Raw genomic sequence first — 72,089 nt, forward strand, 5'->3', positions numbered from 1 at the left:
AATATCCTAAAATCCATATGATTCAAATTCTTAAAGAATAATAACACTTTTCTCTATAATACAAATCTCATAATTCTATTTGACTCAAAATTCTCCTAATTCTATGGAACTTATAGGATCCCATCGAGACCTTGTACAAAATATTTTTTCTTAGGTTGATGCCCCTGCATCAAATGGTCCTATACAAGTGTATTTTGATGTCTTTGGCTTACTCACAAATCCCCATGTTCACTACAATGTTTCCAAGTTATTAACATGAACTTCTTTGAAACATTCCATTTTATATATATCCTTACATGAAAATCAGACTGAAATGTAAAGTTGCGATAGCTTTTTAGTGAAAAAAATAAGTTCCAAGTTTCACTTCCTCTCACCCTCTTTTCTTCTTCTCTAGTTTATTTTTTTGTAACATTCGGTCTGATAACACCTTTTATTTCGTTTATCTTTAGACCAAAAATATTTCCATCGAGGTAACATCATACCTGATAACTATATCTTGTGATGCCGCGAAGGTTTTGTTATAAGGAAAGACATGTTATCATGTGTTTTCTTTCAGAGGACTTATATCTATGCCAAATTTCATGTTTCATGAAGGTTATTACCAAAGCTACTTGAAGGGTTCCTTTTTCATCAAATTCACTCCTCACATACATCGTCACTTCTCAGACTTTCACATAATATGTTTTCACTGACATTCTTGGTGTTCAAGCATTGAATTAAATGTGATCTGTATTAGAATGTCTCAAGTCACATTTATAAGAACTCTTAGCATGCTTGTAGCATAAAAATGTCATCCCGAGTTATATGTATAGGATTTTTCTCATGTATTAGTGACTTAAATTACATTTTAGTTTTTTTTTTGTTTGTATGAAGATCCACTTGACACTCGAAATGATTTTTCTATTAATTTTAGTGACATTAACATGCAACCATAGTTATATGGACACAATTTATTCTTATTTATTTGTGATTGAAATTACGTTTAATTGGGTTTTTTTTTATTATTGATAGATAAGGCAGAGGTGGAAAAAATAGAGACCATCATGCAAAGTTGTATACAAAAAAATTTCAACTCATACTAAAAACAAATTTTTACAACTAAGAAATCATGCTAAAGAGAAACTAGAGTAAAAATTTTTCAAATCACGCGTAGTAGCGAACTGATTGAAACCATATATTTGGATAGTAAATACCATATGTGAAATTTCCATAACAAGTTGCAACAAAATCTTCTTTAGGTTATGATTTTGAAATTAGAAAAAGGAATTTGTATGAAAATGCAGATTGCTACTCTAGTAAAACATTGTAAAACACCAAAATTACAAATATATTTTAACTCATTGTTCCCACATAGTAAAACATAATAAGAGGTTTGTTTTTACATTCTGATCAAAACTTTCTTCATGCTTTTATCCACACCTTCGACCTTTGCATCTAATGAACAACCAAAACTACTTTTCATATCTTTTAGAAATACATTCATATAATAATTCTATGACAAGGCTGACACTATGACCAAGGATGAGCTCTAATACAAATAATACTCTTTTGAACCTTTAGTTGTTCCACAGTACAAACATTAGTTGCATAGTAAAGGCCTGGAACATACGGTTGACTAACTCTGAGTTGAATACTTGTTCGCTCTTATTTTTTTGACGTCTTGTAGGAGGAAATATTTTGTACACAAGAAAGGAAAGCTTGTACTATGTTCAGAATTCTTTCTACATTCATGTCCTTGAGGCTGAAACCAAAAATATGGATCTGTTGTTGGTGGTCAACCCACCATCATTCAGGGGGTCTCCCTGATATGAAGTCCCAACTAGACCTCACATTGTTTCGTGTAGGAGTCCCATCTAGTACCATGGCTTGATTTCCATTATCTTAGAGATTTTCCTTAGCTCTTGTTGTTTAATACATGAGAGTGTTATGCTTGTATCTTCGAAAAGCGAGGTGACTATGCCTGTTGAGTGTGTAATGTAACTTATGTTTCGGTTCTCTTATTGTAAAGGGAGAGAGTAAAATTAAGCCTATAGATGAGAGGTAGTAGTACCACCAAGGGAGAGACACATGAAAACCAAAAAGGGTCTGACCAACATCTAGTCGAGTAGTCCACAACCAATGTGATAGTAGTTAAAATCAAAGTGCAAGGGAAAACACATACACCATCGATCAGAGTAGTTCAAATTGAGGTGACAGTCGTTACAACAAAGAAAACAAGAATGTTCTATCTAATTTCCTACAGAGTAGTCCACATGGATGAGACAACAATGATAAACAATACAACACATCTTCACCAATGTAAGTAATAAATAACCAAAGTAGTTCAACCATCTTAGTATAGGTTAAGAAAAGATGCAGTACAAATATTTAAAAAGTATTCTTACAAACATATACAAAACATGTATGAAAACGTGTTGGCCTTAACAGGCTTCTGAATTAAGAAAAAGTCCCAAGACACATCTGTACACCATACACCACTAGTCCCAGTAGTGGGACATTGGAGCCACTCCTTGCTCCTCAAAGAATAGACTACAGACACTCAAGGCTATGTGGGAGGAGCCAAGGTGAAAATTCCTTGCTCATACAATGGGAGGGGTATATATAGCCAAGGGTGATTCTTGACCCTTGTGACTCTTGGACTACCCTTGTGACTCTTGAAGTACCCTCGTGACTCTTCAACTTGTCGTGTCTTTTCAATAGACATGACTCTTTGACTTGTTGTGTACATTAATTGGAATTCACTCTACATTACATTCAGTTACAATGGACATGGCCCATAATGGTGATGTGGTAGAGACATCTCATGCCACAACTCGACATGACATTGTTGACATATATAGGCTAACTGTGGTGTCCATGTCAACTTGTTATGCTACTAATTGATGCATGTACTCTTGGTGTGCTTTGTCTTCTCCTTCGCATCACATAGTGTTGTGGGGTTTTCAATGGTCTTTGTCTCAATGCTTCATGGTTGAATGCATGTGTTCCTTTTGATTATTTCTTGATATGCTTAGTACGTCGATCCAATTGCAAGTAAGTCTTCTAGCATGTGCACTCCTTCTTCATCACATTCGTCATCTCACCACGATTTACCTGTGTACCTATTCCTGCAATCCACTCATGATGGGATGACATCAAATCCAAAACCTTTTAGTCTAGCATGATGAATTTTTCTCGTGTTATGGGTGACAAGGAGGGAGGAAAACTCACTAAGACAACATAGCGAGAAGCTTAGGATGGAATAAGGAATTTTGGGAGGAGAACCTGAACTATCAGGAAGAATTTTATAGTGATCACTGGGAGACATAATTATGGAGTGAAAGTCACTAGTGTCAACTGCAAGGTGGGACCCTAAGGGTGGACACCTCTGAGTAGTTTTCAGAGGGAGGATAAAGTGGGGCTACAGAGGGACTGTTGGGTACTTCTTTGTAATTTCTAGATGGAAGACAGAGTGAGCCTGCAGAGGGACCTACTAAGTATGATATCGCAATTCTTGGAATAGTGCAGGACATGTAGAAGGGGAATTGCTAGGTATGTCTGTGTAATTTCTAGAGGGAATGCAGAGCAAGGAAGCAATGGTGAGTTGGGCAGTTCTGTGCAATTTCTGGGAACAATGTATAGCTAGGTAGTAGAGGAACAGCTAGGCATGTCTCTGCAGTTTTGGTGAGCAGTGTAGACCCAGGTCTTAGATCAGTGCAAGCTTTTGGCATGAAAGAAGGAGGGTTGATGGTTGTACTTGAGAAATGCGTAGTTCAGTTGGTCATGGAGGCAGTTTCTGTGTAATTCTGGGAGGCAGATATGCAACTCATCTTTGGGATTGCTTAGTGCAGCTGACTTGGAGGATAACCTCAAGTATTACATAGTTTCAGGAAATAGAGGAAGGTCATTGAGGGCTAAGACTGTGTAGTTCAGCTCAGTCAAGGTCGAGTGGAAGAGGGTTGTCTGGTCAGGCATATTTTCAGAAAAATGGCTAAGTATTGAAAGTAAGTGAACTTGTGTAGACTAGCATTGTGATCATACACTTAACATACTTGACAACAAGACAACATAGACCACCATGACAACAAGACAAATCATTCCCTCAGTGAGACTGTCTTGGATTTGAGAACAACAAACGTGACACTTGTGATAGACCTTCAGACGACCATGACGACACTTGCGCGACAATGCTTACAAATTTGTGTGAGAGTGCAACAGCTGTTCACATAAATAAGACAACCCAAACACATAAAGAAAAACCTTCAAACTCACTAGAACTAGATTACAAGCATGAAAAAGCAATCAACATGTTGAAAGACAACCATTGGTCAAACAAGAAAAACGGTGAAAAGACTTCATAAGAGCTCATGGGGTGAGCTCGAGTGTTTTCAACCATAAAAAAAAAACCAAGGAAGGCTCCGAAATTTTGATGTAAGACAAAATTTTGCAGTGTGTTGTAGCCACTACAACACTTGGTGACACACTGGTTGGATACCGGCTTCTTTGTTGTGGTTCATTTTCATTGTAGGTCCTTGGCCTTTTGGGAAGAATTGACTCATTATGGAGATCACTTCAACTTCCCCACTTACCCCACGGATAGACACAGTTCACCTCATATTAACACAGTTGAACACAACACAAAGTTTATCCAGATCACAGTGCTTCAAAGTGGGAAGGGTAATTTGGCTCATGAGCTTAATATTTTCAGAGTATAAGTTTTCATATATAGTGTTTCTTTGCTGCAAGTAGGCATCGACACTGCCTTGGCAGAGTCATGCAGGAACACAAGCATTTCTCCACTACCAGTGAGCCTAGACAATACCTCAGTGGAGTTGCATGCATCACCTTTCTAAAAAAAAGAGCCTTTCTCTTCTTTCACCTTTTTTATTTTTGGAAAGAGGACTGTGCATGGGAACTTATTTATTTATGGGGAAGAAGATGGATCGTGACTTATTGGGAGTAGAAGAGGTTGTTCCTTTAGAGAAGCATGTAAAGACCTCTGATTCAAGTTTTCTCATTTAGATTTTCCCCTTCTCCATTTCTACTAGTTGGATAAGCTATAACACAGAAAGCAGAAAATTGATTATATGCATGAGGTTTCCTAGACTAGACACGGGTTCATGGCTTGACCAAAAATTTTGTTACAGATGGATCATGTTTTTTGTCAAGGCTTCATCATCCAAAAGTTACAACCAAGCACAAAGAAGATGGACACAGGACTGGCCAAGTGCTCTAGTGTCACAAGTCTCTTTGAACTCCATCCACATGCACATTCAGAATCTAGAGAATAGTGCAAGACAACACTTATTTACAAAACAAAATAATTCAATAACAAAGTAGAGGAAATCAACAGAGAAAAGAACAAAAAATAAAGGAAAGAAGAAAAATCCAAGAAAATAACAGAACAATAATGAAAGAACTATGTACACAATGCAGGGCACAGACCAATATCATTGAAAATAATATTTTAAGTCTTGGACATTGACAGGGAGAGTGTCAATATTTCTATCAAGTGATTTTAAATGATATGTGTGTTGGCAGAGCTTCTCATGGACAGTGATTGGGCCAATCCATAGGGACTCTAGCTATGTTTGTTTCCTTTTTTCTTCATGGGGTTTATCCCACTTCAAGACTAAGTCACTCACACTGAAGTTGGTACTTCCTATAGACTTCCAGTCGAACCATCTTTTGATACAGTTCAAGTGAAGTGTAAAAATTTCTTTTGCTTTCACACTTTCCTTCTATATCTTGTGTAATGTTTCCATCCCACGATGAACTAATAAACACAACTTGCCTTGGGATCCTTGGGACAACTAGAGAGTAGGTAAGTGGATATTCGATGGGAGGATGTCATCGTTTCTATATAACAAGAAGCAGCGGGAGGTATTTATAGAGGTTTTGTGTGTGAATCGGTCAGCCCATAGAGAATTCACCAGAGCAGAGTGTCAGTTTCACTGTTTAGAGTAAATGATCTTTGTTATGATGTGGATAGGATTTTTGTTTGTGGGCTCCACAAGACAATTTCCCTGCAGGTAGTAGCCCACAGAATTCTTTAGCACGATAACATTTTGCAATGAAAATTCATAAAACTTTAACGAATAAAAGTTTGTTGCATTTTTGAAAACAAGTGATATAGGAATGCAAAACCGTGAGGTGATGTTCTACCTTAGGAAGCTGATGATTTCCTGGTCATTCACTTATTTCAACAGAATTTCTTCTATCAACCATGTGAAGTAATATCTAGCAATTAAGATGTAGTGTTTTTTCTTTGATGAATGTGAGAAAATCTCCCCAATGGTGTCCAAGATCCACTGTTGGAATGGTTAGTCCACTTAAATAGGCTGTAGCCATGCTGTTGACCTTCATTTTCTTGTACATCTCTGACAAAAAGGACACTTGTAGGCATAGGCATGTGCATCTTTGAATAATGTAGGCCAATAGAAACCAGCCCACATGACCTTGTGCACTATTTTGTTTCTCGCAATGTGACCCCCCGGTTGGTTCCTTGTTGAGATCATGTAACACCCTTTTCAAATCCTATGCGTCCAGGAACTTGAGAAAAATGCCATTGTGATATTTTTTGTAAAGCACTCCATGCAGCAACTGGTAAGATAGATCTTTAAGTTAGAGTGCCCTCTTCTACTGCATAGAGAAGTAGGAGGGAATTGTTCCATGCTTAAGGTATTGGTGCATGTCTGCGAAGTGGCAGGGGACTCGCTCAACATTACACATTTCAATTTCTTACTCCCAATCAATGAGCTCTTCTTCTTCCTCTTGCACATGTATTTATTCTGTTGCTAATTTCCAAAGACCATGACCCTTTATGGTGTGAACTAGCTTGATTTCAATATCATACTCTTACCGTCCTGTCATCCAGTTTTCCCTTTGTTTACCTAGATATTACTACATACGTAGTGATATGACTGTTGGGTGCGGCCTAAAGACAATGCAACGAGTTTTCAAGAGGTAGGGTCTAAAGTGTTTAATCGCCTTGTATGTTGCATATGCTTGTTTGTCCATGGAAAGATAGTTTATTTCAGGTCCTTGCAAGCTCATGCTCATGAAAGAGATGGGTCGTTCATTTTTAATCTTGCCTTTCTGATTGAGCACAATAGCGAGTGAAGTGTCAGAAGAAAATGTGTAGAGCAAGAAGTCTTTGTTAAAATTTGGTTTATAGAGTGTGTGTTCCTCTGCTATATCTTACTTAATATAGGAAAACACTTCCTTTTCCTTTTTCCCCAACTGTACACTCTGTCCTTCTTGGTCATTGCTTGAATTGGTTTGACAATATACGCATAATCAAATATGAACTTTCTGAAGAAGTTTATCTTCCCTAGGAATGACTGCATATCTTTCTTGTTCATGGAATACATAATCTATGCGATGGTCTGAACTCCGTCTAGATATAGCTTGATCCGACTCTTGAAAATGATGTTCCCAAGGAGGTTACCCTCAGACACTGTGAAGATGCTCTTCTTGGGATTCAAGGATATCTCGTACTTCTGACATAGCTCAAATATTTTCTTATGATGGCAAGGGTGGCCTGACCGTTGTTTAGATAAGAATGTCACATCTTCAAGGTAGACCACTATGATCTTTCCAATGATCCCATGGATAGTTATGTCCATTACACGCTAAAATGTATTTCTTGTGTTTTCCAACCCAAATGGAATTCTATGGTAAGAAAACATACATCACTTGGTATAGAACACTAATTTGTTTTTAGTTTGTTAGTCTCTACTATCATAACCTGATTTTATCATGAGAAATAATCTAGTAAAGAGAAACTCTCTGTTCTAGATATTGTATTTAATATGTGCTCCATAGACGGAACTAGGTATTTATCTTTTTCCAAGCCACAGTTAAGATTTAAGAAATCAATGCACAGGCAGATTTCCGCAGACTTCTTTCTAACAGGGACTAGATTTGAAACCCACATGGCATTGTTAGCTACCTATACCAATAGGTTTCATATTTCATGATTGGCAAAGAAAGTTCCAAATATGCTCTGCTTTGGTGATGCAAAGATCCCATATTTCCAATGAGAAAACAATGTGTGTATATAGCTTAATGTTGACTCAATTTTGATGGATGGTCCAACAGCCTAATCTGGATCATACCATGTTTTAATTTTCTGTTGTAGAATAGAGAAAGAAGTCTGTCCAAACTGTTTAATCTTGGCAGACCAGTAGCTTAGGTAGAGAAGTAAGGTTCCCAACTGCTTAATCTGGGACCTTGGAAGCAATAAGGGTAGTTCTAGATAGAAAATCAAAAGGAAAAGCCAAAGGAAAAGAAAAGGCACATAAGGGTCTGCAAGTCTAAGTGCACCCTCCATGAAGAAACAAAAAAATGCTAGGCAAGTAGATGGGTAGGCAGATGGGGTTGCAGAAATGTCATTTCTTTCAAATGAATCTTGCTGGTCTAACACAAAGCAAACATCAGTGCATAGAGAAGCTCCTCTTCTCCATCATGTTGCAGCAAAGCAAAGGAGCATGACTAACTTCATTTCCCCCCCCTTTCACATTCATTACTAACATCCCTTCATCAGTTGTGTTCATGAAAGAATTTAAGGTTTTATGTTGGTTCTCATTCCTCTAAAAGCCACATTTCTTGTCTAAAATTCTTTTCATTTTGATCTACTCCCTAAGCTAAGTTGTTTTCATATAAACTTAGTGATCTCACTCCTCATTCACTTCTTCCATTCATATTAACCCCTAACTTCTTATTACCTAAATCCCCTATGTTACCCTTTCCCTATTATTATAAACACTATGGTGTATAAACCCCAAGCATTCTATAAATATCCCTTCCCCTTGGCATTATAGCCATATGTTCACTATCAGGGATTAAATTGACATCTGGTCAGTTTAAGAACCCAAAGCCTTACCCCTCTTTCCCCTTCAGAAGTTTTCAAAACCATTAAATCCTTCATTTGCAAAAGAACCTTGTAAGTAAACCCATTTTCACCCCTAACCCGCTCATTTGCAAAATTACATGAAAAAACCCACTTTTTCCCGTTTTACCCAAAGTTTGGCGCAAAAGTGCGTTTTCATAAAATACATTGAAAAACAATACAAATCCGCCAAAATTCTAAAGTCCCCGCCGGGCGCAATTTCCAAAGAATATATTATTTTATTCCCGCCCCCTTCCGTATTGACCTGGCACATTAACGATCCGTCAACCGTCGGATCTGGCCTTTTTCATCCGACGGCCCACATGCATATCGCAGCGGCCCCGACGTCCGTAAGATAGCTTTCGATATTTGTCAGAGGGTGACGTCAGGCCTCTGCCACGCGTCACCCCCAAATCGCATCGGAGCGCCCTCTGACAATTCTGCCTCCGTATAATAAGCGGTGCGATATTAAACTGCTTACCATTTCCGGTTTCTGTCAACCCGCCGTGCCAACGTCACCAACACGTCATTACCACGTCACCGCCGCGTCAGCGCCCCGTCCGCCACTGCTCTGACCTGCCTGCCACCTCATCATCCCCGTGGACCACTCTTAAGTCGCCACGTCACCTGATGACGTCATGCTGACGTCATCCGACCTTGACCCCACCTGATGACGTCATGCTGACGTCATCCAAAAAAAAGCGCCAATGTTCCAAAAAATCCATATTTTGGCCAAAAAACCGCATTTTTTGCACTTTTTGCAAAAACGACTGTTGTCTCTCCTGCATGCATTTTACGTCCAAGCTCACGCCAACCTGCCGAATTCGACCCGAGGACCGTTGGCGCGCCAAATCCACCTGCATTTGTGACCAGTGCTGATAGTGTACCAGGTATTTATCCCCGTCAATTCCTCCTGCGCCTGGCTTTGTCTGTAAATCACAAAGAATAGTTTAAAGAGTGAAAAAACACATAATTTACCGGAAACTCCCCTGTGCCTACTCTCCATTTGCAACTGTAAGGTCAAAATTCACCTGCTGAGCCTTGTTTACCCGAGGTTTTCATAAAACCTGCATTCTGTTCGCGCAATCGTGAACAGGGAACCCAAGCTGCACCAATTTACCGTAAGGAGAGTTTTTAAGGACAAGCATTTTCCCTATCAGTGCTTTGTGCAGTATTTCAATTGCTGCCATTGTCATTTTTCCCTCTGTTCCTAAGTAAATCACTGTTCTTTCCAAGAAACACTCCTTTGTGTTGCTCTGCACAGTAACACCAGTTCATACAAGCAGAATCCTAAACTAACTATGGATGCACCAGTAGCACCTGTAGCCTTGAATGTTGCCCCTTTAAATGCCCCTCAAAGAGAACTGGAATGGAAACCATTAGCAGACCTGGATTATCAAATATCAGAAGAAATGTTTATGCGCAGCAAGTACCACATCCACTTATTAAATGAATTGAAGATTAAACATGAAGCTGGAACAGATGTATTGGGTATTTGGGATTCTTTTCTCCCTATCTTCAAGCTCCCTCAGGTCAACCAGTTTCCTGAGCTAATCCACCTATGTGCTGACTGCTACGACGCCACTCAGAGGGCTGTGATTGACCCTTCAGGTTCAGTTGTTTTCTATGTCACCCCTGAAGCCATCAGAGAGATGCTGCACTTCAAAACTGAGAAGAAATTAGTTCCTTTATCACTGATTGATCTGATAAAGCAAGGAGCTAAATTAACAGAGGCTCAGGTCACCAAGCTAAATCAATTATATATTGACTCTGACACCGTGAAGTACCCTCCCATTTCTCATGTATACCTCAACCAATTGGGCAGGGACCTTGTAGATATGATCAGTCCCATTTTGGGCTATAATTCAATTGAGTATGTTGATGAAACTGTGCTGGTGATGATGCTCATGTTTTCCCCTGGCAAATCTCCAATCTATTATGACTATGCCACCTACATTTCTGATAAAATACATGAGCAACTGATGAATTTGGCAAGAGAAAGGGTGTTCAGATACACCTCCTACATCTACCACTTAATTTTGTATCATCAACATGAGAAATTTCATTTTGCTATGAAAAGAGTGGATGCACAAGGCAATCCAAGGTCAGTGGTTTATTGGTCCTCTGCTTTCCACTGCCTATCAAATTCTCCATACACTTATTGTGAGTTTATAGACCTCTTCATCCACCCAGCCATGTCTATGCTTATGAGCTCACCTCCTCCGAGACTAACTGATGATATGCAGAGAATTCTTCAGTTATCTAAAGCATACAACATTGGGGATTGGTACTATTACCAAAACCACACTGTCATCAGAATATATGGGTGTGAGTTGCCCCCATACAGATTGCCCAAATATGTGCCCATGAGACTGTTTGCCCTTGAATACTTCAGGCAATTTGGCAATGCTGATATACTCCATTTTTCAGGCAGAGGCAAGAAAGCGCAGCTCAAAGTAAGAAACCAATTAGGCCACTTCATTTACAACAAAAGGGAGGAAGGTTGGCAAGAAGCATACAGAATGCTAGAATCCCTTGGCCTACAGACCAGTTTCCTTTGGAAACCATACGACCCCAATCATTTCATAAGCCAAAGAAGGGTCAAATATAGGCTGTCCAGTTATGACCATGTAAGGTTGCGTCACATAGAAAAATATGAAAATCAAATAAATTGGAGGAGAGGAACCTTAGAGGAGGCAGTCACACAAGAAGAATTAAATCAAAGAGCAGTTAGAAATCTCCGAAAGTTGGCTGACTTAGAGCTTTGTGCACAGGTATTTGCTCTTCCAGGCACTCAAGTGGGAGCAGCTGCCTCTTCCTCCACAGCACATCAACAAGCAGCCAAAGTGACTGATCAATCCTCTAGCAAAGGCAAAGAGAAAGAGATGGAGCCAGAGCGGCCACCTCATGAAGAGGTACAACTGCAGGAAGTACAGCAACAGCAACAGGTACAACAGCAACAAGAGGGGCAGCAAGAAAAGGAACAGCCAGTGGAACAAGAGCAGTCATCACAGGCCCCAATATCCACCGGGCAGCAAGCTCAGGACACTCTGCCTCCTAGGCAGGAGACAACAGTGGAGGCTTCAGTCCTAGAAACCCCACAAAAAGAAGACATAAGTAGAAAGAGGGACGGAGAAACTCCCCTCACAACATCAACAACTCAAGGGAAGAAAAGACACAGAATGAATCCCCTTTCGGAGGAAGAAATGCCAATAGGGAAATATTTGGGCATGGGCCCACCAAGTCTGGAAGCCTCAGCAAGTTCCTTCCAGCAGGAACAAGAGAGGACAGTGGGAGGAGAAGTCAGCTCCTCAAGCCAGTAGAGAGAAGGTGAACTGGGCATCAAACAGCAGTTCATTGACATAAAGAAGAGGAATGAGCCCATAAAAATACAGCTATATAATCATTTGTTGAAAATGGCTCCCACTAACCAGCAAAGACTAATGTCTGCATATGATGTCCATGAAGGCAAAATGATCATGAGCCACTTCATGCCAACTGCGTTGCAACCACAGTCCCCTGCAGACTACTTGAGGACCAATCTTGAGGTCCTTGCCAAGGACATCCACCCGATGGATCAAATTGAACTACATAAGCAAACGGGTGAGATGGTGTATGCCTCCTTGGCAGATAAGACATTGGTGAACTACAGGCTAGAAAATAGCCTAAACAACACCACTGCCCAACTTGAGTTGGAGAGAGCATCCTCCCAAGCAAAAGACAATAGAATCAAAGCCTTGGAGGACATCATAATAGAGCTTGGGCATGACCCCAAGGACATCAAGGTTGTACAAGCATTATTGAAATTAAGAGATGCAGATATGGCAGCACTAAGGAAAATGATTAAAGTCCCAGCAACTATTCACCCACAAACTGAAGAAGTTGCCCCGCTGAGACATGACCAAGATGTAGCAGCCATGCTGGTCTCATTATACAAACAGCTGATCCTGACACATGAGAAATTGGGAGAATTTGAGGCTGCACTGCAGGCAGCATTACAACAAAAAGAAGGAGGCCAAACTTCTCAGCCCCCTCCAGAAATAATCAATTTGGAGGAACCTCCTAAGACTACTGCTCCTCCTACTGAACAGGCAGCACCATCTACATCAACACCAGCACCAACAACAGAGCAGGCTCCAAGCCTGGATATGCAGAATCTAAGGAGTTAAATCCAAGCCCTGGAAGCCCAAATGACAGAACTAAATGAAGCCAGGGAGAATTTAGCCAAGTTGAATGAGAAATATGATAAATCCAAGCAGACTGTAGCTGAGAAAGGAAGAGAGATAAAGGCTCTCAAAGAGAGGATAAAGGAGCTGGAGAAGGAGCTCACACTTGACAAAATGACAGCTGAGCTCAAGACAGTCCTACGGGCCAACATTGGCCAATCCATAACTGATCAATGGCAATACATTGAGACCATTCATGAGCAAATAGAGCTCATAGGGAAAGCACAGAGGGAAATCCAGAGAGCAAGGGCGTCTCTAGGCAATATGCCTGAGGTTGCCAACAGAATGATTAATGTGCTCAATAACAGGACAAGTGCTCAGCTGGCGACAATGGGAATTACAAGCAGAACTGAGACCATCCAGCTGATAAAGAGGGTCCTTACACTGAGAAGCCTGGTACAAACGCTGGAAAGAAGAAGCCAGGACATGCAGACATAGGTAAATAAGTTCATGGACAAGTTTACAGCACTACAGGGCAAAGGTCTTCCTAGCTTACTGAACAGCGCAGGGAGACTACTTCCACATGAGCATTATGCCAAGAGGGTCAATACATTCGCTACTAATCAGATCACCAAAAGGCCCAGTACCTCAGAAGAAACAGGACCAACAACAGGACAAAGTCTCTACAACAGGGTAGAGAACTTATTCTTTATAATGAATGAAATTAAACATCTGTTTGAAGTGCCTCCAAACTTCTACAAATACACAGAGGTAGATGAGACTCTAGAGGCAATTCTAAGACATCAATTGCCCACACAGGAAGTCTGGACTAAATTGATACAATTAATATTGTAAAACCAGAGCCTGTTATCAAGTTTTTCATCAAAAAATATAAGTTATCGTGCACAGGAAATTTTTGATAAAATCAGCATGCATGGAGAAGAATGGGCTGAACCAACTCAGCAAAACTATTCGGCCACCAAAGCAGTAGTGACAGTCACAGGTGACAGGGCCGAAAAGCTACAGGAGGACAGAGCTACAAAGACACGTCATTCATCATTTATAACAGAGCGTTCAACCGACTCAATGGCCTCCAAAGGTCAAAAAGTCTTCTGACAGCATTGAAGAGCATTTATGTTGTATTCAAAGCTGTAGCAACTTCTTATCTGTTGTTCTGTACAAGTTGGTGAACATATTTATTTCTCAGATGACTCAACGCTTCAGATATTTTGTATCACCGCTTGTATATATTCCCCCCTCGCATAAGCTTGCAGGGGTTGTTGTTGATTTCTCTTCTAGATCTCTTATGCTGTAAGTTTTCAGAGAATTAATACAAAGCTGATGGAATTTCCAAAGCTCTGCGTTACCTGAGGCATTGTGGTGTTTTGCTGAATGTTACAGGATTCCTACCATGGAAAATTTTAGGGGCTAATGTTCGCCCAGTGGGCTAATTTTCCATGATTTTTCCAAAAAACGATTCGCCAATTTCCAATTTTTATAAAAGATGATTAGCCCAAATTTTAGAATATAAAATTATTTTGCCTTAAAAATCGCCAACATTATATAGAGACCATATATAAAATCATTATAAATTTGAATAATTTTGCAAATATATCATTAAAAAATTTATAGTTTGCATATTAGGGATTAGTGAGATTCGCCAATGTTTTTAAACTTCAAGAAAATTTTCCATCCTTAAAATTTTCCTTGATTCCTACGTATTTCATGGTTCAATAAGTTTTCTTAAAACTCTTCGTTATGTGTTTTTGTCATCTTTTCATAGCTCATTCATGTTCTGTGTTTCACAGTTAATGGCAAGGAAAAAGAATAGTTCTAGGATTTAATCACAGATTACCCTGAACTCAATCTATGCTATTATAAATGTTTTTTCTTCAGTTATAGTAATAAAGGTGTAATTCTTAATTGCTGCACCTCCACACTATATCTTTCACAGTGATTATTTTTTCAGGAATTCAAGTCTGCTCCTGCGCAGTATATCTCTTTCTCACACTCCCAGCTTAGTGGAAAACTCTTAATTGCTTTTCACTGGTTAAACACACTTCACCATCACAATTTCAAGTTTGTTTCATGAAGTATTCAAAAGGCCCTGTAGTTTCAGCAACTCAGCTCAATATTTCAAACAACCTGTAGCCACAAACTCCATAGCCCAATGGATTAGAACTATCTGAAGATTTCCACCTTAGGTACAGAAAGATATCCCTCAACCAAAACATAAACCAAACCCTGAACTCATAACTAGTCTAAAATTTTCACAAAACAGAGACAAACCTTAAAGAGAGAGCCCTCTCTGATTACAGTTTGGCTAGAAGCTGTAATCCAAAGATTGGTTAGTGGTTACCCCGGCCGTATTCCCTTGGGAGTCAAAGGGAACAACCTGGGTGTTAACATAATTGGCGACTCCACTGGGGACCATCTTATTTTTCAACTGTTGTCTGTCCATAGACAGTGGTTCTAAAAGCTTGAGCAGTCCCTTGAAACAGTTCTAAAAATATCCTAAAATAACAAAAACAAGTTCAGAAGCTGGCTCCTAAAAGGGAAACTAGACACACTAGGTCAAATCCTGACCCCAATCCACCAACTACTTTTGAAAACCCTAATACAATCCCCAAAATCATTAGGAAACAGCAAAGGCAGGAAAATCCTACTGATTTGAGTCCTGAGGCAGCTTACCCTGAACCAGTTCCTACTCCAATCAAGGTTCTATTTCGATCTACCCTTGATTCCCCCAGTTCACCATCCACATCTCAAAGCCCTTCTTTCACACCTCCATCAACTGCACATATTCCCTTGACCAACGCTCTAGTTTCCACCGTTCCCACTACCCCTGTTGTACCAGTCATTCATGTTATCCCAGTTATCCCTGTCAACCCTATAAATCCTGCAAATATGGCTAATAGATATGCACCCCTGCAGTTGCCTGCTAATGCTGCAGCTCTACCTCAGGACTACCAATCCAAGATCTCATATTTTGACTCCACTGGCCCTTTCACAGCAATTCAGCATGCTAGAAGGATGCAAGACCATTTTGAGAACTATGAAATAGATGATGACAGTGTGAGAATGAGAATCTTTGTTCAGAGCCTGACAGGGGATGTGAGAACTTGGTTTAGATCACTGGCTGCAAATACCATCACAACTCCTGATGAGCTTTATCAAGCCTTTACCAATAGATGGGAGAAAAAGAAAGACCCCCTGCACATACTTGGTGAATATGACACAATCAAACGAGGTCCTCAAGAGACCGTTTTGGAGTATTGTGCAAGATTCAACAACGTATATAACGCAATACCACAGAATTTAAGACCTCCTCCTGATTTAGCCTTGTACAAGTTTCCCGATGGTTTTGACCCTGATATGGCATATCAATTGAAGGAAAGAGCCCCTGAAACCCTGGAAGATGCCCAAAAGGTTGCTGTCACAGTAGAGGCTAACCTGATTGCCAAAAGAAACAGGGCAAGATTGGAAAAGAGAACCACCTTCAAAGAAGAACCCTCAGCCTTTGATCAAAAACTGGATGCAATACTCACTGGTATGAAGAGATTGGGTGATAGAGTAGAATCAGTTGAGAGAAAGTCATCATGGGAAGCACCACAAAATAACCCTATCAGGAATCCCAATTTTAGGAGAAATCAAAACCCAAACGCTGGCAAGGCCGGTTCTGATCCAGACATAAGACCTCCTTTCCAGGAAAACTATACTGAGGCATCCACTTCCAATGAGCAAACAGATGACACCCACATTAACCTGATGGGCCTGAATGATGAGCAGCACGTTTTACTGAGTCAAGAAGATCATAAGGATGATGAAATTCAGCAATTCCAAACCAGGTCAGGTGAGTCATTTGACTTTAAACATGGATATGACACAGCTGTTTATGAAGTTCATAAGCGATACAAGCTAAGAAGCAGAACTATAAATGTGACACAGCCTGACAAGACAAAGGACACTCCACAGCCTAAGAAAGCTATTGTCACAGAACCAAGTGGCAAAACTGGTCCAATTACAGATGAGGTAACAGTTGAGGAAATAACTGAAACATCCCCCTCAAAACAGCAACCAGTAGATACATCACCCTTGCACCCTAATCCAAGTAATACTCCTCAAGAGATGAGTAAGAAGGACAAGCCTCAAGATCAAGAAAAGAATCAAGAAGAAGACTTAGTGAACAAGGATAAGGCTGTCACCCACAACACCAAGATCCCATCTGAAAGACCCTTTGACTTAGAAGCTGAAATTGGCAAATTGAAGGTAGCTATTCCTCTTTCGGAACTAGCCAAGCATGACATTTATAGACAACAAATTAAGAAGTCCCTTCAACTTACTCGTAATAAAGATAATGTCAATGTGTTGGATGACACCCCAGAATTGCTTTTCGGTCCAGAGGTTGATGGAAAGACAGCAGTTACAGGGATCTTACCTTTCTATGTCAGCCTGCATGTTCATGATAAGATACTACACAATGCAATGTTTGACTCAGGTGCCTCTCACAACTTGATGCCTAAATCAGTCATGGAAAGATTGAATCTAGATATTACAAGACCATATAAGGACCTATTCTCATTTGACTCCAGCCAAGTTAAGTGTTTAGGTCTCATAAAAGATCTCTGTGTCTCACTCGTCCAATATCCCAATAAGACAATCCTGATGGATGTTGTAGTTGCTGATATCCCACCCAAATATGGGATGCTGTTATCAAGATCATGGGGGGCTAAACTTCAAGGTTCCCTACAATTAGACATGTCGTATGCAACCATCTCAGTCTTTGGTCAACCCAAGAGGTTATATAGAGAGTCACTTATGAAATACATGGTCAGCAGTGAAGAAAAACCTCAAAACTTTCCCATATATGCTGTCCATTCTGATATAGATTCATATATTCTCTTCAATAATAATTCAGGTATTACAAATGATGATGAAACCAACACACTCAAACAAGATCAGGACATTAATGAACAAGCTGCTGCTCTAGAAATAAAGCTGATCCAATCAAGTGATGAGACTGTCCTAAAAGACAAACTAAATGAAAAACCAGAGCTTCAACTCACGATCCCAGATCACAGAGAAGTTATTAAGTCTCCCCTAGAACAAGAGATCCTATGGTTCCTTGAATTTGATGGGTCAGTCAACAAATTAGGGGCAGGAGCTGGAGTTTGGATACATAATGAACTAAATAGTCATGCACAAGGTCGAGCCTATAGACTAAATTTCAGATGCACTAATAACATGGCAGAATATGAAGCTCTTCTACTAGGCCTCAAACTGGTAAAGTCTTTACAAGCCACAAAAGTTTCAATACTAGGAGATTCAGACCTAGTTGTCCAACAAGTAAAGGGTAATTTTGTCACCAATGACAAAAGACTGAGATCTTATAGATCTGCTGCTGCTGAAATACTAAAATCCTTCACCGAATTCCAAATCACCAAAATCTCTAGAGACCATAATCTTCATGCTCACAGTTTGGCCACATTTGCAAGTACCTGCAAGCTACCTTTTGGGCCCCACCGCCATTTTACAACTGAGGTAAAACACAGACCTTTTGTCCCAAACAATGTCAAGGACTAGCAAGTATCTGAAGATGATACACAAATAAATAATTTCTTAACTTTGCAGCAAGAATTTTCAGGATTAAACATTGACACTGAGGGAGCAAGTCAATCACAAATACTTGAGGGAGCAAGTCAATTAAAAATACAGAGTAAACAGAATAACAAACCAATATCACCCAAAACAGCTAACCAAAAGCTACATCCAACAGTTTTCAGCAAAGACAACATACAAGAAATTCAGCAAATTAGTTGTGAAGAAATAGCTGGTGCTGAAGCTGAAGTGATACAATTGAAAGACAATTTTCTTCCAACAGGCCTAACTCCACTAGAGGATATTTTTGACTCAAATGATGTCCCTAGAAAACCAAAAATGCAGCCCCTTAACTCTGCCATTGAAGAATGCAACATTGGAACTGTTGAAAAACCCAAGATAATAAAATTGTCTGCGTCCTTACCTCCTGATCAGAAGCCCAAATACATTGACCTTTTCAAAGAGTTTCAAGATGTCTTTGCATGGAGTTATGAGGATTTAAAATCCTATGACACCTCTGTTATCCAACACACCATCCCTCTCAAGCCAAATCAAAAGCCATTTAAGCAAAAATTGAGAAGAATAAACCCTATGCTTCTCCCTGCAATTGAGAAAGAGGTACAAAAAATGTTTAAAGCTGGTATCATAGCACCAATCAGGTTTTCTGATTGGATCTCAAATTTGGTGCCCACAAGAAAGAAAACTGGTGAAATAAGACTTTGTGTTGATCTTAGAAACCTAAACCAAGTGTCCCTCAAAGACAACTATCCCTTACCTAAGATGGATCACATTCTCCAAAGAGTGGTAGGGGCCTCAAGGATTTCATTACTTGATGGATTCTCAGGCTTTAATCAGATCCTAGTACACCCTGATGATCAAGACAAAACTGCATTCACAACCCCATGGGGAACCTTCAAATATGTAAAAATGCCTTTTGGATTGAAAAATGCAGGGGCAACATTTCAAAGAGCAATGGATATTGCTTTTGCCAAAGAAATTCATGACTTCCTTGTCATTTATTTGGATGACCTCACACCTTTCTCAAAATCAGATCAAGAACATTTGAAGCATTTGAGACAGATCTTCTTAACATGTAGGAAATATGGAATTTCCTTGAATCCAAAGAAGTCTCTATTTGGTTTGGAAGAAGGTAAGTTGTTAGGACATATCATTTCAAAGGATGGCATAAGAATTGACCCAGACAGGATACAAGCTATCTTACAAATGCCCCACCCAAGAAACATCAAAGAATTGCAAGCTTTCTTAGGAAAGATCAACTTCTTAAGGAGGTTTATCCCAAATTTAGCAGAACTGATCAGATTATTGAATAACATGCTAAAGAAAGATTCAAAAGTAAAATGGACAGTAGAAGCAAACCAAGCTTTTGAAGGAATAAAATTGGCCCTTACCCAAACTCCAGTCTTAACAAGTCCACAATTTGACAGAGAATTTATCATCTTCTCTTTTGCCTCCCAGCATACCATTGCTGTTGTTCTATTACAGAAAGATGACCAAGGAAATGAGAAACCCATTGCTTTCTTTAGTAGAGCCCTTAGAGATGCACCTCTGAAATACCAGATCATGGAGAAGCAAGCATATGCTTTAGTCAAGGCCATTAAAGACTTCAGGATTTACATCCTTTATTCCCATGTCATAGCTTATGTGCCAAGTCCCATTGTGAAAGACATACTCACTCAAGAAAACTTAGAGGGCAGAAGAGGAAAGTGGATTGCTAACATCTTGGAATTTGATATTGAAATAAAACCTACAAAACTGATAAAAGGGCAAGGTTTGGCCAAATTAATGACAGAAGCAAACTTCCAAGCCTTAGACATAAACCAGCTGGACAATGAACCGGAGCTGGCGACTCCAAAGATCAATGTAGCCTTTGAACAATCCCCTTGGTATTCTGATATCTGTTATGTGTTGCAAAACCTGTGTGCTCCACCAGGATTGTCCAGAACTAAGTGTAGGTTCTTAAAAATGAAAGCTTCAAGATTTTGTGTCATGGAAGGCAATTTATTTTGGAAAAACCATGAGGGTATACTGCTAAACTGCTTGATTGAGAATGAGACTAACAATGTTATGAAAGAATTTCATGCAGGTGAGTGTGGTGGACATTTGTATTGGAAGTCCACTGTGGATAAGATACTGAGGGCTGGTTACTATTGGCCCACCTTGTTCTCTGATGTTAAAAAGTTTTCTACCTCATGCCACAAATGTCAAATATTTGAGGGAAAGAAAAAGTTACTGCCACTCCCTTTGAGGCCTATTGCAACAGAGAGACCGTTTCAGCAATGGGGCTTGGATTTCATTGGGTAAATTCACCCCTCATCTTTAGGCCAACATAGATGGATTCTAACAGCTATAGACTACTTTAATAAATGGATTGAAGTTGTTCCATGCAGACAAGCAAATGATTCCACTATCATTCAGTTCCTTGAGACCAATATTCTTTCTAGATTTGGCTGTCCTGATAAGATAATAACAGACAATGCTACTGCCTTCAGATCTAAGAAGATGGTGAATTTCTGCCACAAATTTCACATTACCTTGGGCCATTCTACTGCATACTATCCCCAAGGAAATGGCCTTGCCGAATCATCAAATAAAAGCCTTGTAAACATCATAAAGAAGGTGTTGGAAGAAAATAAGAAGAATTGGCACAAGAAGCTTGTGAATGCTTTATGGGCAGATAGACTAACAACCAAGAGATCAATTGGGGTCAGCCCATATGAGTTAGTCTATGGATTAGAAGCCAAATTCCCTTCATCACTAGGGGTCCCTGTTATGAAACTACTTCAAGAAAGCCAGGCTGAACCAAATGACATGCAAAGAAGGATCAATCAAATAATATGTTTGCAGCAAACTAGAGACCAAGTTTACAGCAGAGTTCAAGTTTTACAAGAAAAATTAAAGAAAGCTTTTGATAGAAGGACTAAGGCAGAAGATTTCAACATTGGTGACAAAGTCCTCAAGTGGGATTCAAGAAGGGAAGATAAGGGAAAACATGGAAAATTTGATTCCCTTTGGAGAGGGCCATTTGCTGTTCAAGCAGTGCAAGGAAATAATACTTACTTCCTTAGGAATCTTGATGAAACTGATTTGGATGAAGGTCCTGTGAATGGCAGGATGTTGAAGCACTATTTTGACTACTATCCATAAGTGCAACCTGAGTTTCCCTTGTACATATCCAGGTGTATATATTATTTTCTGTTAAAAATGTAAAAATGCAGTTTCTCAAGTTTTATAAGTTATCAGCAAAAGGCAAATAAGTTCAGAGATTTACCAAGATGGGAAGAGCACAATTTTGGCATTTCAAAGAGGAATACTCCAAGTTTTGATACAAGAAGTCAAGGGCCAAGGCATTCTGACCTGCTGTTCTTGGTCTTTCAAATGGAAAAACCATCCCCATGTGGAGCCACTGTTAGCTACCTATACCAATAGGTTTCATATTTCATGATTGGCAAAGAAAGTTCCAAATATGCTCTGCTTTGGTGATGCAAAGATCCCATATTTCCAATGAGAAAACAATGTGTGTATATAGCTTAATGTTGACTCAATTTTGATGGATGGTCCAACAGCCTAATCTGGATCATACCATGTTTTAATTTTCTGTTGTAGAATAGAGAAAAAAGTCTGTCCAAACTGTTTAATCTTGGCAGACCAGTAGCTTAGGTAGAGGAGTAAGGTTCCCAACTGCTTAATCTGGGACCTTGGAAGCAATAAGGGTAGTTCTAGATAGAAAATAAAAGGAAAAGCCAAAGGAAAAGAAAAGGCACATAAGGGTCTGCAAGTCTAAGTGCACCCTCCATGAAGAAACAAAAAAATGCTAGGCAAATAGATGGGTAGGCAGATGGGGTTGCAGAAATGTCATTTCTTTCAAATGAATCTTGCTGGTCTAACACAAAGCAAACATCAGTGCATAGAGAAGCTCCTCTTCTCCATCATGTTGCAGCAAAGCAAAGGAGCATGAGTAACTTGATTTCCCCCCCCTTTCACATTCATTACTAACATCCCTTCATCAGTTGTGTTCATGAAAGAATTTAAGGTTTTATGTTGGTTCTCATTCCTCTAAAAGCCACATTTCTTGTCTAAAATTCTTTTCATTTTGATCTACTCCCTAAGCTAAGTTGTTTTCATATAAACTTAGTGATCTCACTCCTTATTCACTTCTTCCATTCATATTAACCCCTAACTTCTTATTACCTAAATCCCCTATGTTACCCTTTCCCTATTATTATAAACACTATGGTGTATAAACCCCAAGCATTCTATAAATATCCCTTCCCCTTGGCATTATAGCCATATGTTCACTGTCAGGGATTAAATTGACATCTGGTCAGTTTAAGAACCCAAAGCCTTACCCCTCTTTCCCCTTCAAAAGTTTTCTAAACCATTAAATCCTTCATTTGCAAAAGAACCTTGTAAGTAAACCCATTTTCACCCCTAACCCGCTCATTTGCAAAATTACATGAAAAAACCCACTTTTTCCCGTTTTACCCAAAGTTTGGCGCAAAAGCGCGTTTTCATAAAATACATTGAAAAACAATACAAATCCACCAAAATTCTAAAGTCCCCGTCGGGTGCAATTTCCAAAGAATATATTATTTTATTCCCGCCCCCTTCCATATTGACCTAGCACATTAACGATCCGTCAACCGTCGGATCTGGCCTTTTTCATCCGACGGCCCACATGCATATCAGAGCGGCCCCGACGTCCGTAAGATAGCTTCCGATATTTGTCAGAGGGTGACGTCAGGCCTCTGCCACGCGTCACCCCCAAATCGCATCGGAGTGCCCTCTGACAATTCTGCCTCCGTATAATAAGCGGTGCGATATTAAACCACTTACCATTTCCGGTTTCTGTGAACCCGCCGTGCCAACGTCACCAACACGTCATTACCACGTCACCGCCACGTCAGCGCCCCGTCCGCCACTGCTCTGACCTGCCTGCCACCTCATCATCCCCGTGGACCACTCTTAAGTCGCCACGTCACCTGATGACGTCATGCTGACGTCATCCGACCTTGACCCCACCTGATGACGTCATGCTGACGTCATCCAAAAAAAAGCGCCAATGTTCCAAAAAATCCATATTTTGGCCAAAAAACCGCGTTTTTTGCACTTTTTGCAAAAACGACTGTTGTCTCTCCTGCATGCATTTTACGTCCAAGCTCACGCCAACCTGCCGAATTCGACCCGAGGACCGTTGGCGCGCCAAATCCACCTGCATTTGTGACCAGTGCTGACAGTGTACCAGGTATTTATCCCCGTCAATTCCTCCTGCGCCTGGTTTTGTCTGTAAATCGCAGAGAATAGTTTAAAGAGTGAAAAAACACATAATTTACCGGCAAATCCCCTGTGCCTACTCTCCATTTGCAACTGTAAGGTCGAAATTCACCTGCTGAGCCTTGTTTACCCGAGTTTTTCATAAAACCTGCATTCTGTTCGCGCAGTCGTGAACAGGGAACCCAAGCTGCACCAATTTACCGTAAGGAGAGTTTTTAAGGACAAGCATTTGCCCTATCAGTGCTTTGTGCAGTATTTCAATTGCTGCCATTGTCATTTTGCCCTCTGTTCCTAAGTAAATCACTGTTCTTTCCAAGAAACACTCCTTTGTGTTGCTCTGCACAGTAACACCAGTTCATACAAGCAGAATCCTAAACTAACTATGGATGCACCAGTAGCACCTGTAGCCTTGAATGTTGCCCCTTTAAATGCCCCTCAAAGAGAACTGGAATGGAAACCATTAGCAGACCTGGATTATCAAATATCAGAAGAAATGTTTATGCGCAGCAAGTACCACATCCACTTATTAAATGAATTGAAGATTAAACATGAAGGCGAAACAGATGTATTGGGTATTTGGGATTCTTTTCTCCCTATCTTCAAGCTCCGTTAGGTCAACCAGTTTCCTGAGCTAATCCACCTATGTGCTGACTGCTACGATGCCACTCAGAGGGCTGTGATTGACCCTTTAGGTTCAGTTGTTTTCTATGTCACCCCTGAAGCCATCAGAGAGATGCTACACCTCAAAACTGAGACGAAATTAGTTCCTTTATCACTGATTGATCTGATAAAGCAAGGAGCTAAATTAACATAGGCTCAGGTCACCAAGCTAAATCAATTATATATTGACTCTGACACCAAGAAGTACCCTCCCATTTCTCATGTATACCTCAACCAATTGGGCAGGGACCTTGTAGATATGATCAGTCCCATTTTGGGCTATAATTCAATTGAGTATGTTGATGAAACTGTGCTGGTGATGATGCTTATGTTTTCCCCTGGCAAATCTCCAATCTGTTATGACTATGCCACCTACATTTCTGATAAAATACATGAGCAACTGATGAATTTGGCAAGAGAAAGGGTGTTCAGATACACCTCCTACATCTACCACTTAATTTTGTATCATCAACATGAGAAATTTCATTTTGCTATGAAAAGAGTGGATGCACAAGGCAATCCAAGGTCAGTGGTTTATTGGTCCTCTACTTTCCACTGCCTATCAAATTCTCCATACACTTATTGTGAGTTTATAGACCTCTTCATCCACCCAGCCATGTCTATGCTTATGAGCTCACCTCCTCCGAGACTAACTGATGATATGCAGAGAATTCTTCAATTATCTAAAGCATACAGCATTGGGGATTGGTACTATTACCAAAACCACACTGTCATCAGAATATATGGGTGTGAGTTGCCCCCATACAGATTGCCCAAATATGTGCCCATGAGACTGTTTGCCCTTGAATACTTCAGGCAATTTGGCAATGCTGATATACTCCATTTTTCAGGCAGAGGCAAGAAAGCACAGCTCAAAGTAAGAAACCAATTAGGCCACTTCATTTACAACAAAAGGGAGGAAGGTTGGCAAGAAGCAGACAGAATGCTAGAATCCCTTGGCCTACAGACCAGTTTCCTTTGGAAACCATACGACCCCAATCATTTCATAAGCCAAAGAAGGGTCAAATATAGGCTGTCCGGTTATGACCATGTAAGGTTGCCTCACATAGAAAAATATGCAAATCAAATAAAGTGGAGGAGAGGAACCTTAGAGGAGGCAGTCACACAAGAAGAATTAAATCAAAGAGCAGTTAGAAATCTCCGAAAGTTGGCTGACTTAGAGCTTTGTGCACAGGTATTTGCTCTTCCAGGCACTCAAGTGGGAGCAGCTGCCTCTTCCTCCACAGCACATCAACAAGCAGCCAAAGTGACTGATCAATCCTCTAGCAAAGGCAAAGAGAAAGAGATGGAGCCAGAGCAGCCACCTCATGAAGAGGTACAGCAGCAGGAAGTACAGCAACAGCAACAGGTACAACAGCAACAAGAGGGGCAGCAAGAAAAGGAACAGCCAGTGCAACAAGAGCAGTCATCACAGGCCCCAATATCCACCGGGCAGCAAGCTCAGGACACTCTGCCTCCTAGGCAGGAGACAACAGTGGAGGCCTCAGTCCTCCAAACCCCACAAAAAGAAGACATAAGTAGAAAGAGGGACAGAGAAACTCCCCTCACAACATCAACAACTCAAGGGGAGAAAAGACACAGAATGAATCCCCTTTCGGAGGAAGAAATGCCAATAGGGCAATCTTTGGGCATGGGCCCACCAAGTATGGAAGCCTCAGCAAGTTCCTTCCAGCAGGAACAAGAGAGGACAGTGGGAGGAGAAGTCAGCTCCTCAAGCCAGCAGAGAGAAGGTGAACTGGGCATCAAACAGCAGTTCATTGACATAAAGAAGAGGAATGAGCCCACAAAAATACAGCTATATAATCATTTGTTGAAAATGGCTCCCACTAACCAGCAAAGACTAATGTCTGCATATGATGTCCATGAAGGCAAAATGATCATGAGCCACTTCATGCCAACTGCGTTGCAACCACAGTCCCCTGCAGACTACTTGAGGACCAATCTTGAGGTCCTTGCCAAGGACATCCACCCGATGGATCAAATTGAAATACATAAGCAAACGGGTGAGATGGTGTATGCCTCCTTAGCAGATAAGACATTGGTGAACTATAGGCTAGAAAATAGCCTAAACAACACCACTGCCCAACTTGAGTTGGAGAGAGCATCCTCCCAAGCAAAAGACAATAGAATCAAAGCCTTGGAGGACATCATAATAGAGCTTGGGCATGACCCCAAGGACATCAAGGCTGTACAAGCATTATTGAAATTAAGAGATGCAGATATGGCAGCACTAAGGAAAATGATTAAAGTCCCAGCAACTATTCACCCACAAACTGAAGAAGTTGCCCAGCTGAGACATGACCAAGATGCAGCAGCCATGCTGGTCTCATTATACAAACAGCTGATCCTGACACAGGAGAAATTGGGAGAATCTGAGGCTGCACTGCAGGCAGCATTACAACAAAAAGAAGGAGGCCAAACTTCTCAGCCCCCTCCAGAAATAATCAATTTGGAGGAACCTCCTAAGACTACTGCTCCTCCTACTGAACAGGCAGCACCATCTACATCAACACCAGCACCAACAACAGAGCAGGCTCCAAGCCTGGATATGCAGAAGCTAAGGAGTGAAATCCAAGCCCTGGAAGCCCAAATGACAGAACTAAATGAGGCCAGGGAGAATTTAGCCAAGTTGAATGAAAAATATGATAAATCCAAGCAGACTGTAGCTGAGAAAGGAAGAGAGATAAAGGCTCTCAAAGAGAGGATAAAGGAGCTGGAGAAGGAGCTCACACTTGACAAAATGACAGCTGAGCTCAAGACAGTCCTACGGGCCAACATTGGCCAATCCATAACTGATCAATGGCAATACATTGAGACCATTCATGAGCAAATAGAGCTCATAGGGAAAGCACAGAGGGAAATCCAGAGAGCAAGGGCATCTCTAGGCAATATGCCTGAGGTTGCCAACAGAATGATTAATGTGCTCAATAACAGGACAAGTGCTCAGCTGGCGACAATGGGAATTACAAGCAGAACTGAGACCATCCAGCTGATAAAGAGGGTCCTTACACTGAGAAGCCTGGTACAAACGCTGGAAAGAAGAAGCCAGGACATGCAGACAGAGGTAAATAAGTTCATGGACAAGTTTACAACACTACAGGGCAAAGGTCTTCCTAGCTTACTGAACAGCGCAGGGAGACTACTTCCACATGAGCATTATGCCAAGAGGGTCAATACATTCGCTACTAATCAGATCACCGAAAGGCCCAGTACCTCAGAAGAAATAGGACCGGCAACAGGACAAAGTCTCTACAACAGGGTAGAGAACTTATTCTTTATAATGAATGAAATTAAACATCTATTTGAAGTGCCTCCAAACTTCTACAAATACACAGAGGCAGATGAGACTCTAGAGGCAATTATAAGACATCAATTGCCCACACAGGAAGTCTGGACTAAATTGATACAATTAATATTGTAAAACCAGAGCCTGTTATCAAGTTTTTCATCAAAAAATATAAGTTATCGTGCACAGGAAAATTTTGATAAAATCAGCATGCATGGAGAAGAATGGGCTAAACCAACTCAGCAAAACTATTCAGCCACCAAAGCAGCAGTGACAGTCACAGGTGACAGGGCCGAAAAGCTACAGGAGGACAGAGCTACAAAGACACATCATTCATCATTTATAACAGAGCGTTCAACTGACTCAATGGCCTCCAAAGGTCAAAAAGTATTCTGACAGCATTGAAGAGCATTTATGTTGTATTCAAAGTTGTAATAACTTCTTATCTGTTGTTCTGTATAAGTTGGTGAACATATTTATTTCTCAGATGACTCAACGCTTCAGATATTTTGTATCACCGCTTGTATATATTCCCCCCTCGCATAAGCTTGCAGGGGTTGTTGTTGATTTCTCTTCTAGATCTCTTATGCTGTAAGTTTTCAAAGAATTAATACAAAGCTGATGGAATTTCCAAAGCTCTGCGTTACCTGAGGCATTGTGGTGTTTTGCTGAATGTTACAGGATTCCTACGTATTTTATGGTTCAATAAGTTTTCTTAAAACTCTTCGTTATGTGTTTTTTTCATCTTTTCATAGCTCATTCATGTTCTGTGTTTCACAGTTAATGGCAAGGAAAAAGAATAGTTCTAGGATTTAATCACAGATTACCCTGAACTCAATCTATGCTATTATAAATGTTTTTTCTTCAGTTATAGTAATAAAGGTGTAATTCTTAATTGCTGCACCTCCACACTATATCTTTCACAGTGATTATTGTTTCAGGAATTCAAGTCTGCTCCTGCACAGTATATCTCTTTCTCACACTCCCAGCTTAGTGGAAAACTCTTAATTGCTTTTCACTGGTTAAACACACTTCACCATCACAATTTCAAGTTTGTTTCATGAAGTATTCAAAAGGCCCTGTAGTTTCAGCAACTCAGCTCAATATTTCAAACAACCTGTAGCCACAGACTCCATAGCCCAATGGATTAGAACTATCTGAAGATTTCCACCTTAGGTACAGAAAGATATCCCTCAACCAAAACATAAACCAAACCTTGAACTCATAACTAGTCTAAAATTTTCACAAAATAGAGACAAACCTTAAAGAGAGAGCCCTCTCTGATTACAGTTTGGCTAGAAGCTGTAATCCAAAGATTGGTTAGTGGTTACCCCGGCCGTATTCCCTTGGGAGTCAAAGGGAACAACCTGGGTGTTAACAGACGAACCTTGTAAATGATCCAAGCACCTAACAACTTGGTCAATTGTTTATGTATGAGAGGGTGAAGTGATGGATGCAATTTCCTTAGCTTCTGCTAAAAAGGGTTGGGGCCTTCTTTGATTCGAATGACGTGCTAGATTATTCGTGTGCCATATGTTTTCAAGTCATCATACATCCACATGAACACATCGTGGTACTTTCTGAACAGGAGAACAAAATCTTGTCACTTTTCTGGTGTGCAATATGTACCGAGATTCACGAACTTTAGATCTTTCTCTGTTACGTGGTTGATTTGTTCGTACAAGATTGGGGAACTGTGGGTTTTGGCATTCACTGGCTCTTGAAAGAGGTTCTACATGTCATACAATGTTATGAGTGATACCACACCCTTGAGGATGAGGTTTCCTTTACTGTCATCAATCACACTCTGCAGAGACTACTCATTCTCATCTTCATCTATCATTGTGTCCTTGAATACATCAACATTAGCCATGAAATGTAGTATCTATTGATCATCATCAGAAACACGTAAATTAGTGATGTTATTAGGGATATTTGGCTTATACAAAATTTCAATAGAAAATATATCCCTCAGTGGTGACATCTGAGCAGTTGCATTTGCTAGAGCATCTACAACTGCATTACACATTTTTAGTACAGAAATAATATTGAAAGCTTAGAAGTTATGGATAAGTCATCATACCTCTTGTTGATAACTCTTAATATGAGTTTAAACATAATGTATGGTGTTGCGTACCTAACACACCCAAATCTTTGAGTTGCCTACCACTTTTAGCATTACAACGTTGAGGTTGACGGATTTATGTAAGCCCAAAACAAGTGCTTCATACTCAGCGATGTTGTTTGTGCACTAGAACTCTAAGTGGCTTGAGACTAAATGTTTCCTTTACAACGGGTCTGTCAAAACACAATTGGCTCCAGAAGCCTCCTATGTCTTGGATAAGGTCCACATATTATATGTACAGGGACCACTTACTGTGCTAGTATGACTGTCACTATTGTTGTTATTGTTACAATCTATGGTACAAGTTTCATTTCTACCAATTGGGTAGGGAAGGAGACCCAACTGTGTGTCTAGTGGGTTGGGTTTGGCTATGCAAGATAAAACCCTAGCTGTGTTTCCAGAAATAAATTGCCAAACATGAGTTCTACGAAAGAAAATAGTTCATTTTCACCATTCAAGGGAGTAATGTTATGTTTGATGTATCTTTTCGAAAACACCTAGATCTAGTTGTTTCTAACCTTATGCAAAAGCCATAAGTGTGACTAGTCTATAGCAAAGTATCCTTGCAGCTTGTTGGACAAATCTTTGTTGAGCAGTAGGACATATGCTTCCGAGATATCCATAATCACAATGTTAATGCATTGATTAACTCGCCCATTAAATGATAAGCAGATGATCACATCCCAGAGTTCACCAATGGATGGCAAACATGTTCTATAAAGTTGGATGATCTACACAGTTTTGATACTCCATTGAATGTTGATCCTCTTAGCAATGGAGAGTGGCATGACATTGGCTGAGGTGCCATAATAAACCAAGTAGTTGTGGACATTGAAGTTAAATATTTCGAATGATAACAAATACGGTGAGCAGAACAAGTTTTCTTCCTCCATTCGAAGTGTGTTGGGCATGGATGCGAGTGAGTCGGGAGACTTTCTTGGTCCCTTGTTTGAAGAGGCAACACTATCTATCGAGGTTTTCCCTAGTGTGTGAAAATAATATCTCTCTAACTCGTGGACTTGGTTAAATCAAATAGAGAGATGTTTGCACCAATATTTTTCATGTCTTCAACAATGTTGTAGTCCAGAACAGGAATAATCACTCAGACGTCTAGGGGTAGATCTATGTTCATGTTGTTTGATGGGTTGCTCTTATCTTTGCTTCTCATGGAAGTACTTTTTGTTGTCTTCCCAGACTTGCATTGAGTTTTCTATGTTGAGATGACCAATGGATCAAATGATCTGAGTAAATTTTGTCTTACCTTTTCTTTCAGTATGTCAAATACAATGTGGCCCCCTGAACTTCTCAATTTGTATCGATTTTTTTTCTTTGGGGTCGAATGGTCGCTTGAAGGCTCCTTCTCGGTGGTGGTCTATTGGGCAGTGTGAGCACAATGATACATGTTGATTACATGCCCAACACTTAGAGCTTCATCAATTCTAGGAGCTTCTTCTTTGTCTTCATCCTCAGGCCGAGCTTGCTCATTGATCACAAATTGTTAGGTCAACTATGTAGCCAGTGTGCTCATCCCATGGTTCCATCCTGGTCATTTCTTCTCTAAATGTTGTTCACTATGGAATTTGCAGAAATGACCTATCACGATAGCATCCAGGTTGAGCACAGGGTTAGAGATTTTTTCATATTTGGTTGGGTGGTTACTTCTATTTCCTAACGATGTGTTCTTCTTCTACTCAAACCTGGGAGCTCTTATATTCATAGTCATCTCGCTCATTCATTGTTTGTGTTTGGAAACTTCAGCTATCAAGGACTTGAGGAGAAGAGTAAGGCTCTCAATTTCACTTGATTCCTTTTCCTTTGCCTTAATCATAGTAGTTTGAGACTTCCTTCCCATGTATTTGGAGTCCTTAGCTAATTCGTCATCTGCAATGACTCCAATAGCGTGCAATTATTTCTCCACAGCAATGTCCTCTTGGCAATTTTCCAATAGTGTTGGTTTCACAACTCGATTGATGAACTACGCAATGTTGGTTGACAGTGCAGACATGTAGTAGTCAACCATGATAGATTCATGAGGTTTGGTGTCTATTGTGAACTTGTTCAAGATATGGTAACCTCTGGTTGAACTCTTAGACTTTTTATTTCTGCTCCATCTTGAGACTTCCCAACTCTTTTAGAAACATGGCAGGGGTTTTGTCTTCAGTAAAATTCTCAATGAAAAATGTTTTCATCACCCCCCAGTTCTGAATGGAGTTCACAGGAAGGTTGTGGTACCGTACAGATGTTCTTCCACCCAAGGTATATGGAAATAGTCTACATCCAATGGTGTCATAACCTACATTGAGTGTTTGCAGATGTAGGTAGAATGAGTCTAGGTGATCTTTTTCCCTCACTGTCTTGTCGCGGTCATAATTTTTTAACAAGCTCTTTGTGTTTCTTGGCATCTTGTGCAAGACACCTAGGAGTGATAATTGGCCTTGGGTCATCCATTCCATATTTTGGTCAGCCATGTTGTCCGCTTCTTCCTCATCCTCCTCTTCTTCAGAATCTGATGGTTTTACATTTGAATTTGTTGCTTTGTCTCTACCTCCACCTCCTGTGCTGGAACTTGAGCCCAAGAGTAAGAGGTTGTCGTCTTCTCCCTCTTAGAAGACTAGGGGTTCCTCTTCATTTTCAACAACTTCTGCCAGCTCTTCAAGAGTGGCAATGATTGATTCTTGCACAGATGATGCTACCACTCATGTGGGAGCAGAATTCTTCTTTTTTCTGTTAATAAGGAAGAGTGTTTACTCCTAGAATCGGTCCAACAACTTTAGCAAATTGACAGGTGATGGGACAGATAGCGTGGATGTGTTGATATGAAATTTCTTTTTCAGGTCTGGGAGGTGAGGAATAACCAACTTCAGAGTTGTGTGTAGGGGAGAGGGAGTTCGTGTCGCTACCTTAACTAGATGATAGATAGGTGGGGCTGGTAGGACATTTAGCCATAAACTATTGGCGGCCCTCATTCTAGCGCCAGGAATGTTGATGGTGCTGGACCTGCCAACAATCATGGGATCTCCCCTGTATGAAGTCCCAACTAGACCTCACACCATTTGGTTTAGGATCCCATCCGGTACAATGGTCTGATTTCCATTATCTTAGCAATTTTCCTTAGCTCTTGTTATTTAGCACATGAGAATGTTATGTGTGTATCTTCAAAAAGTGAGGTGAGTATGCCTAGTGAGTGCATAATGTAACTATTGTTCGGGTTTGCTTACTGTAAAGGGAGAGAGTAAAAGTGAGCCTCTAGATGATACGTATTAGTACCATCCAGAGAGAGACACATGCAAACCAACAAGGGTCTAACCATCATCCAGTGGAGTAGTCCACAATGGATGCGGCAGTTGTTAAAACCAAGGTGCAAGGGAAAGCACGTACACCATCCTCTAGAGTAGCCCACACAGAGGTGATCGTTGTTGTAACCAAGAAAATAAGGATGGTGTGTCCAATGTCCAACAGAGTAATCCACATGAACGAGACAATAGTGATAAACAATACAACACATTTTCAACAATGTAAGTGCTAAAATAGCCAAAGTAGTTCAACTATCTTAGTACTAGGTTAAGCAAACATGAATTACAAATGTTTAAAGAGTAGTCTTACAAACATCCACAAAACATGTGTGAAAACATGTTGGCCTTAATAGGCTTCTGAAATAAGAAAAAGTCCCTATACACATTTGTACACCATACATAACTAGTCCCAGTAGTGGGACATTGGAGCCACCCCTTGCTCCTCAAAGAATAGGCTACATACTCTCAAGGCTATGTGGGAGGAGACAATGTGAAAATTCCTTGCTCATACAATGGGAAAGGTATATATAGGCAAGGGTGATGCTTGACCTTTGTGACTCTGGGACTACCCTCGTGATTGTTTAACTTCCCATGAATTTTTAGCTAACATGACTCTTTGACTTCTTGTGTGCATCAATTGGACTTCACTTTACATTATGTTCAGTTACAATGGACATGGCCCATAATGGTGATGTGGTCAATACAAATCATGATACAACTCGACATGACACTATAGACATGTACAGGCTGACGGTGGTCTCTAGGTCAAGTTGTTGAGCTGCTGAGTCATGGATGTACTCTTGGTGTGCTTTGTCTTCTCCTCCACATGGCATAGTGTTGCAGGGTCTTTGATCGTCTTGGTCAATGGTCTTGATTGAATGCATGTGGTAATTTTTCTTATTTCTTTATATGCTTGGTATGTCCATCCAACTGCAAGCCAGTCTTCTAGCATGCGTACTCCTTCTTTATTCTATTCATCATATCACCATGATCTAGCAGTGTACCTATTCCCACAATTCAATCATGATTGGCCGACATCAAATCCAAAACCTCCTAGTCTAGCATGATGCATTGTTATTGTGTTTTTAGTGACAAGGAGGGAGGACAACCTACTGAGACAACGTAGAGAGTAGCTTAGGCTAAAATGAGGAATTTAGGGATGACAACCTACATTGTCAGGAAAAACTACGCAGTAATCATTGGGAGACTAAATTGCAGAGTGAAAGTCACCAGTGTCAGCAGCAAGGTGGGACCTTGTGGGGGGACACCTCTTCTAGGCTTTAAGAGGGAGGATAAAGCAGGATTGTAGAGGGACTATTGGATATTTTTGCATAGTTTCTAGATGGAAGATAGACAAGGGCTACATAGGGAGATGCTCAACATGACAACACATTTTCTGGTAATAGTGTAGGACAAGCAGCAGGGGAACCACTAGACATGTGTACGCAATTTCTAGAGGCAATGAAAAGCAACACTGCAACAGTCAACTAGGAAGTTCTGCACAATTTTTGGGAATAGTGCAGAGAAAGGAAGCAAAGGACTAGTTGGGCATGTCTACACAATTTTGGGGAAGCAGTGGAGACCCAAGTCTTCGATCAATGCAGGCTTTAGGCAGACAAGAAGGAAAATTGATGATTGTTCTTGAGAAATGCACAATTCAGTTGGACATTGAGGAAATTTCTACATAATTGTGGGAGGCAGAAGGGCTTCTCATCTCTGGGGTTATTAAGAGCTAATACTATGCAGTGCAGCTCAGTCTGGCTCCAGTGGAAGAGTGTTGTCAGGTCGGGCATATTTTCAAGAAAATGGCCAAGTGTTGCAATCAAGTGAACTTGTGGAGAATTACATTGTGATCATACACTTATCATACTTGAAGATAAGACAACATAGACCACCATGACAATAATACAAAAAATTCCCTCAGTGAGACTGCCTTGGAGTTGAGAATGACAAGTGCAACACTTGTGGTAGACCTTCGAACGACTGTCATGACAGTTCTTACAACTTTGCACGATAGTGCCATGAGTCTTAGCATAGTGAAGAAAACCCAAACAAAGAACTAAAAACCTTCAAACACACCAGAAATAGATGACAAGTTGACAAAGCAATCAACATGTCGAAATATGACCACTGGTCAAACAAGAAAAAAGGTGAAAAGACTTCACAAGATCACATGGGGCAAGCTCGAGTGTTTGCAACCATCAAAGGAAAAACCAAGGAAGGCTCTGAAATTTTGATGCAAGAAAAAAATTTGGAGGGTGTTGCGGCCGCTACAACAGGATTCTTAAAAAAAAAAATTTGTATGATTTTTTTGTGTACTATGGGAAATGGTTGTTGTCATTTTAGTAAATGTGATGGTTATGATTTACTGTTGAAAATTGCCCTGTTCCAAAGCAATCTCGTAGATGGACAAAACCTTCTCTTTCCAATGGCTTTATGAAGATGTATGTGAGCTTCTCTTGCAACCTACAGTGTTTCAAAACAATTTCTCCATTGGTGATCAACTATTTAATGAAATAATACTTAGTGTCAATGTGCTTGCTCCTTTTTGGGAGAGTAGAATTCTTTGATAGTGCAATTACATAGTTATTTTCACAATAGATGTTGTTTTTTCTTGTTGCATAGTTATTTTCACAATAGATATTGTTTTTTCTTGTTCATGCTACACATCTTTCAATATTCTTCTCATACAAACTGCTTGACATGTTGATATTGTTGTTGTGATGTATGCAACTTTTGTTCTCGATGGTGACACTATTGGTTGTTTCTTGGAATCCCATGGAATGGCTCCCAAGCCCACATAGAAAAGATAACTAGATGTTCTCTTTATGTCATCGATACTTCCTGCCAAATTACTATCAGTGTATCTAACCAGCTTGATATCACTTGTTGTAGTGTACAAAATTCCATATTTATTTGTCCCATTGACACACCTTATAATTCTTTTGGCTGATTTCCAATGTGTCTCCTTTGGTGTCTTGATGAATCTTGAAACCAAACTGATTCCATAGATTATATTAGGCCTAGTTGTTGTCAAATACATCAAATTGTCAACCATACTTTTGTAGAGTGTCAAATTTACATTGCTACTACAATCTTATTTACTTAATTTCAAACCCGTTTATGTTGGAGTTGGAACAGTTTTGTTGTCCTCATAATTAAACCTCTTTAATATGTCTCCAACATACATTGTTTGAGTAATACAGAGACCATTTTCTTTTTTCTTAAATTCTATGCCAAAAAGCTATCTTAACAACCCCAAATTTGTCATTTCAAACTCAATCTTCATAACTTATTTGCAATCAATAATGATGAGATCATCACTCTCTATGAAAATAAAATCATCTACATATAAAAAAATATATATGAAGTTTATCGTCACTCTCTTTAGTGTAGAGAGTAGGCTTTCCATCACATTTATCAAATCCATTTTCCAACAAGTGAGTGTTTATTATGTTGTACGATGCATGTGGTGCTTGGTTCAGCCCATAAAGAGATTTCTTCAATCTCCACACTTTGTCTTCATAGCCTTGAACATCATAACTAGGTTATTACACCACGTACACTTCCTCTTTCAGCACTCCATTCAAGAATGTTGACTTCACATACATTTGATATACCTGTAGGTTTTAACCCTGTAAAAAAATTACTTCCAAACAAATTCTTAAAATAAAAAAATATACAATGGTGAGAACATAAAACAAATATACAATCTATTTTCTCCTGGATCCCAAAACCGAGACTGTCAGATTTATTTTTCATTATATTCCTTTCAATGTTACAATACTTATATATACATGGCGAAGCATTCATAAACCCCAATCCATAACCCTGGATTAGAACATAGCCATAGTTTCCTTGAAAGGATCTACAAAATACCATAGGTAGAAAACCATCATGCCCAAAACCATGTGCAAAACCCATGCACAAAGCCATGGGTAGGTCTATTGGAAAATAGATCACTATTAAGAGGGGGGGGAGGGTGAATCAATAGTCAAGGAAATTATAACTTTTTCTCCAAATTATTAATGTTTAACCATCAATAAACTGAAACACATAGATAGAGATCAAAGCATCAAACATAAATAGAAACCATGAAAACATTCAACAAAGGGACACAAGGTTTTGTGGTGAAAAACCTTCTCTAGTGCAAAATACCAACCATTGTTGTTGCATTTGTCAACGTGTTTTATTAGTCAAGTAAATTCTTTACATAGATATATACAGGGGTACTATCAAATGGAAATTTTTTCTCATGCAAATTTATGGGCTACCATCTGCTGATGGCCACCACAATCAATTGTCATCACCTGGTTAATCCTAAACTATAAATTAACTCTATAGACTTCGATGTCTTGAAAGAAACCATGACTAACGAGCCTCACCCAGTTTCTTATAAACTGCTCAAGCATCATTGGATTGAGAAAATTTCTCACTTATATCGGTTTTGTCAGATTCCTCCAACTCAACTCCTCTATGTCGTTCTTTTGTCATACATTTTTATATTGGAACTGAGAACTAATCAACATGATAACTACAACAACATATCATCAAAGAACACAAAATATGAATCAAAACTATAACAAAAACTTCATCACCATCTTAGTAAAAGAATCTACTAGTCCACAATTAACCTTCTCACACAATGCACAAAAATGATGGTTGAAAAATACTCTACAATCTACTGCAACACCTACAAACGACTTCAGAAATTCTACAACACACAACCCTCACACAAATTGCACACAATCCTCTAGTCTCTCACTCACTCAAGACATGAACAGAATCAACCAATTATCATTGAGCTTCCTCCCATATATGGATGAACTAAAGTGCTCAACTTAATAATTACAATACATGAATAGAATCAACCATCTATCATTGAGCTTCCTCCCATATATGGATGAACTAAGGTTCTAAATTTAATAATTACAAAGAACTGATGGGCTTTACAACTCTATACATAAGCTTGATTTAATCCAGATTTAGCTCATTGAATTGATTAAGCCATTAAATCCACTTTCCTTTTGACATTTTAAAATTTGATTAGCCTCTAGATGCCCCACTAATGTTTCTATCCATACGCTGAAAATTTCTTGTTAAGAATGTTTCCATAATACCAAAATTAGTTGAGTTGCTCGAGGAATGCAGAGAACAACTTGCGAAAAGGCTTGGTTGCACACACAAAACTGCACAAACTTAAATGAATCTCCTTGGTCTCTCCCATAGGCCTACCGATTAGTGACTATAAAGTTTCATTTGCTCTAATGACACATCATCCATGAGACTTGTGTAGAGGATTAAAGAAAGCCATGTTCCCTCAGCTCAAAATCTACCCAACCTTCTTAGACACCTTCATCAACTACTGGAAACACCTCCAGGCCTATGTGACAAGTTTGCAACTGATGACATAGGCCAAGGACTCTTGCAACAAGTCAGTGACAATAAGTCCCTAGTATACCAACCTCAGCGCCAAGACCAACACTTCCATCTCCTCAAGCAGCAATGAAAACTTGTCTAAACAGCTCCAACACCTATAGAAACATCTCTAACTCTTGCAACAAAAACATCATGTCATCCAATATCCTCCAAATCTTGTAGAGGCACGTCCAACACATGAAACCACATCTAAACACATGTAGAAACATAGCAAAACCTATAACACACGTAGAAGCATATGCAACACCTATAGCAACAATCCAACCTCCTGCAGTAGCAACATCTTCAATCAACACAATATACCCAAAGTCCATCTTTACTCAGCCTTCAAATCTAGTTGACGTCAATGCCAACTAGTAGGAACACCAAACCAAACACTCAACAAAGTCATCACACATCATGAGGAGGAGTAATATCATCAAATTGAGATGAGGCATATGTCAAACAACAAGATGACCTTCTGGACATCAGTGCCAACACTACAATGCCAACAAACTCCCCCTTTGGCATTGATGTCAACATCAATCCAATCATGTGAGGCTAATCTCAATCCATTTAAATTCTCTCCCCCTTTGAAATCAATGGAAAAGGGTCATACCAACACTGAAAACAATCTGAATAATGTGCCAGATGAGAGAATGACTCCCCTATCATACTCAACACCCTACTGATACAAGAGTGATGTAGACCAACAATGTGCATTTAAAATAAGAAATTCAACTTCCAACATATCTCTAGCCAATCCCATGCAATTTATGAAATTGGACATGCATGCCCTAAGAATGTGACGGAGCTGCAAGAACACTCTCTTTGTTGGTAAAGTAACACATCAATTTGTTGCAATAAGCATCCTTGCCAAGTGCAGGAGACTACTACACATGAACAATGACTTTAACTAGCTTTGGACAATGACATCCATTGAAGTACAATACATACAATGCTTCATGGAGCAAATACATGGGTGTGAAAAATACATAGGACTGACATATAAATCCTTTATAAACTCTCCTATCACCAACCAAGATTTCTATGGACCCAAGTTTACATCATACAACCAATGTAGTGCGAATACATCAAAGTTCTAAAAATAATCCATGACTTGGACTTCCATTGACCCATACATAGCTAATGAAAAAACATACTAGACACCATGGGTCTCTCCATGAGAAATATACAAACAAGCTAGAACAATAAAAGTACATGGGTTTTACATCTTCACATAATGATGCTCTCCTCTATACATGCTAAAAACATGAAATAACATGAGTAGATGGCATCAATGAGAAATTTTATATGCTCCAATATTTAGTACCAGCAATAGAATTACTATCCAACACATATTCTAGTGCATGGCCACTCAACACCTTGCCCATCACCATCCCATCAATGAATATCCTACAACAATATCTTGATAACCACTAACAACCGCTACCATGCTCAACATGTGCATCGAAAACAAAATCAATTGATAGCATAAACATAACAATATATTGTATAAATAGCTGATAGATCCTTACTATCAATGCACTAAGCATCAATGAAGCTCAATTATAGGGAACATATAGCATCATCAACATAAATCCTGAGCAACAAATCAAAAAGTAATAGTAATAACACTTGTAGCATATGGAAAAATACATGTGGCACACCCAAGCACCAATAAAAAAACACTAATCTATGCACCAATAGCAGCAATAAAGGATTTTTCAATATAGCACTATCAACCACATAAGCTCATATTCTCCTCAACATTAGTGAACAACATATCAGGTATAAGGCACAAACATAAAATCAGTGAGTAGAAAAACATCAATATACATTAGCAAAAACATAAGATCCAACAATAAAGTACTGTGAGAAGCACATGATTTCATCCTCTCCATAAATACACAATATCTCATCCATCAACATGCATACAATTATGATGAGCAACAACAATCATACTCATATCTCATCCATCTAAAAGAACATGAGAAAGAAAATGATACATCTAGAATATAAAACATGACCAATAAAGTACATAATCTAGATGAACTATCTCGAATATATCATCTGATCTCCATGGCAAGAACACATGCATGATAACACATTATATTTCTCTATCAAAGACAATACACAAATCATGTCATGCAAACATATGATCTTTCCACTATATGGAAACAACAATAAAAAGTCCTTCCCCACATCAAATCAATGTCAAAATTATGCACAACATGCTCCTCCATAGTGAACACAATGCCAACACTCTGCAGATCTACTAGGAAGTGCATATTCTCCTCCCGAGTGTGTGATCCTCCATCACACGTTGACCATGTGCATAAGAAAAGCATGTGGTTGTCATATCTCCAATAACATTGACAATAAATCAAGATGCAGTTGCTTCAAAAACCATCAGTAAGAATATAGGTGATCCAACTGATAAATAAGCTGGAAGAAAATAGATCAGAAATAAAAATACACTTCAAAACTCATGAAATCCCTCTCAACTCATGCATATCCTACAATATGAAAATTTATCTTCATGAACTCTTCCATATATGGTTTCACATCCAAGAATCCACATGTAACTCATGATGGAATGATATGCTCCCACTGAGACCAAGCAAGCCTTAGTTTTTGCTAGGAGTTCCTTGCTACTCTTTTCTCCTCCAAACTTTCATCTACTAGTCCTTCTCTTCTTTTGCAGTTGGCTCTGCATATTTTCCTCTCTCTGATTCAATCCCATATAACACATGGGAAACTTGAAATCCTTGGCCTTATGACCAATATTTTCAAACACAAAACATATAATGTGACAAAGGAACTCAGGAATATCTTGATATCTTCTACTGATCTAATTTTTATTCCTTGCATGTGCCTTGCAATCAATAGCCCTATGGCCAAAATCATTGCATGAGAAGCAATAACCATAAAATGGACTATTATACCTGAATGATGGTGATCTTATTTCCATACACACTTGATGTAGCTTCTCCTTTGGTTGCTCCTTTTGATGAGAGGAAATAATTTCTTCATTATTGCAAATTGCGTTTATATGTCAACGTTCTGGACAATTCTAGCATTTTCTCCTTTTTAATCTTCTTTCAACAACTCTTATTAGATGGGAATATTTTATCTCTTTGTCACAATTTCATGCTTTGGGTCCATGAACTACGTAATTGTAGTATTCATCAATTTTTTTCTTCTTCATTGACCTTCTTTGTTTGTTTTTGTGCTTCTTCCATTGCTGGTGATTTTGCTAATGATTCTCCTTTTTCTTGCTACCAATGGTCGCTCCAACGTTTTCATATTTTCTTCTTGTTGCTTGATCACTAGATCCAATTCTCTCTAATTCCTCTCTTACAAAGATTGTTTCATCCTTCAATTTTCAAAACCCATCCTCTAGCTCCTTATACTGCTTCCTAATTCCATTTTAATTTTTTCTTCATTCTTCCAGCTACATTTTCAGATCTAAAATTTATTCTTTGAATGCGTACTCCTTTTCATCAAACATTTGCAACATCCATTGATCTTTATTTTCAACCATGAGCCTTTGAACCTCTGTTTCTAGTGCCTTTACCTTGGATTTCTCATCATATTTTCAATTGATCTCTTCTTTTTGTTCATCTTGTTTGATGGTTGATTCATTATTTTTATCACTAGGAATTCCATCTTCTTCTTGTGAGTAGGATTGATTTGTTACTACAATAAAAGTAGAATCCTTTGCATTTTTCTCCACTTCTTAAATATGCATGTTTTCTCCAAGATACATACTTGGAAACCTATCTAACATTTCTTTTGCAGTCTCACAACGCTTCAGATACATTCTATTATATTTTGAAATACTATTCAAATAAGCTTTTTAACCAAGACATTAGGTTCATCTTTAATTCCATACTGAATAGATAGCAAAATACCTTCATCAACGGCCAAAAAAATATGAATCCAAATTCACGCTCCAAGTTGCAAATTTACCTTTATGAAGAATTGGAATTCCGTGTTGATCCATTTTGAAAAAAGTGCAATAAAATTTGCCAAAAACACCAAGATCCAGTCTGTAGCAATCAATCTCCAACTGAGAGACGTTCTTTGATACCAATTGTTGGAAAGTAGATCACTACTAAGAGGGGGGGTGAATAAGTAGTGAAGGCACTTATAATTTTTTCTCAAGTTATTAATATTTAACTGTGCATAAGAAGAACCAAAGAAGTAGAGATTAGAGCATCAAACATAACTAGAAACTATGAAAACATTCAACAAAGGGAAACAAGTATTTCTAGTGGAAAACCATCTCTAGGGAAAAAAACCATCTTCTTCTGCTACGATGCTCAATATATTTTATTAGTCAATAAAATTCTTTACATAGAGATATACATGGCTACTATAAAATGGAGATTGTTTCTCATGTGGATCTACAGACTACCATCTGTTGAAGGCCACCAAAATCAACGATTCTCACCCAGTCACCCCTGTGCTATCAATCAACTCTATAGACTCTAATCTGCAGGAAGCCACCATGACCAACGAGCCTCTCCCATCTTCTGCTAACCTATCCAACAACCATTTGATTGAGAAAAATTCTCACTTATATTGATTTTGTTGGAGTCCTCCAACTGCACTCCTTTATCTTCTTCTCAATTTATACATTTTTATACTGGAACCAAGAACTGCTCAACATTGACACTACAACAATATATCATAAAAGAACATAAAATATGAATAAAACATATAATAAAAAATTCATGACCGTCTCACGAAACACATCTAGCAGTCTACACTTCACCTTCTCACTCACTTCACAAAAATGATGGATGAAACATACTTTACAATCTCCTACAATGTCTGAAAATTATTTAGAAACTATACAACACACAATCCTAACACAACTTGTACACAATCCTTCAATCTCTCACTCACTCAACATATCAAGAGAATCAACCAAGTATCATTGAGATTCCTCCAATATATGGACGAACTGAGGTGCTCAACTAAATAATTACAAAGAATTAATAGGCTTCACAACTCTGGTCATATGCTTGATTTGATCCATATTTAGCTCATTCACTTGATCAAGCCACTAAATCCACTTTCCTTTTGACATTTTGAACTTTTATTAGCTTCTAGAGGCCCCACTAACATTTTCAACCATATGTTGAAAAGGTTTGATCAAGAATGTCGATATAATAACAATATTAGCTGAGTTGTGCGAGGAATGTGGGGAAGAACTCATGAAAAGGCTTGGTTTCATGCAAAACATTGCACAAACTTAAATGGAGCTACTTAGTTTCTCCCATAGGTGTTCCTTCTAGTGACTATAAATTTTCAGTTGCTATGATGACCCATCATCGATGCAACTGGGGCAGAGGATGAAAAAAACCATCTTCCTTCAGCTGAAAACCTGCCTAACCTTATTTGACACCTTCATCAACACCCGGACACACCTCCAAGCCTATGTGACAAGTCTACAACTGATAACATAGGCCAATGACTCCTACAACAAGTCAGTGATAAGCAGTTCCTAGTCTGCCAACCTCAACAACAAGACCAACACTTCCATCTCCTCAAGCAATAATGAAAACCTATATAAACACCTTCAACACTTGTAGCAATATATCTAACTTGTGTAACATCAACATCATGTCATCTAATAGCCTTGAACACCTATTGTGTAGCCTCAAACACATGCGACCACATCCCAATACATGTGGCAATATATCCAATGCATCTAATACATTTAGAAGCATATGCAACACTTTTAGCAACAATCCAACCTCCATCAATAGCAACATCTTAAATCAACATAATATGTCGAGAATTCATCTCTATTCAAACTGAAAATCCATGTTTACATCAATGCCAATCAATAGGACCAACAATCCAAACACTCATCAAACTCATCACACATCATTAGGAGGACTAATATCATGAGATTGAGATAAGGCATATAACAAAAAACAACACGACCTTATTGACATCAATGCCAACAATACAATGCCAACAAACTCCCCCTTTGGCATTTATGTCAACCTAAATCCAATCATCTGAGGATAATCTCAGTCCATTCAAATTTTCTCCCATTTTGAATTTAATGGAAAAGGGCCATACCAAAACTCAAGGCAATGTCATTAGTGTGCTAGATGAGAGAAGGACTCCCCTTATCATACTCAACACCATGTTGATATAACACTGATGTAGACCAAGAATGTGCATATAAAATAAGAACCTCAGCTGCCAACATCTCTCAAGCAAATGTAGTGCAATCTTTGAAATTGAATGTGGTCCCCCTAGGAATGTAATGGGGCTGCAAGCAAACTCTCTTTGTTGTTGAAGAAACACATCTGTCTACTACAATATGAATCCTTGCAAAGTGCATGACACTACTACACAAGAACCATGACTCTAAATGACTTTGGAAAATGATATCCAATGAAGTACAATGCATGCAATGCTTCATGGAGAAAATACATGGTTGTGAAAAATACATAGGACTAACATATCAATTCTTTATAAACTCTCGCATCACCAACCAATATTTCTATGGATGCAATTTCACATCATGCACCCAATGTAGTGGGGCTACATCAAAGATATATAAAATAAGACATGACTTGGACTTCCATTGACCCATAAATAGCTAGTGACAAAAAATACTAGAAACCATGGGTCTCTCCATGATCATTATGCCAACAAGATAGAGCAGTAAAAGTACATGACTTTTACATCTGCACACAATGGTGCTCTCTTGTATAGATGACCAAAAACTGAAATAACATGAGTACATGGCATCAATGAGAAACAATATATGATCCAATATGTAATAGAAACAATATAATTACTATCCAACATATATGCTAGTGCACTACCACTCAACACATTGGATATCACCATTCTATTGGCATTATGACATAGGTTTGGCGTTATGACACAGGTGTTGTCCTTGATGGCAACTCTCTTAGATGATAGATCACAGTGTAGGCTCTCAAGATGAAGGAAAAAGAGATACACATAGGTTCCCCTTGACCAAGCCGCGTATACACATAGGTTCGCCGACAAAAATGTGCGTATGAGTATACACGCACTTTCACGCAAGGAAATATATGTGCATGTTGGAAAATTTGGTTTTGGTTTGTGGTATTTGGACCGTGGTATTTTGGCCCATAGTATTGGTCTAAGGTATCTTGTCCGAAGAGTTGACCCCAGGTATTTGGTCCAAGGTATTGTTTCAAAGTGCTTTTGGACCATGGTATTGAGTAAGGCCTAAGACTATAAAAGGAGGAGGAGATCATTAGGCAAGGGCACTCAAGTATTGAATATCTAATGAAGAGCAAGATATAGAATACTGGTCATTGGGTTATGGTGCATAGTTGGATCTGAATCAAGGAGGAACCTGAGCGCTTGAAGAAGGATACGTTCTATTGATGGGTCAAGATCTTAAGGCTTGAAGAGAAGTATCTTTGTGTGGTTTTTAAATTTTATAATTGGCACATTTCGTAATCTGTAAATTTGATGATCTGGGTATAACTGATCTCTGAATAGTTGTAAAGGTTAAATCATCTTTTACATATCTGTACGTAGGTTTAGTATAGCAAAGGCACGTATACACGCTGGTTCAACATTTCAAAACAGTGTATACGTAGGTCTGCCTTCATATAACAGCGTATGAAATCAGGTTCAACACATTGAAGTAGCATACGTCTCATAAAATATGTTTTAGCTACTTCTATTTGCTGTTGCAGTGTTCTCGGTTTTGGATTGGGTTTGGTTACTGTTACTATATTCTGGTTACACCATTCAGAAAAGTAATTGTTTGATTTAGATTTTGATGGTACAAAGGAGATAGGTTCATGTAGATATATTTGATGTTTGATTGATGTTATTGATGGATCCAGTCTGAAAATTTATGAATTGTGGTCCCTGGAAGAAAAGAGAAAGTTGTAGCCTTCTATAGGTTAGCACCTATGTACTAGTAAACACGTTAGCTAGTACAACATCTAAGGGGTTTGTAGCTCCCTTCCAGGAAATGCTGGAGAATGAGAGAAGGTTGTAGCCTTCTGCAGGTAGAAGCCTGCATACTGTATAAGGCTGCACCAATATAAAATTTGTACAAAGAAGTTTCTTATTAAAGAAAGATATAGACGATTGCAGCAGGTGGTTTTCACCCACATTGGGATTCCACCTTATATCGTGTGTTCATGTGTGTGTTTTCCTGTTCTATTTACTGCACCTGATTACGGTTATATGGTTCTAATACACAGTTTAAAGATCAACTAACTAAATTATAAGTTTGCAAGGTATATGCTGGTTTCTTTAAACACAATTGTGTGTACACGCAAGCTTCATTAACAGAAGTGGCGTATATAAATCCGTTTATGGAAATGAAATATTATTAAATTGCTAATACTAATTCACCCCCCCCAGTATTATTTCCAACAATTGGAATCAGAGCAAGTCCTTCAAAGAAGCTTGATCGTTTGAAGGAAGATCTATCATCATGGGCAGCTACGAAAGAGAGGGATCCATTAGACCACCAATCTTTGATGGGAGAAACTTCGTCTATTGGAAGGTAAGAACCACAACCTATCTTCAATCTCATGGAACAAATGTTTGGGAAATCGTGGAAGGAGGATATACATTTCTATCAGCAATTCCTACAGATACGGCAGGTAGAAAGCAGTACGAAACAAATGACAAGGCTATCAATACACTATTGGGGAGTCTGTCACAATCAAAATTTGTCAAGGTTATGCAGCTAAAAACCGCCAAAGAAATATGAGAGAAGATCATTCTAAGCTATGAAGGAGACAATCAAGTAAAACATGCAAAACTACAATCTCTCATAATTCAATATGAAACTCTCAAAATGCACAATGATGAAAGTATAGCTCATTACTTCCTACTTATAGATGAGATTGTTAATCGCATGAAAAACTTGGGTGAAGAGATAAAAGAAGTTACTTTAGTTGAAAAGGTTTTAAGATCCTTGTCTTCTAAGTTTGAATCAAAAGTTTCTACCGGAGAAGAAAAGTAGGATCTTCAGATTATGACTATGACACAATTGCTTGGAATCCTAATTGTTGTTGAAATGAGAAAAGGAAGTCCATTAGATATGAGAGAAGCCGCATTCAAGGCTTCAGGAAGAGAAGAACTCAATGAATCCGGACACATTTCAGAAGGAGAGGAAGAAGCAAACTTTGTCAAAAAGCTTCAACAAGGTTCTGGAAGATTCAGAGGTAAACTACCTTTCAAATGATTTTCTTGTGCAAGAGTCGGTCATTATGCAGCCAAATGTCATTATAAAGATAAGCTTGATAAAGGTAAGGAACCAACAAAATGGAATAGAAAACAGAATGTAAGTAAGAAGAGCTACTATATGCATGAAGATAGCGATGGTTTATCAAATAGAGATGAAGATGAATATGGTAATGATTATAGACTTTTGATGGCTTTTGAAGATGATGATTTCATGGATGCTTTAGATGAAGATGGTCTCTATGAAGAAATTCTAAACTTAAAATCTGTTTAGATGAAAAGAGTATGATTATAGATAGTCTGACATTCCAACTTGCTAAAAGGGTAAAACATAATGAAAAGTTAGAATGTGAAATTGTGGGTCTAAGAAAGGATATTGAGAAAAAAAAAGCTCTCAATATTATATTTGTGAAAGTATTAGAAACTTTAGATGAAATTATCAAAGTGCAGCATTCTCCTCTGATAAAGACGGGTCTTGGATATGCTGAAGAAGTATCTCAAGCACAGAAGCCATAAACCTCCAAAAGCTATCTTGATTCACCAAGGAGAAGTGAACAGCTTGACAATCGTCAGCAAAGGCATAAAGTAGATCACCAGGTAAATCATGTTCAATTTACTTCAAGGATGAACAAAGGCTATAACCAACTACACGTAATTTAGTCTCAATTTGCTTCAAGAATGAATGTTAATGGAAACTACAATCATCAGGTTAGTAGATTCGATAATCGCAGGAATTTCTTTAATGGCCAATGTTTTTCATGTCATAACTTTGGACACAAAGCTGCTGCATGTGTTGCTTACAAGACCATCATGACTAAAGAAGCACGAAATCAAAGGAATGTGACTGGGATCATGAAAATGACCTGCAATAACTTTTTTGCTCTTGAAAATGAGATAGAATGCTCTATCTTTAACAACTTCGGTCATGAAGATTTTGAATGCAGGAGTAAATTTCGGCAAACATATCAGAAGGAGCAAGCTTCATTGGGTCCAAAAACATGGAGAAAGAAAGAATCGCAAATAGAAAGATGTGGTATAGCCTTGTATGAAAAAGGACAAGAAAAACAGTGGTACATCGACAGTGGATGCTCGAAACACATGACAGGTGATAAAGAAAACTTCAGTCATATAATGCCTTAAAAAAGGAAAAGAAGGTCTCATTTGGTAATGACACTCCTACAGTCATAAATGGTAAAGGCTTTGTTCTTTTAAAAGAAAAATTTAAAGCTGGGAATGTTATGTATGTAGATGGTCTTAAGCATAATCTATTAAGTGTCAGTAAAATGTGTGATCAAGGAAATGAGGTAGTATTTTGATCAAATGGATGTGTTTTTCGTGAGCTTGATACAGGAGAAACAATGATCAAAGATGTAAGAACTCCAAACAACCTATACATACTCAAGGGGGGACAATAACAGTGCTACCTAAGCAAAAATGATGAACACTGGTAATGGCACAGATGATTGGGGCGTCTAAGTTTCTCTCAAGTAAGAAAAGCATGCAGATACTAGACTGTTCGTGATCTTCCTGATATCAGCATTCCAGAGAATAAAATATGCAAATCATGTCAATTTGGTAAGCAAACCAGAGAAGATTTCCCTGAGAAGGAAGGATTAGCTAGTAAGCCTCTTGAACTTTTTCACACTGATTTATGTGGTCCATCTAGGAAAATGTCACATTATGGAGAAAAATACTTTATATTTTCATTGATGACTTTTCTAGAATGTGTTGGATAGACTTCTAAAGCATAAACATGAAGCTTTCGAAAAGTTCAAAGCCTTCAAAGCCTTGGTTGAAAATGAATCAGATTGCAAAATCAAATGCCACAGGTCTGATCAAGGAGGGGAATTTACCTCAAATGAATTCTTCGACTTCTGTGAAGAACATGGAATAAGAAGGGAATTCTCTACTGCAAGAACTCCTCATCAAAATGGAGTGGTAGAAAGGATGAACAGAACTATTCAACAAATGGCTCGTGCTATGCTAGATGAGGGTGTAACTCTTGCAACCTTCTGGGGTGAAGTTGCATTTACTGTCATCACTATTCTCAACAAAACAAACGTCCGAGTAAATAGCACTCAATCTCCACATGAAATTTGGTTTGGTAAGACTCCTACTGTAAAATACTTCAATGTTTTTGGAAGCAAATGCTACATCAAAAGGACTGATGCAAAACTTGGCAAGTTTGAACCTAGAGCAGATGAAGGCATTCTCCTTGGTTACTCTTCCTGAAGTAAAGGATATAAGTGTTATAATAAAAGACTTGGGAAAATTGTTGAAAGTATTTATGTTGTGGTTGATGAAGCAGGCAAAAATCCAAAGCAGGTAAAAACTGAAGGTTATGAATAAGATGAGGACTATCCTTCCAGATCAAATTAGACTAATTTTGAAGATGAAACCAATGAGGCACCAGAAGAATAGATAAGTGTAGAAGAAAAAACTCCATCTAGATATGTTAAGAAGAATCATCCAGAGACTCAAATTTTGGGGTAGAAAGATGCAGGTGTGTACATAAGAAGAACTATTACAGAAGATTCAAGCTATCTAGCATTGCTTTCCTCCGTTGAACCGCAAAATGTAAATGAAGCGTGCAAAGATGAATGTTGGGTCAAGGCCATGAATGAAGAACTTGAGTAGATTTAAAAGAATAATACTTGGGAATTGGTTCCTAGACCTAATGATAAGAATGTCATAGGAACCAAATGGATATTCAAAAACAAGCTAAATGAAAATGGAGAAGTTATTAGAAACAGGGCCAGACTTGTTTGTAAAGGGTATGCTCAACAAGAAGGTATAGACTTTGAAGAAGCTTTTGTACCCGTTGCTTGACTTGAAGCCATAAGAATGTTCCTTGCTCTTTCTAGCTTTCAGAAGTTCAAAATATATCAAATGGATGTGAAATCTGCTTTTCTTAATGGAGACCTAGAAGAAGAAGTATATATTGAGCAACCAAATGGATTCATCCTTGGAAATGATCCAAAACTTGTATGCAGACTCAGAAAGGCTCTCTATGGTCTAAAACAAGCTCCAAGGGCTGGTATTATCGTCTTGACAAATACCTTCATCAACAAGGTTTTTCAAAAGGATCAGCTGATAGTAATATATATATATATATATATATATATATAATTGACAATGATAAATTGCTAATACTTGTTGTGTATGTTGATGATATCATTTTCGGTAGCAATGAAGAAGCCATGAGTCAAAACTTTACTTTGGTAATGTAGAAAGAATTTGAAATGTCCCTACTTGGTGAGCTCACATATTTTCTTAGTTTACAAGTTTAATAAAATAAAGATGGTATTTTTCTATCACAAACCAAGTACCTCAAGCAGATCTTGAAGAAATATGGCATGGAAGATTCTAAACCAGTATGTACCCCTATGGTAACAGGATGCAGCCTCGACACAAATGATGAATCAACAGCAGTACATCAGCCAACCTACAGATCCATGATTGGTAGTGTACTCTATCTAACAGGTACCCGACTAGACATCATGCATGCAATGGAAATAATTGGAATATTCCAAGCAAATCCAAAGGAAGCACAACTTTAGGCAGTCAAAAGGATTTTTAAATATCTTCAAGGAACACAAAACTTTGGTTTATGGTATCCTAGAGATACAAATCTTACACTTCATGCATATACAAATGAAGATTTGGTAGGAAGCGCGGATGATAGAAAAAGCAATAGTGGTGGTGCATTCTATAAGGGTTCCATATTAGTGTGTTGGTTCAGCAAGAAAAAAAGTTCAATTACATTATCTACAGCTGAAGCAGAAAATGTGCCTACTATATCTTGTTGCACACAACTCCTTTGGATGATGCAAACATTGCAAGGCATTCAGATCACATATACTCCACCCATCTCCATTCTATGTGATAATACAAGTGCAATCAGTATTTCAGAGAATCCAGTTATGCATTCGAAGACCAAACACATACCTATCAAATATCATTTTCTCTGGGAACAAGTGCTTGAACAAAAGGTAAAATTCGAGTATGTTCCCTCCAAGGAACAGGTTGTTGATATATTCACCAAAGCACTTCCCAAAGAGACATTTGAATACCTCAGACAAAAGCTGGGAGTAGTTGATGCATCATCTTGCTATTGACAATTATCTGTTTTAGAGAATAATGGTTGTACGTGAGTTTCATGAAGCGTATCCATGTACATACGCCGGTTGCTATGGATACAACTGCGTATATGTTGGTTTGAAGAATATCAGTGGGCCATACTCAGGATGAAAAGAGTCTGATATGGGTTTGATAGTGATCATCTGGCATAGGTTCAGGGGGTGCATATACTTCTAATAATGCATTTTTGGCATTATTTTAGAAGATCTTGGTACAATTTCAGTTGTTTTTTATTCAAGTGTAGAGGGAGATCATGGTTGCTAGTCTGGATGGTGATTGATAGATGTTGCTGATGATAGTTGATGATGACTATCATAGACTTGTTTTAGATTTTTTGTCTCTATGTCATGTATATATTTTATTATCAAGGTCATGTAACGACCTATTTTGTTTCCCCACTATGCCTGGGATGGATGACGTAGTCATGTATAAACTTTTGGTATATCCCCGCTTGGTTGGGTGGATGAGCTAATCTTGGTATATCCCCACTTGGTTGGGAGATGGATGTATGTATGAGTCTTTCGTGATAGGAAGGTCATTTATGATGTATAGAGTCATGTTCTTCTTGTAGAACATCTTTTTGCAGACCTTGCTTATAGTTAGGGGGAGCATGAACAACTCACTTCAGCATATCGGAGAATTCAGTGTGTACTCAGGGGGAGGATAACCCTTTGCCCTTGATGACAAAGGGGGAGAGTGACTTGGGGTTAACATCAAGTCCAAAGGGGGAGATTGTTGCCATTGTGACACAGGTTTGGCGCTATGACATAGGTGTTGTCCTTGATGGCAACTCAGTCAGACGACAGATCATAGTACAGGCTCTCAAAACAAAGGAAAAATAGATATATGGAGGTTCCCCTTGACCAAGCCACGTATACATGTGGGATCGTCGACAAAAAGGCGCATATGAGTATACACGCACTTTCACGCAACGAAAGGCACGTACATGTTGGAGAATTTTGTTTTGGTCCGTGGTATTTGGACCATGGTATTTTGACCCATGGTATTGCTCTAGGGTATCTTGTTCGAAGTGTTGACCCCAACTATTTGGTCCAAGGTGTTGTTCTAAGTGGTTTTGGACCATGGTATTGAGTAAGGCCTAAGACTATGAAAGGAGGAGGAGATCATTAGGTAAGGGCACTCAGGTATTGAATATCTAATGAAGAGCAAGATCTAGAATATTGGTCATTGGGTTATGGTTCATAGCTGGATCTGAATCAAGGAGGAACCTGAGTGCTTGAAGAAGGATAAATTCTATTGATGGGTCAAGATCTTAAGGCTTGAAAAGAAGTATCTTTATGTGGTTTTGATCTTTTATAATTGGCGCATGTCATAATCTATAAATCTAATGATCTGGGTATAACTGATGTCTGAATAGTTGTAAAGGTTAAATCATCTTTTACAAATTTGTACGTAGGTTCAGTATAGCAAAGGCACATATACACGCTAGTTCGGCATTTCAAAACAACATATATGCAGGTCTGCCTTCATATAGCATCCTATGAACTCAGGTTCGACACATTGAAGTAGCATACATCTCATAAAATATGTTTTAGCTACTTTTGTTTGCTGTTATAGTGTTCTGTGTTCTGGATTGGGTTTTGGTTACTATTACTGTTACTGTATTCTGGCTACACCATTCAGGAAAGTGATTGTTTGATTCAGTTTTGGTTGGTAAAAATGATATTGGTTGATGCAGATATATTTGATATTTGATTGATGTTATTGATGGATATAGTCTGAAAATTTATGAAACGTGGTCCTTGGAAGAAAAGAGAAGGTTGTAGCCTTTTGTAGGTCAGCACCTACATACTAGTAAACACATCAGCAAGTACAAGAACTAAGGGGGTTGTAGCTCCCTTCCAGGAAAAGTTGGAGAACAAGAGAAGGTTGTATCCTTCTGCGGGTAGAAGCTTGGGTACTGGTATAAGGCTAAACCAGTACAAAATTTGTAAAAAGAAGTTTCTTATTAAAGAATGATAGAGACGATTACAACATGTGGTTTTCACCTACATTGGGTTTCCACCTTATATCTTGTGTTCATGTGTGTGATTGCCTGTTATGTTTACTGCACCTGATTACTGGTTATATGGTTCTGATACACAGATTAAAGATCAACTAACTAAATTATAAGTTTGCAAGGTATACGTTGGTTTCTCTAAACACCGTTGCCTATACACGCAACTTTCATTAATAGAAGTAGCGTATATAAATCTATTTATGGAAATGAAATATTGTTAAATTGCTAATACTAATTCACCCCCCTCTCAGTATTATTTCCAGCACATCCCATCAATGAATGGCCTACAACAAGATCATAATAACCACTAGCAACCACCATCAGGCTTCACATGTGCATCAACAACAAAATCAACTGATAACAAAAACATAGCAACATGTCATAGAAATAACATATACATCGTAAATATAATTGTACTAATCGTCAATTAAGCTCAACAATAAGCAACATATAGTATCATCAATGTATATCTCGAGCAACAAACCAAAAAGTGACAGTAGCAACACGTGTAGCATATGGACCAATACATGCAATGCGATCAAGAAGAAATTAAAAAACACTAATATATGCACTAGTAGAAACAATAAACGATATTTCAATATATCACCATTAGAAACATAAGCTCATATTCTTCTCAACATACTTGGACAAGATATCATGAATGAGGCACAAGTAGCAAATCAACCAACAACAAAACATCAATATACGTCAGCAGCAACATAAGTTCCAATAATAAAGTATTATGAGTAGCACATGATTTCATCCTTTCCATAAATACACAACATCTCATCTATCAGCATGCATCAAAATATCATGAGCAAAAAAAATAATCCTCCTCTTGTCTCATCCATCCCAAAACACATGAGCAACAACATGATACATCTAGAATAGAAAACATGACCAATAAGGTGCATACTCTACATAAACTCTCTCCAGTATATCATTTGATCTCCATGGAAGCAATAAATGTATGCTAATACATGAGATTTCAGTATCAATGACAATACACAAATCATGTCATGCAAGCATATGATCTTGCCACTATATGGCAACAACAACAAAAAGTTCTTGCCTAGATCAAATCAATGTCAAATATATGCACACCATGCTCCTCCATAGCAAACACAATGCTAACACTTTGCATATACATTAGGAAGTGCATATGCTTCCCTTGAATGTGTGATCCCCCCTCACACCTTGACCATGTGGCTGCCATACCTCCAATAACATAACCAAGAAATCAACATGTAACTGCCCCAAAAACCATTAGTAATAATATAGCAAATCCAACTGATAAATAAGCAAGAAAAAATTAGATCGGAAATAAAAATACACTTCAAACCTCATGAACTCCCTCTGAACTCATGCATCTCCTACAATATGCAAATTTATCTTCATGAACTCTTACATATATGGTTGCACATATAATAATCTACATGTAACTCATGATGCAACCATATGCTCCCCTTGAGACCAATAAAGCATCATTTTTGGTGGGAGTTCCTTGCTGCTCTTTTCTCCTCCAAGCTTTCATTTATCAACCCTTCTTCATCTTGTGCAGTTGGCCTTGCATGTTTTACTCTCTCTTATTTGATCAGCTATAACACATCGAAAGCTTTCAATCCTTGGCCTTATCACCAATATTGTCCTACACAAAACATGTAATGTGACCAAGGAACTAACCAATGACTTGTTATCTTCTACTGATCTGATTTGTATTCCTTGAATGTGCCCTGTAGTCAATAGCCCTATGGCCAAAATCATTGCATGAGAAAGAATAACCATAAAATGGACTATTATACTTGAATGATGGTGATATTATTTGCATGTAGGCTTGATGTAGCTTCTCTTTTGGCTGCTCCTTTTGATGAGAGGAATTTATTTCTTCATTTCTACAAATTGGAGCTATATGTTCACGTTTCCGATAGTTGTAGCATTTTATCCATTTTAATCTTCTTTAAACGACTCTTACTAGATGAGAATATTTTATCTCTTTGTCACAATCTTCTAGTTTGTGTCCTTCTACTCCACAATTTTAGAATCTATTAATTTTGTTCTTCTTCTTTGACCTTCGTTATTTTCTTTTTTTCTTCTTACATTGTTGGATGGTTTTTCTTTTTCTTGCTACCATTGGCTACTACACCATTCTCATATTTGCTTCTTATTTCTTGAGCACTAGATCTTATTCTCTCTAATTTCCCTCTTGTATAAATTGCTTGATCCTTCAATTTTTGGAACTCATCCTCTAGCTCCTTATAATGCTTCATCATTCCATTTTCAATTTTTCTTCCTTCTTCCAGTTGATTTTTCAGATTTTAAATTTCTTCTCTGAATGCACACTCCTTCTCATCAAACATTTGTAGCAGCATCCGTTGGTATTTATTTTATACCATGATCCTTTGAACCTATTGTTCTAGTTCCCTTACCTTGGATTTCTCATAAGACTTGCAACTAATCGCTTCTTGTTGTTCCTCTTGTTTGATGTTTTATCTATTATTGTTATCACTAGCAATTCAATATTCTTGTGACGAGGATTCATTTGTTACTACAATAAAAGTAAGATCTTGATGCAAAATGGATTCAATTTTTCCTCTAGATAAAAATATTCAAATTCAGATGAAAGTTGAATCAAATTGTAGTGCGCGTTGATACGATTCCAACAGTGTGAATGGCACATAAATCCGAGTCCGGATGAAGAAGTTAAATCCAGTCAAAGTTTCAAGGAAAACTAAGGCAAAATGAGGAAAAGTCAAAGTCAATAGTCAACGGTCAATAGAAGGTGATGTCAACAGGACACGTGTCTTCTTGGGAATGCGCGATATGTCCAAGGTGATGTCATCAAGGTTGGTGATGTGTCATGATCTGATTGATTGATATGGGCCAATCCGATGACACGTGGCAGCCCGAATTTGCCAATATTGGCATGAAATCCAAAAAATTGGGGGTCAGGGAGGATCAAACCCCTAACCTCCCAAAAGGCTAAGATTTCACCGGATTTTGCTCATCGGTTGAGCTATATTTCCACTTGTTTATGAAGGTGTGGATATTATATTTATTGTGATGGGGATTTGTTGTCGGAAAAGGGCCGGATGGTTGGGGTCAACCCCATGACTACCAGACGATTAACATTTATTACATTATAACGTGCCACACACACACACACACACACACACACACACACACACACACACACACACACACACACACATATATATATATATATATATATATCATAACCAACAGAGATATGGGCGAACGGTCGGGCAGGGGTTTCGAACCACCGACCTTCCAAAATACCATATATACAAATGTTTTCCCACAAGTTTGGTAACCATTAGACCAAGCAGTGGAGCTTGGTATTCAAGCCGCCCAAAATTATATTTAATTTTATGTAGGTGCCGAACTCACCATACCTCAGCGCGCATCTCAAAAGCGGTTTTTTATTGTAGAGAGTGGTTTTCTTGCAGGCAGAGGCAGATTTTGCAAGTACAAAGCTAGTTTTTGACTTTCTAGGGGGTCTAGAAGTCACTGTGGCCAAATATGGTCAAGGTTATACTCGTTTGACTCGAAATTTCAAGCTAAACATAGTGGTGAGGTCCATTTTCTCATTTGAGACTCTGTTTTGAAGCTCAAACATGTAACAACATTTTGAAGACAAAATAAAGCGATTAGCACTGGAAGCTAAAGGACGAGGAGACGTAGCCAGGAAGTCTAGTGAACTCCATTATTAAATTGTGTTGCGTTGATGTGTTTGAATATATTTTCAATTTTCTTATGTGTTTATGTTATTTTCAATATTTTTGATCCGTTGAACTAAGTAACATAAGTGATTTCACACAGTCTATAATAGCTTTTTCATTAACAGATCAAGTGGTATCAGAGTAGCACGGTTTTTAAGGTTTGACAAGTTTGTGTGGAGATTTGAATTCTTACTAGGTTGAGGCTTGGACGAGGTGAAGGAGAACTTGTTGAGGCAAATCTAGAGATTGGAAGGGTCCTTTCACAAAAAAGGATGGAAGATGAAATTCCACTTGGATCAGAATCCCAATTCTTGGATAGTTTCATGACGATATGTGCAATGGTGGAAGAAATGTATAATGAGTTTAAAAAGGGTAAAGGCGAAGGCACTTCATCACCTAAACCAGACAAAGGAGCAGAGGGACCTTTTATTTTTATTCCTCTAAATAAAGAAGATAAAGGAAAGGGACAAAAGCCTCCCCCATCTCCTCCACCATCACCATCATCTTCATCATCCTCTTCTTCTCATAAATCTAGTCCTTCTAAGAATAAGAAAAAGAAATCCTCTTTGATCAAATTAGATGTAAAATTTTATTTTCCAATTTATGATGGAGAACTTAATGCTTAAGAGCTTGATAATTGGATAAGGAAAATTGATGCATATTGCAAGGTCTAGGAAGTTGATTCAGAAAGAAAGAAGATCCATCTTGCCAGCGTTTGACTTGGAGTAACCGCACTTGTATGGTGGGAAGGCAAGACACAAGCAGATCTCCAAAAGCATGGTAAAATCATTTCAACTTGGAATGAATTTGTTTCTACTATTAAAAATCAATTTTTTCCATTGGCTTATATGCAATAGGCAATGATGAGTTGGCAAACACTATGTCAATTAAAAGGTGAAAGTGTTCAAAGTTACACTCAAGAATTCCGTAAGAGATGTTTAACAGTAGGCATTTCATTGGACTCACTAGAGACATTGTTGAAATACATAGGTGGTATTCATAGTTCTTTGAGGCATATGATACTTATGTTTAATCCAACTAGCTTAGATGATGTATTTGTTCAAGCAACTCATCTAGAAGCTAGAGGTAAAAATGTAACTCAAGATGTTGGGAAATCATCCAAACCTATTGAAAGCACGAATAAAGGCAAGAAGAAACTTAAATGGAAGGAGAAGAAATCAAACACTGTGAAGAAGGATAAACTTTCATGCACTCATTGTAAGAAGGAAGGACATGATGAGGCACACTGCTGGTCTTTGCATCCAAAATTAAAGCCTAAGAAGTTTGGAGGTAAAGAGCGAAAGAATGTTGTTGCTATTCAAAAGGACATGGGATTAGATTTAGGTGCTGAGACAACGGTTATAGCTATAGGTATAAAAGGTAAATATTCTAAAGCATCTACAAGTACTTCTTCACATTTTGTTGATAATGATAACGATGAGAGGAAAAGAAATGAGCTATTTCACATAAGATTCAATTCCAAGCATACTAGAATTGATATTTTATTTGATACTTGGTAAGAAGTTAATTTGATTTTTGAAGCGATTATAAAGAAGTTGGGTCTAGAAACAAAACCTCATAAAAATCCATTTCCATTAGGTTGGGTGTGTGATAAAACTAAGCTACAAGTTACGAAACAATGTAAACTTCGTTTTGCAATTGGGTGAAAGTTTGTAGATGAGGTTGAGCTAGACATAGTCCCATTAGATATATGTGGAATTGTATTAGGAAGTCCATATTTGTATGATAGAAATGCTATATTCTATCGAATTGAAAATAAGTATCAACTCACTAAGGATGGAATTGAATATATTGTAAGGGACCATAAACTCAAAGATAACTTCCCTCTCATAGATTCTCTACAGATGAAAAGAATTGTAAATTCAAGTAAACAATTTTTACTTATGATTGTAAAAACAAAGGAGATTGATAAATCTTATGCATTCCAAGGCTGTAATCCTAAACATAAACCAAATCTACTTGACGTTTTTCTCGATTATGATATTTTGTTTCAAGAGCCTAAATGGCTTCCACCCAAGCGAGAGATAGAACATGAGATTTATTTGCAGCAAGGTGCTCCACTACCTAACATTGGAACGTACAGGTTATCAGCTCTAGAGCATGTAGAGATAAAGAAGCGGGTACAGTAGCTGCTTGATCAAGGGTTAATTCGATCAAGCACATCACTATGCGGATCACCTATTGTGTTAGTTAGAAAGAAGGACGATCCGTGGAGAATGTGCATTGATTTTAGAGCATTAAATAAAATCATAATAAAGAATCATTATCCTCTTCCTCATATTGATGATTTGTTAGATCAGTTAAAAGATGCAGTTTACTTCTCTAAATTGGACTTGTGAAGCGGCTACCATCAGATTAGAGTTGCAAAACAGGATGTATTGAAGACTTCTTTCAAAATGAAGCAAGGACTCTATGAATGGATGGTTATGCCTTTTGGCTTAACTAACGCTCCAGCTACATTCATGCGAGTCATGAATGATGTATTTAGACCATTCATTGATGATTTTGTAATAGTCTATTTAGATGATATTCTTGTTTTTAGTAGAACATGGGATGAACATGTAAAGAATGTAAAGGAGATTTTAGATGTTTTGAAAACAGAAAATCTCTATGTAAAACTGTCAAAATGTGAATTTGGCAGAACATCTTTAAATTATTTGGGTTATATTGTAGGGGGCGGTAAATTGGAGATAGATCCCTCTAAGGTTGAAGTTATTGTAAATTGGCCTAAGCCCAATACTGCTACAGAAGTTAGAAGTTTCTTAGGGGTAGCACAATATTGGAGAAAGTTTATTGCTATCTTTTCTTTGATTGCAGCTCCTTTACATACTTTGACAAGTGTGAAACAAGTGTTTTAGCGGGGAGGAAAACAGAAGAAAGCCTTCAACACACTGAAAGAAAGGATCAATACAACGCCAATACTACCACTGCTAGATCTTCGGCATCCATTTGAGATCGAGACAGATGCAAGTGAATATGCCTTGGGGGCAGTGTTGATGTGGCACAGAAAGCCTATATGCCTTCATTCTGAGACATTCACATCAGCAGTGGTTAACTATCCTACATATGATAAGGAATTATATGCATTAGTTCATAGTGTTAAAAAGTTGAAACAATACATAATGGGTAAAGAAACAATCATACACACAGATCATCAACCACTTCAATATTTACACTCACAAACTAAATTGAAACAATCAAGACATTACAGGTGGATGGGTTTTCTATAGCAATTTCATCTTGTTATCAGATATAATAAGGGCATACATAATAAGGTTGTAGAAATGTTATCAAGACCAATCATAAGTGCATCCGCAATACTTAAGCATAACTTACTAATTCATGAAAGTTACATTGAACAATATGCTCAAGACACAGATTTTAAGGATGTATATGTAATTTTAAGCCATGGAAAGTAGGTAGAAGAATTGGATTCTTACATAAAGGAAAAAATTTTATATCATTTGGGAAAGTTATGCATTCCACAAATTGAAAGAGTTAATATAATTCAAGAAGCACATACTTCTCTCATATCAGATAATTTTGGTGTAAGTAAAACAGTTGCACAATTACAAAGATTCTACTATTAGCCATGAATGAATGAGATAGTTTCTAGATATATTAAAGGATGTACTATGTTTGCTACAAGCAAACCAAGTAATAGAAAACTAGGCTTGTATACACCATTTCCAATTCCTTCTAGTCCTTGGGAAAGCGTTTCCATGGATTTTGTTGGGGGAGTTCCAAAGTCTAGAAAGGGTCATGATTATCTGTATGTAGTTGTGGATAGGTTTAGTAAGATGTGTATTTTGACACCATGTAATAAACAGGTCACAAATGAACAAACTACAAATTTGTTCTTTCAAAATGTATGGGTCCACTTTGGGTTACCCACTTCTATTGTATCCGATTGAGATTCTCAATTTGTCAGGAAATTTTGGTCAAGTCTATGGGAGTTAAAGGACACAAATTTAAGGAAGAGAATGGTATTTCATCCGCAAACAGATGGTCAAATAGAAGTGGTCAATAGGACAGTGATACAATTGCATCGAGGATATTGCATCAAGAATCCCAAACTTTGGGATGAGCATTTGTGTTATGTGCAACATGCTTACAACCATGCAAAACATTATTCTACTCAGAGATCTCCTTTTGGGACTTGTTTGGTTTTATACCAAATTCTCCCTTGGATTTTGTCTTTGGTAAAGACATAGCAGTTGATGAACACAATGATGTGGAGAAAGCAACCAAGTTCATTGAACAAATCTAGGAAATTCACCAGGAAGTACATGAACATTTGGAAAGAATCCAAGCAACGTATAAGGCACGACATGACAAGCATCGAGTTAAGCATAGTTTTCAAGTTGGTGATCAAGTGTGGTTGTACATCAACAAAGAAATACTACAAGGGGAAGGTAAAAAGTTGAAACCAATTAGATATGGTCTTTTCAAAATACTTGATAAAATTGGTGAAAATGCTTTCCACCTAGATCTACCAGCTTATATGCAGATCTATTCCATAATAAATGTTGAAAACTTGTGATTGTATGAGCCTTCATTGATTGAAGATCCTGAAGAGCAAGGTCAACTACCTTCCATTGAAGAAATTCTACCTGAGTATCTGAATGAGCTACAAGAGGACACAGTTCTTGACAGGAGGATAAGGAAGTCGTGATGGGGAAATGTTGAGTATCTTTGAGTTGGACTTAAAAGTACAAATCCAAGTAAAGCACGATGGATAGAGATGGGAAAAGTGAAGGAATTTTATCCTCAATTACTCGACAACTAAAACCGAGTTTTGGTGGACCAAAAGCTTCCAGTGGGGAGGAGTGATCCAAAATGGATTCAATTTTTCCTCTAGAACATAGTCTTAAAATTCAGTTGAAAGTTGAATCAAATCAAATTTCTCGTCGATACGATTCCAACAGTGTGAATGACATGTAAATCCAAGTTCGGATGAAGAAGTTAAAGCCAGTCAAATTTTCAAGGCAAACTAGGGCAAAATGAGGAAAATTCAAAGTCAACGGTTGACGGTCAACACAGGGTGATGTCAACAAGACACGTGTCATCCCAAGAATAAGCCATATGTCCAGGGTAATGTCATCAATGTTGGTGATGTGTCGTGATCTGATTGATTGATACAGGCCAATTTGGTGGTAACATGTGGTAGCCTGGATTTGCCCAATATGGGCATGAAATTCCAAAATTTCGGGGTCAGGGAGGATCGAACCCCTGACCTCCTAGAAAGGCTATGTTTTTCCCAGATTGTGCTCATCGGTTGAGCTATGTTGCCGCTTGTTTATGAAGGTGTGGATATTATATTTATTGTGATGCAGATTTGTTGTCGGAAAAGAGCCGGACGGTCGGGGTCAACCCCACGATTGCCAGACGATGGCGGAAGGGTCGGCCGGGGGTTTCAAACCGCCGACCTTCCAAAATACTATATATACAAATGTTTTCGCACAAGTCCGGTAACCATTAGACCAAGCGGTGGAGCTTGGTATTCAAGTCACCTGAAATTATATTTAATTTTATGTAGGCGCCTTAGATTTAGGTTTATTAGGGTCTTGAATTAGGCGATAGGAGAGTTAACTCTCCAAGTCCACTCAAAATTACAAAACATAGAAGTTTGATTAATGAGCAAAATCCAATAGCATTAGGGAGACTAGGAAAGCTCCGTAACTGGGAGTAAAGCATGAGGGTTAGTGAAGGTAAGGATGAGAGATACCACCTCTCTTACTTGTCGGCTCCTACCTCACGACTATTCTGCCTGGCTTCTGATATGAGTTCGTGACCATAGTTGCCTATCCTAGGGACCACACAGGTGGCTGCAGAGGGGAATCCCATGGCACCTGAGGTTGACGTTGCATCACATTCATTAGTAATTTTGGAGGGCACCCTTGCAAAGCGTGGGGGCTTGCACCAGCAAAGGTTGTTGTCTGAAGGTCAGTGTAACTACCTCTGATACCTTCGCTAGTAGGCCTGGGGCATAATTACCCCATTCTATTTTGGGAAGGCCCTTGTTATTAAATTTCTCATATTTTGGTGTCTGATCCTAATACCTAGAGCAGAAATACTTGAGAGTTGTTTGGTCACTGATATCTTTAGGGACATGTTAGTGAATATTCTTTACTCCTAGTCAAGCTAGCTTTATAATTTTTTGAGTCTTTAAGTAGATCTTTTAAATAATTCAAAGTGGCTGATCAACCATCTCAATGGTCTAGGAGACTTCATGGGCTATCACCTATGAGTCCGGAGCCTTCTCCTAGAAGGCTTAGGAGCGATGCTGCCAGTGGTTTTCAAATAGTGGCAGCAGGTGCATTGGAGATTGATCCTCCGCTTGGGGGAATTAGTTCACAAGATAGACTGGGCACCAGTACAGAGTTAAAGAGGAACACACCAGTTCTTTCTTGAGTAATATTCCATTCAAAGGATAATATCGAATTTGAAGAGATTTTAGAGTCGGTTGTGGATCTGAATTCTCCTCTTCCTCATGATCATCCAAACATTTTGTTATATGTTGGAACTCTGACTCATAGGCCTTCAAGCCCAAGTTTACATACATCTATTCCTTCGATGACCACTGCTAGAAGCATGGCATCTACGATGAGTGTTGTGAGCATGTAGACTCCCATATCTGTACAATGAGGAGGAACTTTTTCCATCCCTTCTGTTACTCCCACCATGACTATGTTTGGATCTGCTTCTATTCCATCAATCAGTGGCAGTTCTCAAGCTACTAAATCTAGTTTTGGATTTTTCCCTTTTCACGAGATTCCTTTAGTTCCTTTGAACATACCATCGACCACTTCTACATCCATGATGAGTGGATCAACTTCTTTTTAGGGTTTCCCATTTGGAAGTAGTCATATACCACATTCCAATCTGACAGTAGGGTCAATGCCTTTTCCTTTTACAAGTCAAGGTAGTAACCCCTTCCAGAGTTGGACGAACCCTGCAGTTAGTGTCATAGGAGCTGGGAAGCAATTTTTCAGCCAACAAGGGAATGTGTCGTATTCTCCAGTTAATTTGTTTCAGAATTTTCCACCCTTTTCTAATGCATGGAATCCTTATTAGGGGCTTTCAGCTCCTTTCAATACTTCGTTAGGGGGTAACTTCACTGGTTACGGAGGATTTTTGGTAGGAGTTGGTCAAACTCCCAATTTTGCATGGCCACAAGGACTACCTTTTGGTTCAGTAGGCTCTACGAGTTACTTTGGGCAACCTGGTGCCTTTCAAAATCCAAGTCATTATTTTCAGACCTTTGGGAACCTCGCCCACTCTAGATGGAATTCCCAAGGTCCCCCACGACTTCCTTTTATGGCCATGTTTAACTTTCCTAACTTAACTAAATTGACATATGACCCAATTAGGTACAATCCGGCTTGGCTTGTGGTCGCAACTAAACTTCCCTCGGATATTTCAAAATTCAAAGGGAAGAGTGGTGAAGACTCGGAAGACCATGTGACCACATTTTACTTATGTTTCTTATCCAACTCCTTGATAGATGATTCGATCAGGTTGAGGTTATTTCAGTGCATCCTAACTGGAAATGTGGCTAAATGGTATATAGAGTTTCTAGGGGGCACCTATACTTCTTTCTGTGATTGGCTAATATCTTCTTGAACCATTTTTAGTTGCCTACCCACTATGAAGAGAGAACTGAAATTCTGGCAAACTTTCAGCAAGACATCGGAACTCACATTTCAGATCATATCCAGGAATGGAGAAGGAGAAAAAGGCTTATCAAAGCTAAAATTCCACTAGAGTTCCTTCTCGAATGGTTTCTCAAATCTTTACAACCTGAGATCTCAAAGGATGTTTCTCTTTCCAGCATTTATTCAGAAGAGAAGGCTATTTTTCGAGCCTAACAATTAGAATTGATATACTCTTAGTCTAGGACTCTTCAGAAAATTCTACCTGATGCTCCGAGGTCTAAGGTAGATTTAGCCAAATCGAAACCAAGCCCCCACGCCGATGGTATAGTTGGATCAATTGACATTAACACGGTGAAACTTTTGAATCAATTGTAGCAGTTGTCTTTACAAACTACTTCTTCTAACTAGGAAGCACCATCTACACCTACATCTTCCCAACCTACCTCTATAAATGTCGTCCAGGCCTCTAACCCCAAAGGAAATCAACAATCTGATGGGAAGAGGAATGGATGAGGTAAGAAGAAGAACCAGGAATGGAAAGGAAATGCAAACGATGTAGGGTTACCCTTGCTTACACCTACAGTATGCATATCAAATGCATAATCACATTTGTCCCAGGAATTTTAACTCAATATCAAGTCAAAATCTTCAACCATCAATGGTTTAGCCCCCCTTTATTCAACTCTATGGAATCATTCATTACAATAGTCCAGTGTTTATTAAACCACCATTCTATCAGACTTAATCACCCCTTATAAACCTTCATTAATATTTTATTAACTCCTTAAAGCCAGATATATACATCGAACGTCACACCTTCCTTTGGTTAGTTCGGATTTAACCCATAAAACCTTCATATCGTGCTTTATTCTATTATAAATCCTTTAAAAGGGAAATATATAAAAAATACCTTTTCCACACTTTTAAAGCCATTGCATAGTTTTTGAGGTTACCTTTATCCCTATCGCAATCGCATCTCTGCGGGTCACATTAACATGTGTTCCCCCATCTCCTCCGATATGCGATTAACCTCCGGAACTCAAGATATAATAACTGCACTTGTATAACCCTATCGGTTCTGATCAATCAAACTTTCTCGACAGTCCTCTGTCATTGATCTGCACTCAATGGATCTGACGGTTCACAACAATTTCAAGTGAGACACAAGCATGGAGAATACCTACACGATAAAGTGATTTTCTCTCTCCACTCTTGTGCTACGTGTCAATTGCTTAATAGAATTGAGTGACTACCCTCTAATACCACATAGCACTTTTCCTCCGCCTGATAATATGTGTTCGTTTATTAATCAGCCTTCCTTCACCACTAACACCTGAGCTTGTTAGCACCCGATGACCGTAGATCTTCTACCATCGACGACTGCGACGACTTCTCCGGATTCTTCTTCTTCCATTGCTTCTATTAATCTCCATCATTCATTCCTTCATCCTCATCTCTCGATCTGCAAGATCCAATAGTTCTCATTCATTGATGATTTGCTTCTTCATTCATCGCTTTACTTTGACTTTACTTCGTTTCTTCAGTGTTTACTTTGTGGTTTCAAGTTTCTTCAATGGTTTCATTCTTCCACTCTTCCACTGTACACTCTCTCCTGAGCTTAACTTCGCATGCTCGTTTGGTCACTGTCCTCTTGGACTTTACTTGATCCTTCGAATGGATTCAAAGACCCACTATGATTCCTCTGAATCACTCTCCTCCTCTGTGTAGTTCTACAAAACTCTTCCTGCAACCACTGTTACAGAACCTATGAATTCACATATAATTCATTCATTAAATACTCGAAACACACTCATTATACATTTTTAGAATAGACCTCGGTATTATATAAATATAAACAATGATTACAGAATGAGATTCTCAGTCTCTCTCTGGCTTGATTCTTCTGATTTGTGGCCTTTTTTCACACTCTCACCATAGGCTTACAACCACACTTTAGCTATCTATCTAGCCTATCTAAAACATCTAACTTTCTAACCTCTATCTTTTCCTTTTAAGCTTACATTTATACAAAGGGATTCTAAAACCAATTCGTGGTTTAGATCCATAAATTCCTCAACAAAATCCTAAAATCTCTTCCTCATCCCTAAGGATCCTCTCTAATCCATAAAATCATGAACTAACTCCTAATCTAAGTTTTACAATTAATTCTCAAATCCTCTAATCTCTAAATTATCCTAAATCCCTCATGTACTCCTAAATTCGAGAACATTTACAAATATGCCTCACTATATTCAATTAAACCTATTCTCATTAAAATCACTCAAAAGCCTAAGTAATTACATTAATTCACACTTAGGAGACCAACTCCCTTGAAAACACAATACTCCTATGTCTACTAAAATACAATGACATTATTGGGCTGAATGCTCCTACATCAGAATCCCAAAGTAGAGATCATGTGTCTTCATAAGTTGATAAAAAACCTCCAGGGTCCCAAAATTTAGTTTGTAGCCTCCCAAATGCCTTGCACCTTTGCTGCTATTGTAATTTTGTTGTCTTCCGTTTCATCTTCCTCTCCTTGTCAATCAGATTCATACTCTGATTGATCATGCTTCCTGCTGCTATCATTCTCATCCATATGGACTGTTTCATCATCAACTGCCATAATTCTTCAATCTCTGTCTCCAGTTCATCCTTGGACTTGTCCATATTCTGCCTCTTACTTCCTCCTCTTTCTCTTTGCTTTAGGTCATTGCTACTATCCACTAACTCTTCAAACTATTGTTGGTTACTTTCACTTTGTAGTTGTTGATTTACTTTTTCTTCTACTTTTGCTCTTGCTACCATTGTAGACATTACTCTTGCTCCAACTTTTTCTTTGACTTGTACACTTACTCCATCCCTTTCATCCTTACCCTCTTTCATGATTATTTCTGTCTGCACTGAATCATGACTTTCCACCATTCTCTCCAGCAATTGAACATCTATGTTCCATGGATTAAATTGTTCCATAGAATCTTATTTTTTCATTTTTATTTGGCTGCTCATCTGTGCCAAATTTCCTCTAGCATCTGCAACTAAACCTGCACTCACAAAAAAAATTTTAGAATAAAAAACATAAGGCTTCTACTCCTTTTCCTCCTTTGGCAACAATTCAGTTTGCTGCTTTGTTTTCTCCTCCTCTATCAGCACATCAATATGCTGATTTTAATTCTCAAAAGAATTCATGAGACTGTCAGCTAGTCTTTCTTCCACATCATATGTTCTTATGATGTCTTTCTTTCCTTGTTCACTGTAGTGAACTTCTTCATTCTCATTCAATTCTAATTTTACAACCTGAACACTTACTTTTTGGTTTTCTAGCCTTTCTTCCAAAAGACTTAACTCATGCCACAAATTTTCCATCTCGCTTGGAATTTCTCCCAAAAATTCTGTACAATCCTCACTATCTTCTTCTTTGTCACAAGAATAACTTATTGACAATATTTCTTCATTCTTGATTAGAATAAAATTCTAATCCTCTATCCCTTTGGTATTTTTAGATGTCTGACCATCACTCTCCCTTTGATCATTTAAGAAAATCAATTCTTTGTTATCCTTACCAACAACAAATTCCTTATCAAAAGGAATTATTGTCTCATTCCTACTAAATATATTTCCTCCACTAAGCATGGAATTTATGAACTCTTTCTACTGTAATAACTCAACTTCATCTTCCTTTGAAAGGCAGTCATCATCATACTTTACCTAGAAATTTTCAGCTTCATTCAAGACAATTCCATAAAATGGTGTGTCTTTTGCAATACCTGCCTTCACACACACCATGTTAGTTGTAAAACCACAAGACCTCATGACTTCATTTGATGATTCAATCACTAATTCCTCCAGCTGTTCCAAGTCTTTTACATGACTTAGAAATATTTTGATGGTCTTCTCCTCAATCTCATCAAGTCCTTTACTTGGTTTCTTAATATCCTTCTCTACTTCCTATTTTAAAACAAAATTTAGATTTTGCCTGTCTTTTTCCCTCTTTATGTCAACATCCATAATTTTTCGTCGTTCACATATTTCTCCTGCAAACATAAACAAATTTTCAGATTTAAAATCTTGTGATCCTTTGATCTCACTTGAAGTTTTAGTCTTCATCTTCATTCAAAACTTCACCCTGCTTTGGTTTACAAATGGATGCTTCCATTTCCAATTCAGCTTCTCTGAGTTTTCCCATCAGCGACCTTACTTGCCTTTGTTATAGCGTTCTCTACAACTTATGCCACTTCACTGGCTTTTTCTTTAATACCTAACCTTGTCTTTGGCTTTCCTCTAGTATCATCATTAATACATCGAGTTGTTCTTTCATCTCTGTAATTTCCTCGTCAATTTCCTCTTGACTCATCCTCTTTCCATTTTCCTTGGCATTCTCTTTCTTCATATTTCTTCTGCTGTGGTCTTCCTCAGAACCTCTGCTATGACTATTAGTAGTCATCTTCTTCTCTATCTCTATGAGTTCCTCACTCATTCACTATGAGTTGCACTAAAGCCTCTACAACAACAAGTCTTCCCTGCTGCCAGTTGCCTCACCAAGCTCTCCTCTGTACTGGGTATTTTGGCAAGCACTTGGTTCTCTATCTCCGGAACCTCCTTTGAGCTCTTTTCTCTGCTCCTTCTAGGCTTTAACTCATCTGCACTTTTGAACAACATGGCTGTCCTCTTGTATTTCAATCACCATGAAATACTTTGTTTTGACCACTTCTTCTTTCACTTAGAAAGTCTTACCAACTTCCTTCACTACCTTGGCAATTCTACCCACATCCTTTGTGGAATTGCCTTTGTGATCTGCAATAATACCTCTGCAGTAACAAGCCTTCTCCTTGCTACATATGCCTCACTAAGTTTCTCTCCTTTGAACTCAGTCTTTCATCATCTCTCTGGTTCTTTCCTCAAACCTCTTGCTGAATAACAATTCTACCCAACACTTCCTTTGCTGGAATTGTTATCTCTAAGACAACTCTACCCACAATCGCAACTGTGGAGCTGCCTCAACAACCTCTACCCAACCACAGTTGGAAGTTGTTCTTAGTTTCTCTTGAGCACTCCTTGCTCTTAGGCTATTGATGCAACTTTCTCACCTCCTTATGCTGCTACCTGTGTATCAATATAACAACCACACATTCTCCAATATTTAAATCAAATTAAACAAAACATACCACCTCACGTTCAAGATCTCTGCATGATCTTGTTCCACCATTTGCTATTCTTTAAAAGGATTGTCCTCTGTTCCTTGCATCTGCAATTTCTGCTACACATCACCCTTGTGTGTTTACTGCTTGTAAGATTAGAATCTGATCCCCTCTACCTGCAGAAACATATTTACACATAGCTCTGTTGTAAATTCCTTTACATAGAACTTCTTTGTTCTGTTTAACACCAATTGTTTCAATCACAATTCCGCTCTGATACCAAATAATGCAGGGTTACCCCTACTTACACCCACATTAAGCATATCAAATGCATAATCACATTTTCCCAGGAATTTTAACTCACTATCGAGTCCAAATATTCAAACATGAATGGTTTAGGCCCCCTTTATTGAACTCTATGAAATCATTCAATACAATAGCCCAGTATTTATTAGACCACCTTTCTATCAGACTTAATCACCACTTATAAACCTTTGTTAATATTTTATTAAGTCCTTAAAGCCGCATATATACATCAAACCTCACAACTTCCTTTGGTTAGTTTGGACTTAACCCATAAAACCTTCACATCGCGCTTTATTCTATAATAAACCCTTTAAAAGGGAAATATACATAAAACTTAGCTTTTCCACACTTTTAAAGCCATTGCATAGTTTCTGAGGTTATGTTTATCCCTATCGCAATCGCATCTCTGTGGGTCAAATTAACATGTGTTCCCCCATCTCCTTCGATATGCGATTAACCTTGGGAACTCAAAATATAATAACCGCACCTGTATAACCCTATTGGCTCTGATCAATCAAACTTGCTCGATAGTCCTCTGTTGTTGATATGCACTCAATGGATCTGACGGTTCACAATGATTTCAGGTGAGACACAATCATAGAGTATACCCGCCTGATAAAGTGGTTTACTCTCTCCACTCCTGTGCTATGTGTCAATTGCTTAATGGAATCAAGTGACTACCATATAGTACCACTTAGCACTTTTCCTCCACCCGATAATATGCCTTTGTTTATAAATCTACCTTCCTTCACAACTAACACCTGAGCTTGTTAGCACCTAATGACCGTAGATCTTCTACCATCGACGGCTGCGACGGGTTCTCCAGATTCTTCTCTCACGAACGCTTCAGTTAATCTCCATTGTTCATTCCTTCATCCTCATCCATCAATCTCTAAGATCCAACAGTTCCCATTCATCGATGACTTTCTTCTTCATTCATCCCTTTACTTTGACTTTACTTCATTTCTTCGATGTTTACTCTGTGGTTTCGGGTTTCTTCAATGGTTTCATTCTTCTAATCTTTCGCTACGCATTCTCTCCTGAGCTTAACTTCGCATGCTCCTTTGATCACTATCCTCTTGGACT

Source organism: Pinus tabuliformis, chromosome Q (assembly GCF_031772625.1).
Source record: "Pinus tabuliformis cultivar Carrire ecotype Pingquan chromosome Q, CPIR1, whole genome shotgun sequence".
Classification (NCBI taxonomy): domain Eukaryota; kingdom Viridiplantae; phylum Streptophyta; class Pinopsida; order Pinales; family Pinaceae; genus Pinus; species Pinus tabuliformis.